Source organism: Lepisma saccharinum, chromosome 3 (assembly GCF_977018435.1).
Source record: "Lepisma saccharinum chromosome 3, izLepSacc3.1, whole genome shotgun sequence".
NCBI lineage: Eukaryota > Metazoa > Arthropoda > Insecta > Zygentoma > Lepismatidae > Lepisma > Lepisma saccharinum.
Genome location: NC_139231.1, coordinates 38,726,804 through 38,798,892, shown reverse-complemented (window position 1 = coordinate 38,798,892; position 72,089 = coordinate 38,726,804). Strand labels below are relative to the sequence as shown.

At 37.4% G+C, this 72,089-nt stretch overlaps 2 protein-coding genes across 4 annotated transcripts in view; one reads left to right on the top strand and one right to left on the bottom strand.

Annotated features, from left to right (window-relative positions):
- The first annotated feature begins 12,890 nt into the window (after nt 1-12,890).
- On the top strand, nt 12,891-41,509 carry LOC145985749 (uncharacterized). 3 transcript variants are annotated; one of them, XR_014441443.1, is made up of 4 exons: nt 12,891-13,087; nt 23,871-24,594; nt 25,679-25,842; nt 40,854-41,509. XR_014441443.1 is itself a non-coding variant. In XM_083119816.1 (3 exons), exons 2-3 carry the CDS (start codon nt 23,876-23,878, stop codon nt 41,377-41,379), a joined length of 1,245 nt encoding a protein of 414 aa, XP_082975942.1. In that variant the 5' UTR covers nt 12,891-13,087; nt 23,871-23,875; the 3' UTR covers nt 41,380-41,509. The 3 variants fall into 3 exon arrangements, 2 of the variants coding, with proteins under 2 accessions (XP_082975942.1, XP_082975943.1); XM_083119816.1 differs by lacking the exon at nt 25,679-25,842; XM_083119817.1 differs by lacking the exons at nt 12,891-13,087; nt 25,679-25,842 and adding an exon at nt 22,747-22,832.
- A 16,694-nt stretch (nt 41,510-58,203) lies between these two features.
- Nucleotides 58,204-72,089, bottom strand: part of LOC145985516 (uncharacterized) — a 31,731-nt gene continuing 17,845 nt past the window's right edge. Inside the window, exons 2-3 of the mRNA XM_083119588.1 lie at nt 70,878-71,458; nt 58,204-60,870 (exon numbers count right to left, since the gene is read on the bottom strand). Coding sequence (XP_082975714.1) covers nt 59,973-60,870; nt 70,878-71,458 — 1,479 coding nt within the window. The 3' untranslated portion in view covers nt 58,204-59,972. The remainder of the gene's footprint in view (nt 60,871-70,877; nt 71,459-72,089) is intronic.

The following is a 72,089-nucleotide window of genomic DNA, read 5'->3' as shown; positions in this document are numbered from 1 at the left end:
TTTGTGATTCGTGTCGTTTGCAGCGATCAGATTTGTGCAAGAAGTGCTGGACTGAAATGCAAGAACAATCGAGTTCTTAACTGAGTGAAGATGTAATCATCGGTAAGGTAGGCACTTTTGGTCTTTCATGTTTCCTTCTTATAACAATAATTTCTAAAATGTTTTCAACTATATTTTCCTTTGCAATTAGCAGTAGCAAGTGACAGCAAAATTTTTAAAAAATTAAAAGTTGTTGAAACGTTATTTAATGCGTTAACACTGTCGTCGAATAGATATTGCAAGCAGACATTTTTTTATGCAGCCGACACAAGCGAAGAGGTAGGCAGTTTCGTTTACCCTGAAGGGATAACAAGAGAAGAGGGCGTTCAATGAGAGTACAATGCAAGGGAAGACTTTTTTGGGTTTAGGACAAAGAGGGTTATGGGGTTATTGCGCGGGCCATGTCTGTTTCAGGTCTGGCGGAACAGGCCAGTGTTGTCACATTGGATTGGCAGAAAAGAGCTGAATTGCGCCTAAAAATTGGGATTCTATTCTCTCAAGCAACTACATTTATTATAACCTGTTTATATGTTACATAGTAACCTGTCGTGTTGCCGGGTCCCAAACAAGGATCCTATGTTCTATTATCACGTAAAGGTGGATAGAACAAACTAGGATGTGAAGTATTCACACTGAATGAGATAGGTCACCTTTACGTATGTTTTTATCTTGAAAGCCCCGTAGTGGTCATCCTAACATGTTACGAAGCCAGGTGACCTAATTGTGGTCATGTCAATGTTTCCTGATCATCTTTAATTCATTCTCCATACATTCTCATCGTCATGATTAACATAGAGCAGAACAAATGAGACGAAAATATTCAAAATTTAAATTATGTTTACTTGCACATACAGGTGTCAGAAATTCATTTATCTAGAAAGCCAAGACTGGAATTAACTACAACCATTCCTTTGGTTAGACAACAGAAAACAATGGTGTTTTTCTCGGTGCGAGGAAGTCTTGCTAAAAAAAAACTAAGTTGGCAGCAATAGAACATACCAAACTGACAGTCGCTGAAAGTGCGGAATTCTGTCGTCTGCTCACGGCACAAACGTCAGACTGACCCGAAAATTATGGCGGGGTTCTAGCCCTTTTCACCTCAATTGCAAAATAAATTTAGAAAAAAAGTGATGAAGAATTGACAACAGGGCTCGAGCACTATTCGTTGGATTTTCGCGATGTCCCGTGATTGGTACTTCTTTCTGGAGGTGTGTGCATAAATCAGGGGTTGAAAATATATACAAACAAATAAAAAAAAGCCGAAATGAACAAAATCTAGATCGATGACATCTGGTGGGCGGGAGGAGAATGTCTGAGACATAATTATCGTACTGATGGCAGGTAACAACACTTTTGAAGACGTCACGCCACTTGCAAGTAAAGAAGCGGCCTGGAGAGACATTGAACCACTCTCCATGACATCGCCCCCCTCCCTTTCTTTTTACATATTTGAGCAACTAATGGAAATTATCGCACTTTTGTGCCTACCCTGCTAGGAACTCTACGCTTCGCCACTGGTAATAATACTATTTCCATGTCCATTGCATAGGTTGAGTTGATATATTCGTCAAAGCAATGAATGATAAATATTTCTCGGTACTTCATCGTTTCCTGAAATTGCCTGCCATCTGTTGGTGAGAAGTGACAATTTGCTACGCTTTCGCGATTCGCCTGCCATCTCCCGGTTTCGTACATGTACTGTTAGAGTAATGAGAAAGGATGAGAGGATTTCCAAACAAAGTTAATAAATGTATTCGTATTGACTAATCGCGACGATGAGGATGAGTGATAATAAAATTGATGAAGGAACGCCCACAAAGAACGTCCATGCCCACGCCCGGGATTGGAACCTGGGATCGTTAAGTCTGCCAAATTAATAAATGTAATTTCAGGTTTAAAAACGTTTTCAAACACAATAGTTCTGAACTCTATGTGCATCATTCCACTAAAAATATTCCTAATGGAAATGACTGAAAAAATGCAGTGAACCAATTATTCTTATCTCAATGTTACCATACGCCCTCTTTTCACCCGACATGTCTTCTTTTTAGTCAATAAAAAGAGCGTCTGGGAGGATTTTCTTAAATTTCCTTTTAAGATCTTGTTTTAGAAGATGTATTCAACTGCCAGAAGATACTGTAAAGATAACCTGTTTGAAAGTTGTAATAAAACAACTTTGTATTTTTGTCTTATTTTTATAATTGTATTTATACTCTATAGTCTGTATCCTGATAAGAATTAGGAGAACAGCATATGCTGAATCATGCTGGCACACACACACACAGAAAACCCCCAAAAGGTGCCACAGTGGGCGAGTGCGTTGAGTCTCATCTCACAGAGTTGCAGGTTCGAGCGTGAACTGATAAGCCTCGGCTGGATGTTTCTCTCAACAGCTGAAAACTGCTTCTCCTTCTGTTGACAAAATCTCCTAACATATGCCTCCAATTTCGGTGATACTCTGCAAGGCTTTTCTAGAAGGATACAGGAAGTGATATAATGAATAAAAAATCGAATTGGGATTCTAGTTTGGCGTACAAAAAATTGGAAATGCAGCATTAATTGGATGTGAAAGCAGCTTTAAATGGGGCGTTTGAAGAGTTTTAAACCATTTTACCATTTAGGTTCAATATTGTGCATCTTAGTGTCGTGAATTTATATAGATAATTCCAAACGTTTGCACAATATCTTCAACAGAAATTACATAATTTCATTACAAAAAAGACAAGTATTTAGTTCCCACGCCTTCTAAAAGTTCGAGGATTTTCCGCTTATGGAGCTGCTGTCGCTTCTGGGCAAGCAACCCTCTGAATGTGTATTCTCCCATCTGCGGCACCGGTCATGTGCCGCTCGGAGCGGAGAAGGGGGGGGGGGGAGAGTTTCACACCGCAATTTGTAAACTTACCTTGCTTTGACATCTGGTTTATGTTTTGTCCGCGCAAAGACCTTGGAAACACAGGGAAGTGCATTCATTCCTTCAGTGGGTGGCTACTTTCAAAATACAAGATAGACAGTCTTGGAAGTCGAGTAAGTGTACGTCGGTTTACAAGTCTGATCCAAAACAAGAAAGCCAGAAATTAATGTAAAATTATGTAAAAATTGACAAATTTGACTGACGTGTCGGCGTTAAATGAACCTAAAAATTATAATACAAATTATACAAAAATAACAGAAAATTTACGAAGCGGAGAATTTAAGTTACTGGTTGGAAGATGTAGAGGCTGGGGAAAATGAGACAGGAGACACTTTCCTGGAATCCCCTTCAATTTGAACAGTGACTTGACATTGGTAACATTAACTAAGGAAGCATTCATTCATTAACTGACATTCGAGCCTATATGACTTATGACTTCGCAGTGCATCACAATCAGAAATCTGGTGAAATCTTAATATTCAGTTTCAAGTGGGATCCAAACCACTCCTTCACCAGCTATTGAACCCGGGGGCCTCTGATTACAAGATGTTACCATTAAGCCATCTGGTAGGCCCTCCTTGGTAACGGTGCATAATATTTGAATACAATTGAATTGTATTCCTTTTCCAGCAGTTTAGCGAATACAATTTTAAAATTTCGCTTACACTCGAAACTAGGGCGACTTTTTTTTCGCCTCATTTGAGCTGGAATGAGACTTGGGAGTCTTTAGAACTTGTAATACAGAAAACTCCCTTTTATTTATAACTCTTTTATCTCACTCAGTGTGTAAAACCATAGTATCTTTTTCACGATTAGGTCTTGTTCCATTTTCCCTCCTGCGTTCTTTGCTCTCTCTCTCCCTGGCTCTTCAGATATAGAGCTTCCTTCATTTCTTGCCCTTCTCTTTCTCTCTCTCTCCCTCCACTTGCTCGTTCTCTATTTCGCTTTCTACCTTTTGCTTCTGTTTCTCATTCTCTCTTTCTATAGATTTTTCTGTATGCCTCTCTTTTTGTTTATCTTCCTTCCTTTATCTCTTCATCGTTCTGTACTGTTTCTTTTCTTTGTTCCTTTTCTCACTCCATCCTGAGAAATGTTTATCTTCATTTCTCTCAATCCACCCCTCCCTCTGTTATTATAGTCTGTTTTGGTTGGTTTTCCTCTTCCTTTTTCTCTCTTTCAGTCTGTTTTGCCTCTTTATTTTCACTGGAGGCACATGGCACAGTGGTTCGGATCTCACTTTAAACTGTAGGTCCACTCCCGATTAGCCTTTCTGTGCATAAAGTGGACTTAAAACCATAAATCAATCAATCTTTATTTTCACTTTCATTCTCTATCCTTTGGTTTTGAAGCATTACGCTCCAGCCTCCTTTAGCCACTAGGGGTGTCGTCCTCCACTGGTACCTATTTATTTGAGAATGGGTGAACCCCAGAGCCGCTTTATGCAGAGAAAAAGGCCGCAAAAATCCGACCTTACAAAACACGCCCAGGAATCTAATCTTAGTTTCCTGCAGGCCAGTGAGACGCACAGCCGACTTTACAAAGTAAAAACTTCCCTGTTATTGTCCTTCAATACTTTTTTTTTTCAAATCAACTTTAATCTCTATTTTCTCATTCCAAAAAGAATAGTTTCAAAGAATTAGAGATTATAAAAAGGAATTCACCTTGGCTTTTCTGTCATTTCTGAGCCGAGGACTATTTAGGGGAGGGAGATCCAGAGGGTACTGGCATACGCAGAGGGGTTGCTGAAGGAGCTACAGCCCCCGCCCCCAATTTTTTAGAAAATAAAAAATTCAAATGAATGTAGTAATAAAGTCGAAAAAACTCAAAATGACCCCCAATAACCATTTTTGTGTTTGAATTACTTTTGAAATGGTAATTTGAGCTCATACCAAATGAAAATAAAACACCAACACTGAAATTGATTTACAGCAATGTATTCTATGATTCAACCAAATATTTAATCTCACTCTGTTCAGTAAAGCTTAGATTCATGGCACGGAACCCGCATTCACATTCAGTTGTAGATATTGGTACAATTTCAGTTGAATTCACATAATCCTTGAGTGAGGTGAAAATGTGTCTTGGCTAACATGACATGTTTCCTGACATAAAACACACTTTCTTAATCATCTAAATGCCATGTGTGTTCATTTAATAGGACTATATGCAAACATAAACCTGTCTTCAAAGCGGCCATTCATACTTTGCAATTAAGATTGAAAACAATGCTTTCAAACGTACGGTTTTCCTCGATCAGGAACCACCTCGACTTATTTTTATAAAACACAACAAAATACTACAGATCTCTACAAGCTCTCGAAGAAGATTAAATGACCAAGCGACTCAACATACGTCAGAAACGCCGCCCAGTTTTAATGTTCGATACAAGAGTACTTGTGAATCACCAGAAGTCTGAAAAAATACCGAATACATGGCATTTAAAAAAGACAGCCAGGGGTGCCAATTTTTCAAGAACACTGGGTGGGCTCAAAAATTTGAATTCACAAATCACATAAATTATTGGATGGGCTCGGGACCCACAGAACCGTATAAATTGGTGTCACTGTACACAGTCACCATAAATTGCATAACGAGAATTTTTTGTATGTAGCTATGGTGTGGTAAACTTAATTGAATTCAAATGGAACACCATAAGTACCGGGTTCGATCCCCGGCCGGTTCAAATCCGGGAACTTTTCTAACGTTGGAAGCGGCCCCGGCGCCCACCCAATGACATGGGTACCTGGGGGAAACCCTGGGGGGTAAAGGCGGTCGGAGGCGTGATGCTGATCACATCACCCCCACTCATGACCGGATCAAGAAAGTGCGGGGCGTTACCCCCACACCACCCTATACACCTTCATGGCGTGGTGCTAAGCACAGGGGAGCACTTTTTTACACCATAAGTACGATATAGTTTACAAGTATGTTGGAAATAATGATCGCCGGTTGAGATGTGTCACTCATAACTAGAAATTTGATGTTTCAAAACAAGACGGGGGAAAATCCCTCCTATTGTTCCTTCAAATGACGCCCTGCATTAAAATTAATAGATATTCGCTACTTTCAAATGACAAAATTCTGATTTTCCGTTTCATCCACTTCCAAATGAGCACAAAACGAGCTTTATATGTTTCGAAATTATCTGTTTTTAAAATAACCATAAATTCGTAAACAAAAAAATGTATTTATTTTTAAAAAACAGGGAATCTGTGTGTGCTCTTCTAAAATGGAATTTTCAATGCCCCAACTTTATGTGCGTGTGTGTATAACATATATATATATATACACCACACACACACACACATACACACTACATGTCTAGGTATATATAAACCCACACACACATATATAATGTCATTAAATAAGTGTCAATTATTAAATAATGAAATTAAATTATACAATATATTATATCGACAGTCCTTCATTCAAAATGTAATTGCAAATTGAAGATTTTAATGTAGCTACTGCGGATGCTATGAACAATGATTTGCGTAAGGAAGGAGGGACAAAAATTAAGAGACATTAAGAGAAGATAATATAGTTTCCTGTATAAAATCCACATATAAATGCTAATACGTGTTTTATTAATATATTTATATACTTCGCGGTTGCTAACGAAAGCCGATGAGAAATGGAGAAGAAATAACAAGTCGGTCTTATATCTGTGTTCTGGGGATAGCTGTGTTCAGTGTCCTTAGAGATGAGGCTCTTTGATGTCCTTTCCATTTGTACGTTTTCGATATTATTCCAGTCAAATATATTCGAATCCAAAATTAATTGTTTATGTTTCTTGTTAAAACAAAAACTCTCCTCCCCGGAAGAGATTGGTGGGGGGAAATTTAAGGACAAGATCATTGGTGGGGGGAATTCCCCCTGGATTTCGCACCCTGCGTTTAGAACATTCGGGCTTACACGCCAATTTCTTCAATATAAGAGGGGATATGATAAAAAAAAATTTAAAAAAGTACGCGGAGTTTTTAAATTTCCTGCAGTAAACTACAGTTTTCTTCAGTTATGGCAAATTTATGTATTTATCCTACTTTTACGTTGCTTTTCCGTCATATTGTTTAATGGTTATTATGTATCTTCTCTAATGTCACATTTCTTACCACTTTTGGGTAATCGCGACAATGACTACGAGCAGTATTCGAAGTCGGGGTGCAGGATAAACTCCCCCACCCCCACTGTTACCAACACCAACCAGCACAATCTAAGTATCACCCAACCTGCCCACAAGACGAGACGAAACTTTGGTCTGTCCCGTCTCATTTCGAAACATTCTCTTTTCCCCTTTATTAGATGAGACGGGAAATGTCTCTTCTCGTGAGCAACACTAACGTTAAACATAGAAGTATCCCCTTATTCCTACTGTCCCCAAAGACTCGAGCAACCCCCCCCCCCCTCCTCCACCAAACAACTTCCACTGCAATGAAAGGACATCCACAACGGAACAGTCATGCCCAGCTCGAGAGTCAAACCTGGAACATGTGAGTTCCTCAGTTAAATTATGAATTTTGTGTATAATAATTACAACGCTAGTTCATTCGTGGTAATTCTGAATCGGCAGTTTGGTTGGCATATACACATATAAGCAGGATAATATCCAGTTTTAGAAGGCTCGTAGCGTTGAAACGAGGTGTCAAACAAACAAACAAAAAAAATAATTAAGAAAAGTTGTTTTGTCTTTATGATCACTAAGCACTGTGAAAGTTTGTACGATAAGCCTTTGCATAAGTTGTCAATTCTATCTTTTTCGAGACTTGAGGCAAGAACTAGAATTGCCCTCCGAAACCCAGACGAGACTGTCAACGAGGCATTTACAAATAAACACGAGACAGACATTTACAACTCTCAACAAGAATGAAACCAAGACGCCCCGGAGACCGTCACAATCGCGTCGGGAGCAGATACCACAGGAAGAAGAGGAGTCAGCACCGGAAGATTCAACCCGAAGGAGAAACTTCAGAGTGTCAACTGGGAGACGAGGAGCCGCCGCCAGGAGAGGGTTACCCCCGTCCAATCAGCCTGGAGAGAGCCATGAAGGTTGCCCGGAGAGAAGTCGTCGAAGATGAAAATGACCTAAAAACCATCTCTAGGGATAAAATTATACAATAGCATAATAACGAAAAAAACAACAAAAACAACAACTTTAAAAGTAATATCAGAACCTCACATTAAATCGTGACTAAAGTTTCTTTAATAATAGATCCAAGATGAGGGGCCATAAACTCTTAAAAATTTAACTTGAAAATTGCTAGACTTGGAATCTGCTGGAATCCAGTAGGCACCAAAGAGACTTAATATAAAAGGAAATTTCGAACAAACAAATTAAATTAAAATTAATTTTTTAACAATGTAAGTGTAGTAAAAACCATGAACATATATTTATATACTTATTATTAATTAATATAATCTAATATAAAAGTTTGTTTATCTTTTCCCTTTTTTAAATTTTTTATTATTATTATTATTATTATTATCAAGTCTACATATAATTATTTGCGTTTTTTATGTCATATTTATTTATCTATTACATATCTAACAATTACAGTTTCCGCATAATTAGCATTCTATCAAAACTTAGTACCCGTTAATTCACGTTAAATTGTGCGGCTGTGATTTCATTCTGAGATCTCATAGCAGCCTCAGTCTGCACGGACATTGAACCTCGCACGGCCACTGTCGCTCCCGTGGAATGCAGAGTCAGCTTCATGTCGCATAACCAAGTTGACACGGAGTGCTGACGCCGGTATCTTATCGGGCGTGTGTCCTCAACACATAAATGAAACAACGGCGAGATAAATAAGGAACTACAAAACCTCTTACAGTAAGTGTATATTAGGAATCGACATCCACTAAATTAATGAACTAGCCCAGTATTTCAGTGCATTTAACTTCCAAATAGCAAATTCTCCCCACACACTACAATAAAGCCTGATCTGGAAACCAGACAGGGAACTTGCGTCCGTGCAGACTAATCCAAGCAATCATTCACCCCAATCCAAACTCTCACCCCATCATACTCTCCCCTCAAGCTTAAAACAGTTCTGGATACCAGAATGGTTGTCCCTCCTGTACATAGCATTTCCTATAGTACTATCTATACGATAACTAAAACTAACCAATAAACTAACATAAACTAATCCATAACTACTATTAACAAATTTAATTAACTACCAATCATACAAATGCACAGTAAATTTACAAGAAATCTTTAAGACTTGTTCCGGTCACCAGAACGGTCTATTAAAATAATACAAACTAAAAATTATTAAATGTAGCTATGTATAGAATCTCCATGTATTTTATTTTATTTTTTTTGTAATTGTATTTTATGTATGAAAATAAAGATGAGAAGAAGTAGGATAAAAAGGCGGGGGAACCGTTTAAATTCAGGAAACTGACGTCCTGGTTTATTTAAAGGTACCAGGACATTGAGAGCATACCCTCGAAAGTACGCGGGTGGAGGCGGGCTACTTCGGGAGGTTTCCCCCTTTAGATATGTATGTGAAAGTTTGTACGATAAGCCTTTGCATAAGTTGTCAATTCTATCTTTTTCGAGACTTGAGGCAAGAACTAGAATTGCCCTCCGAAACCCAGACGAGACTGTCAACGAGGCATTTACAAATAAACACGAGACAGACATTTACAACTCTCAACAAGAATGAAAGCAAGACTGCCATGTCTCGTCTCGATAGGATCCCTAGTGATGAGGTTGTGAACCAATTAATTAATGCGTTCGGGGAAAGAGATGAGGCAGCTTTTTTCGCAGTATAAAATTCAAAATATATTTCAGTATGTGATATAATGTTATATACATTATTTCCTTTTAATAATTACACATAAACTTAGCTTTGAAATGTATTGTGCAACTGATGTAATCTTCTCAGTGTATTTTCTTTTATCTGCACAAAAATATTTTATCATAATTTGCGTAACAAATGAAACACAGACTGAAATTGCTTTATGGAAAAGAAAGTAAAAATAGGCGTTATAAGTAAAGTGAAGAATGTGAAAAATTCTTATTTTGCACTACGTGGTTTATGGTAAATTTCGATAAATATAAGTTTAAAATATATTTTTGAAAACTTGTTCAGTAACCAATTTTACAAGCAATAGTTCTCTCGTGACTTGATGAAAACACGCAGGCAGCAGAACTCTTTCGTTTATCTTTCACGTGAGCAGCAGGGATATTTAATAGAAGAATGACAATTATAAAGCATAGCTTTCCCTTCCAATATCGTTCCTTCTTCTATTATTTTTAACTTTACACTGATTTTTAAAACTGCTGTACGCGTTGGCTCTCCGTGAGCTACCCCCAGTAAACTGGACGCTCGAAGCAGACGACACACGAGACACACATGACGTATTAACATGGCGGGGCGTGTTTTTCAGCGCAACGCTAGCCACGCAACTTTGGAACTCTGGTTTTTCCCTTAAACTGAACACAGAGAAACGCGAAGAATTGTAGGGGTCATTTTCTCAGGGTGTAGTTTCTAAAATTGATTTACAAAAATGAGTGGAAATGTCCATTGAGTCATTCCATGTGAAATCAGCACAGCCCCCAACCTGACCATCTCCGATTTTCATGAAATTTGGGGATTTTAAACTATGAATGGAACTTAGTAGCTATGAAAATTTTGAATCTCGTGCGTCTTGTAATTGTTAAATTTCCTTTGAAATGTTTGCTTTGAATTCAATATGGCGGTCAACAATATGATGGACTTGCGCTTGACACACACAGCTGGGGATCTCCCTGTGCCTAACCTATTTCTTTCATGACCAGGATAATTCCTTTACATTTTGTAGGGGTTGTTAAGGGACTTTTGACTCGTCATAGTTCATGTAATGAGGCTTTTATCAGTTACATAGTTACACACATTATTTTGTATCTTCTGATCCCATTGCAGTCCCAGAATGAATTTTTGATATGTTTTAGAGTATGGCATGAGGGACCAAATATATTTTTTCACGATTTTTGGTGATGACATGTTTTGAGATATTCCAGGTCAAAGGTCGTCACGTGACAAAATTATATTTTTATCCAAAGGTAAACTTGTTATATATCACTGGAAAGCTTGTTCAATTCTCTGTACAATAAGCTTTATTTGAGCTTCCTAGGCGAAATAGTGGCTGAGTTACAGCACATTCAGTATAGCTAAGTGGGCTCAAAAAGGGTAATTTATGCTAAATTTGACCTTGAATAATTTAACAATTACAAGACGCACGAGACTCAAAATTTTCATAGTTACTAAGTTCCATTCATAGTTTAAAATCCCCAAATTTCATGAAAATCGGAGATGGTCAGGTTGGAAATTGCACATATCTGTGTTGATTTGGAATGGAATGACTCGATTATTAAAATTTACCTAGTACAATACGGTTTTCCGATAACTTAAATCCACCTTCAATGCTCGCCTGGGCCCTTGGATGACGACAGCGAAGCCGTTTTCGAAATTTGCTCTCCTCAAGAAGACCCGTTATGCTATTCCAAATTCTGAAAAAATACAAGTGCTTGGAATTCCTTCAAGAGCATTCACATGAATCTTCGTGTGGTTTGCTTCGCTGCTGTCTAGATATTCGCAATAGTGTTGTGGCCAAGTATGCCTTAAACTACGAGAAAATAATAATTTATAATTATTGTCAGGGATGAAGAGAGATCTCGTCCCCGTAAGTAGTCATAAACAGGGAATAGATTTATATGTAAATGACATATTTATGTATGAAGCTAAAATCAATTATATTTTGCATTATCCTTGCGCATCATTTCATGTAGACTCGAAAAATTCAGTTTTCATTTTTCCATATTTTTACACATATTAGGCTTTGACTCATATTTTACATATTTTAGTTATTTTTACATATTTCCATATTTCAGAACATTTCTCAACATATAATCCATATTCGCGCAATAACTACATGTCCCCGAGAGACCGAAAGAGTCGAGTGGCATTCGTGCGAAAAACTGACAAATTTGAAATACACTCCCATTACATCTTGCGATATTAAATTCAGTTTTAGTCAATATAAATCCATCTAAAGAGACAACAGAAGCAAATTCACGTTTGAACACTTGCAACAAAATTTTCTTATTCGTTGTTTTGTAAACAGAAAATGAAAACGCATTTTGTATTGTTTTACAATTAATGTGAATGTAAGCGCACTCGTGGAGTGTCTCATATATTAATTTAAAAGGCAGTGTCTGCTGCCACGTTCTTTTTCTGCTGGAACCTCAAAAAATATGCGCGTGGCAGTAAACTCGGTCTTTGTTTTATCGTGATTTCATCATGCTATGTATGCAATTACGTCTGTAACACATACTGTGAAGTTGTAGCGATTACTTTCACAAAAATGTTTTAAGATTAAGTCCCTTAGCATTCTTCTAATAATAAACCTACATGCTCTCGTAGTTAGGTTAAGTTCTGTTAGCATTAAAATAATATCGCTAAATGCTTTCTAAAGATAAAGGTTCTAAATTACCTGTACATTCATTCCCACTAATCATAAACTTGCATTTCTCTCGTCTTAATCTGTTCTTAAGATTTGTAACATCATCTTAGCAGACGAATTACGTGGCAGCAGCAAATTTGACGCTTATTCTTACTGCTGACACGTGCGTGGCAGCAGACTCGCCCAATTTAAAAAGTTGACTTTTTACAAATTTAAGTCCATATTTTGGTGATAACAACCAAATATGTATTTATATATTAGCACGTTTTTACTACATATAAATCCGGTCCCTGGCCATGAATGTGCAACACCTGGTAGGTTGTGCACTATAAATCTTCTGTTACATTTGTAAACCTTTGACTGACTGCCACATTCCCGGTGGTGAGAACCAGGAAGAAGAAGAATTTTAACTATTACCACTGCGACTGTGACAGGCACATGCGATGCGATGCGAACATATGATCTGTGCGGTGCGATGCGATGCGAATGTGCGAGTATACCAAACCAAATTTTTATTCAATTTTATCTTAAATGACAAGCACGTTAGCAAAACAGTCTTCGCGTAGAAGACAGCACAAATCTTCAACGTAGAAAAGTTTATTTGCTTTTGATATGCTTTCTCACCGAAGACTGCGAATAGTTGTATTATTACATTTGGAAAGCGTCTAGTGACTGTCACTACATGTAAGTTTGTCAGTAGAAGATTGCATGAAACTGTTGCTTGTCTTGCGTTCGTTGGCTAATTATTCAGTCAATAGGATTTAACCTGCGACCTAAACTAGCCTGATATTGTGTTTTTTTCATTTGTTTCTCCGCTGTTTTTTTCATTCTGGTGCAAGTGCAGGTTTTCGGTTAAGAAGATTGTAACACTGCATACCCACTGATGATAGACAACGCTAGTCAAGATTTGCCCACCATATTGTGTATAAAGAAAGCGAAAAAGCAACGAACAATAAATACTCGTAATGTAAGAAATTGAAGTTATGGTAAGAATTGACAATATAGAGAAAGTCTCCAATTTTGTTAATTTTCGGTATACCAACTAATTTTGGACTCCTAATCCCGAATCTGTTGTAAAAAACTGGTGGTCACGTCTGGAAATTGTACATTTTGTTGAAACATTGTTCGTTAGCCCCAAAAACAATCCACGGGTAGCCCCACAAACCATTGACGTTAGCCTCTGTAATTTTGTTAATTTTCGGTATACTAACTAATTTTGGCCTCCTAATCACCAATCTGTCGTACAAAAACCGGGAGTCACGTCTGGAAATTGTACATTTTCATGAAACGTTGGTCATTAGCCCCAAAAACCATCCACGGGTAGCCCCACGAACTATTCACACGAGGTTAGGTTAGGCCTGTTAGGTTAAGTTCCATTAGCACTCATTTCACCCCTAAATTTATCGAAGAAATAGGGTTCGTACTAAAATTGAACATCATAAATCATTTTCTTGTAAAACAACGACATGGTTGAAAGCAATGACAGGAGGTTACATTTTCGTTCGTAAAACTACACATATACACCTATATATAAAAAAAATTCAATCGGCTTTTTTTCAAATTTCCAGACGTGACCCCTGTTTTTTTACAACAGATTCGTGATTAGGAGGCCAAAATTAGTTAGTATACCGAAAATTAACAAAATTGGAGACTTTCTCTATATTGTCAATTCGCCCTGACATTATTTCAGTGATAAAAGCCAATGTTTTGCAATGCATAATAAGGGTACTACTTCCGTATAGTGGAAACACCTAGAAATCATTTCTTTTGCACTTTTTTACATTGCGGAACATTTCTTTAGGTGGGTACTATGATACAGAAACTGATTTCCGTAAGTAGTTTCTTCTGTAAAAATGAAGAAATCCGTTTCCTCTATACGGAAGTGTTACCAGTGACGGTAACAGTCTGTTATAGCCAAAGCACATTCCGGTAACAGTTCGTTATATCGGAGACACTCTTCTTCAAATTTACAGGAGGAACTACTTACGGAAATCAGTTTCTGTAGCATTGTCGAAGTTCTTCGAGGTATTTTCTTTCTTCTTTCAATGTATTTCAGCAGGAAATCAATTCCCGTTGCTTCAATTTAAGCGAAAACGTAACCACGCCGTTTTTTAACAATGTTTGCCTAACCTAACTGAACCTAACCTAACCTTCTGTGAATGGTCCATGGGGCTATCCGGGAATGGTTTTTGGGACTATTCGTGGATGGTTATACGATTCCAAATGGTTTTTTGGGACTATCCGTGAATGGTTTGTGGGGCTCGCACCATGACGTGCGTTCCGTAACACTTCCAGAAATGGCTTATTTTAGTGTAAAAAAATTTTTCTAATCGTGTGAAAACCTTAATGGCACCTTCAAATATGTTCTGCTGTACACAATTGGTAAGTACGAAACACAAAATATCCGATTTTAAAGTGACTCCGATATAACGAACTGATACCCACATTTCTTCAATTTTACAGGAGAAAGTACTTATGGAACTGAGTTTCTGTAGACTTTTGAAAGGTCGTGGAAGTGTTTTCTCCCTTTGTTCAATTTATTTGGCCGGTAAAACGTGTATTTTTCTACATTAATGTCTCAGCGATGCACAAAAGGGTAAGACTGCAGAATATGGGCTGCTTAGGAGGAACGCGGTTCAACATTTTTTGGTAATGTTTTGTAGTTAGTAATTGGGAAAAGTAAATTGGACCAATAAAATTATTAAGTTCATGTTCATTGCCTATTTTGGTACCTTTTCTTATTTACTGTCTTCATTATTTTTTGGACCTATTTGACATGGTTATAGTGACTATGAATGATTTTTTTTTTTTTCAAGTTATACGAGGGTCCCTCTGAAAGTTTTGAGAATTGACAACAATAACCCAACGCAACACGCTGCTGGTGTTTCTGTATTTAGATTGACATTTCAATAGCAAACTCTGCAAGTTTCAACCTGCTCCAACAATGGGCTGAGTCATCATGATAGTTTACACAACAGCAATTGAGGTTTCGTTTCGAGCAAGGATGGATCTGAAACGAGAGCATTTCCACGCTATGATTTTTTATGACTTCAAGTTTGGTTTAGGCAAGAGTGAGTGTCGTGAAAGATTGCACCGTGCATTTGGGGATCTTTGCCCTTCCCAAGCCACCATCTATCGATGGTTTGCAGAATTTGAGAGAGGAAGGGACTCCCTTGAAGATGAAGAACATTCAGGGCAGCCTGAAACAACCACAACAAATGAAAATGTGGCGAAAGTTCAACAAATGTTGAGAGAAGATCAACGATGTACATATGTGCAGATTCAGACAAGCCTAATATTGGATCGGCAGCAGTTAGACAGATCCTGGATGAAAAACTTGATGTCAGGAAGATTTGCAGTCGCTGGATCCCCCACAACCTAACAAGTGACGGTAACAGTCTGTTATAGCCAAAGCACATTCCGGTAACAGTTCGTTATATCGGAGACACTCTTCTTCAAATTTACAGGAGGAACTACTTACGGAAATCAGTTTCTGTAGCATTGTCGAAGTTCTTCGAGGTATTTTCTTTCTTCTTTCAATGTATTTCAGCAGGAAATCAATTCCCGTTGCTTCAATTTAAGCGAAAACGTAACCACGCCGTTTTTTAACAATGTTTGCCTAACCTAACTGAACCTAACCTAACCTTCTGTGAATGGTCCATGGGGCTATCCGGGAATGGTTTTTGGGACTATTCGTGGATGGTTATACGATTCCAAATGGTTTTTTGGGACTATCCGTGAATGGTTTGTGGGGCTCGCACCATGACGTGCGTTCCGTAACACTTCCAGAAATGGCTTATTTTAGTGTAAAAAAAATTTTCTAATCGTGTGAAAACCTTAATGGCACCTTCAAATATGTTCTGCTGTACACAATTGGTAAGTACGAAACACAAAATATCCGATTTTAAAGTGACTCCGATATAACGAACTGATACTCACATTTCTTCAATTTTACAGGAGAAAGTACTTATGGAACTGAGTTTCTGTAGACTTTTGAAAGGTCGTGGAAGTGTTTTCTCCCTTTGTTCAATTTATTTGGCCGGTAAAACGTGTATTTTTCTACATTAATGTCTCAGCGATGCACAAAAGGGTAAGACTGCAGAATATGGGCTGCTTAGGAGGAACGCGGTTCAAAATTTTTTGGTAATGTTTTGTAGTTAGTAATTGGGAAAAGTAAGTTTGGAGGTGCGGAAATTTTTTTTTTCTTTGAAAAAAACGAGAAATACGTATCCAGGTTGGGCACTCTTGGAAGGAAAAAGTGACATGGTGGCGCACATTCCTGCACAAATCTAGTGAAAGCAATAAATGCCTACGTTGTTAGGTAGCTAGGTTTAGTTCTCTTAGCCTGAATAATAATTTGTCATTATATTTATGCTAATCAACCTAACCTAACCTTGTAGACATTCCTCGTTGAAATAATGGAAATAACTGCATAAACAATATGGACTCGAACGAATAGAGAAATGCATTATTTTAGTAGCAGGAAAAATACTTTTCATTGTATTTATGCTATTGGAACCCAACCTAACAGGCCTAACATAACCTTGTAAGCATTCCTCGACTGAAATAATGAAAGAAACTGTGTGTGTGTGGGTGGAATCCAGAGCGACAAATCAACTCTAATTCAGCGAAATGAAGGGTTTCACTTATCGCACAACACTTGAGCAACCTTGTGTTCTGACGTCACAGGAAAAAGCATTTTTATTTTAGGCTAGCGTGGTTTAGTTCTCTTAGCCCAAAGAATAATTTGTCATTGTATTTATGCTAATGGAGCCTAACCTAACCTCGTAGGCATTCCTCGAGGAAGACCCCAGAACAAATGACAGCAACTGTGCGTAAACAATATGGACGCGAAGGAATAGAGATATGCATTGCTTTTAGCAGCAGGAAAAACATTTTTGTACTTGCAATAATATAATGGTAATCGGAAAAGTAACACCGGAAAATGGAAGTAGAAGGTACGTACTTTCAGGGGATAGAAATTTTGTTCGTCTGAGGAAAAAAGCAGCCCATGTTCTGCAGTGAGACCCACAAAAGCTCTTGCCTCCATTACCTTCGACTACGTAAACCAAATGTTCCGTGCGTTCGATGACACGTAACCCCCGGTCAATATTTCCAGTGACGCCATTGTTTTCCCAGAACATGCCAACTTTAACTATGTTTGCCTAACCTAACCCTGCCGTGCATGGTTCGTGGGGCTACTCGAATGGTTTGTGGGGCTATCTGTAAATGGTGTGTGGGGCTATGTGTGCATGGTTTGTGGGGCTATCCGTGCATGGTTTGTGGGGTTTTGGAACCCGCAAAAAAATACAAAATCTGTGACACAAAAGTAGGAATTTTTTAGGTACCAGTCTGTTATAGCCAAAACACATTTCACTTGTCCATTTTGTTATTTTTTACATTCGTACTTACTTATTATGCATTTTTGAAGAAATGTGTTTTGGCTATAACAGACTGTTACCAAAGATGGTATAAGGAGGCCCAAGTTACTTGTTACCTATGGCGCTTCGGCTCGTTTACGGGCCATGGCCTCCCCAATTTTCTTCCTAAAGAACATTCTGTCTTCTCCAGTTTCTGATGTGAATGATGGAGTCTGCGTCCTTCTGAATACTACCTCCCATCTGATCCTTGGTCTTCCTGCAGGTTTTATTCCTCCCATGTTTCCTCCTAGCATCTTGTTCGGGATCCGGTGCTCATCCATTCTAGCTACATGGCTAGCCCAGTATAGTTATAAAGTTCGTAAATTTCGTCATTATATCTAATTCTCCACACTCCTTGTGATTGAATAGGGCCAAAGATCCTTTGCAGGATTTTACGCTCAAATGAGTCGAGTTTGTTAGCAGCTTGTTCCGTAAGAGTCCATGCTTCACATCCATATACTACAATACTACAAATGAGTGTTTTGTATAGCATCGCTCGATCTGTCTAATGGGCATTTCCACTCATTTTTGTTTATAGCAATTTTAAAAACTACACCCTGGAAAAATTACCTCTGCAAGTTCTCGCGTGTCTCTGCATTCAGTTTAAGGCAAAAACGAGTTGCGAGAATAGTGTTGCGCTCAAAACATGCCCCACCATGTTAATATGTCACTACTTAGAGCACGTTTGTCGTCTGCTCGTCAAGCGTCAGTTTACTGGCGGTTATATTCCTTGACTGGTGGTAGCCTACAGAGAGCAAACGTGTACAACAGTTTTAGCACAGACAAATGTATATTTGTCTGTGGTTTTACCAAGAATGTCTGTACAGATTTAAGTAATGGTAGAAGGAGCAATATTAGAAGGGAAAGCTACGCTTTGTAATCATAATTCTTCTATTAAATATCCCTTCTGCTCAAATGGATAATAAATGAACAATATAAATTCAGTTTTACTTACGTTTTTTGCAAGTATAGTTCGTTCTTCAATTACGATGTTTCGAGAGATAACTTGTCTCTTCTTCAGATAAGCAATTCATTGGGTCTTAGCTTTGTCAAAATATTTCTTCCATAGTCAACAGGATCAAGGATTAGGTGAAATGTAAGGGGGGAAAAATATAGGAAGATCAATTACACACTGACAATTTACGTTCTTAAAAGCCATTGTTACCTAAGTTAAAACCTATTATAATAGCTTATTGATCCTGTATAATTTTTTTAAAATTCTGAAAACCGTTCACTATTTCCCAGTCAAGTTGTCCGCAAAGAGCTTCCCTGGCGAATGTGGAAATGAATGACGTAAGGAAGATGGGAGGGAGGGGAGATGGTGAACAAAAGACAGCCGGTTCGACTGCTTCCCACTAGTCTACGATACTTACAGTCGCTTGTCAAGGTAAAATGCTTACAGTCGCTTGTCAAGGTAAAGGTAAAATACATTGTCCATGGGAAGTGCGCATGCTTGGCTTGCGTTCCAAACAGTGCTCATTACTTTAAGGAAGGTTCAAATTTCTTGTGACAATGATTTCCAAAATTCTACGATAATTAGTTTTCCTGCTAGAAGAATTTGAAAAAAAACATCATCAAACAATCGGAACTGTTACCCCATGAACTATATTTTTCATGAACTGTGTCCAATATCCTTTTTTGATATTCAATAAATATCCAATCCATTGTCTATTTGGCATTAATGTCCTTGCCAGGGCATTTGATAAATTTTGCAGACCTTAACTATACGTAAGCTACATCATGAATACGAGCTGTTATATCATGATCCTTATAGACCCAAGTCCCTTTTGTTTTATAGCAATTTTAACATGGTTCGATTTCAATTTATTTCTGTTAGCACATCTGCTGAGTGTTCGTATTATATTAGCAGTTTTCAGTTTCTTGTACCAACTCAAAGTTGGCTACTCTCAGCTGATGCTGAAGTGCAATGTTACAAAGTTAACGAATAAAGGGGCAGTCAAATAAGAAGTTGCAAAGGATAAGTAATTTGTTGATATCAGACTCACTTTTGGTGAAAGTACATTAATATCGTAATCATTTCAATAGCGTTTATTAGGCTTTTAGATACTCTAACATTTTCAAAATAAGAACATGGGAACAAAATATATGTACTGAAGCTCATATGAAAGGAACATGTAATATGTAAATAGTAGATATGTTAAATTTCTGTTGTTTCAAAATTACAATTTTCATTGGCAAAAAATAACAAATATTTTTTGTAGAATAACCTACAAAATACTACTCATATCAAATTGTAAATAGTATCATTATCATTAAACTCTAAATAAACATGGCAACTGATGATATTTTGCAAACCATCATTAAGATAAAGGCCAAAAGTCAAGTACAAAGTATTCTAAGTTACAATTGTGAGGCATTCCACGAAAAGTGTCTTACTCCATGTAAATAACATGAGATGGCATGTGTGCACACACATATAATTGTTTTATTTGCTTTAATCAAACTGCTCAGATATTTTACAGGAGTTTTTGCCAGAAAGTATACATCTATATGTAATATGCCAAAAAATATACAAGCAATTTTATGCATTTTTTTTAAAAAAAAAGTCTCAAAATGTTATTGAAATTTAAAAAATCATGATTTTTATCTACCCTGACCTATTGCATGCATACTCAAAAAGTGAAACAAACACACACACATTTTATAATCATTGGATTTTGATGTTTTATGTAACATATAAATTTTATTCAGAGCTTGGAAACCCAATAGTACTACATACAACCATACGTTCCTTTACTATAACATCTCCGTGAGCTAAAACAACATAATTTTAAACCACATAATCTTCACCTTACAAAATTTTTCATTTTCTAGGTGGAGTACAGAGGGTTAAGGATACCCTGCTACATACCAGTTTGTCTGTGATATGGTACGTAATCTACAGGGTCTCTCTTTCCCCTGTGGGCGCCTGACGGCGGCACGCCTGGCAAACTCCATCAAATTGCATGCCATATCTCTGCTATGGAAACTGCTATCTTTGAAATGACTTCAAGTTCTCAGAATTGTAGTTACAATTACATTCAAAATAAGCACGTTAATTGTCACTGGGGATGTTGGAAGTGTTGTCCTCGTGCATCCACACCTTTTTGGCATGGTTTTAGGAAATTTGTAGGCTGATCCCAGAGATTTGTTTTAAATTTTATGCAATAATAGGCTAACGATTTGCCATAAAATGCCTTTTCTTGTTCCTTGGCCAGATAATGTATGGTAACAGCTTTTTCAGTGCCGAATCCATGAAAATTATGAAAAATGTTCAGCACGTTTAGTTTGATTTCATTTCATTTATTTTACTTCGCTTTTTGTGCCACTTTTGGCTAATTTGTGAAGATGGAGATGAGTTATATGATGAAATTGATGAATGAACACTCACAAACATCCATGCTCAGGCCAGGAATCTAACCTGGGACCCCTGGCGTCGTAGCGCGATGTGCAGAACGATTAGTGCCTATTTTGTAATTTGTTCTTATTTGCCTGCTTATTTTGAGAGTTTTTAAGGCCTATCAATGCTCATCCTGTTATAAGCCCTTATTTAACCTCTCTTAGATTTCTTATAGTGATGACCGTGGATGGTGTAAATAATATAGGACAATGAAAAGTATCATATACAGATTATGTAACATTTTGAAATGAGTTAGTAATTAAACTTACGAGAATTCTTTCAGTCTATAATGATGAACACTTTTCTTAATCTAATCGGAGAGACTTTATTTCTAAAAAAAAATATAACAGGCAAATTATTGTGCGGGTTCGAGCCCCACAGGCTCATTTAAATTGGCTCCACTGGCACTGTCACCTATTTTTGTTTCACTAAACTACAATAATTTTTTTACGCTGAGTGTACTTCTGGCTTCATGGCAATACTTGTGTCGAAAGTGTAGGGACATGAGAGCACAACAATTAATAATTGCGAAAAATTATTTTGGAATCTGGCAGATCGGACTCTCAGAGATGCCAATTTTTACTGTAATGGCTACTATGTTATGATAATTATTGCAAAATTCATTCCTGCAACAAATACAGTTACAATCATTAAAGTGTCAATTACAATCAAAATAAGCACGTACCTTGTCACAAGAGATGCTGGAAATGGTGTCCTCCTGCATCCACACATTTCTGGCATCTTTTCAGGAAACATTCATTTACACACAATAATTCAGCTTCTGAAATTGCTTCAGTTTCTCTCCTGATATTTTCCTTCAGTTCTTCTAATGTGTGGGAGTTTGTTGCATAGACCTTATTTTTTAATTTTCACCATAGATAAAAATCGCATACAGTGAGATCGGGACTGTGGGGTCCATAATCCTTTGCTAATAACCCGGTCTTCAAAAATTTCCTGAATGAAATCCGACTCTTCACCTGTGTGTGAGGTGGCAGTCTTTTGTTGGAAAACCCTGACTGGCATCCAATATCAGTTCGTTGTTCGAAGAATGGTGCGAGTATGTTGTCCCTGTATCTCTGTGCATGTATGGTATTTTCATAAAATATGGGCCCTATAACTCTGTATGCATTTACTGCGCACCAAACACCGATTTTCTGGTCATGCAAAGGAGTTTCGTGTATAAAATCTGGTTTATCTGAGCCCCAATAACTCTTATTCTGTGACTCAACATGGCCCCTTAAATGGAGCCATGCTTCGTCAGAGAAGAATATTAAACATGGATTAATTACCCCACCATTAGCATTCCCCAAAATCCAGTTACAAAAATTTACCTGACACTCATTATTGCATGATCTGTCTCTTGGCTGCTACATCATGTAAATTTTATTAGCTAGTTGTAAAATATGTCACTACAAACCTGTAAACTCATAACAGTAACTTCATGTGAAATAGGTTAGCTGTAATTCATAAAAAGCCAATTTTTTTTATTTTTTTTTAAAAAAAAAAAACTTCTGTTGTTACGGAAATTCCTGTTTCCTGTGCAAGTGGTCAGAGCGATTTTTGAGGAGTATGTTCTAATCTTTCTCCAACTTCATCCAATTTATCCTCGGTAGGTACACGCTGTTTTACCGTTTGCTTCTTATCGAGAATCCTGTTTCCCTGCATTTGTTCACAAGGTTTCGCATGGTATTTCTGTGTGGAACAGGCACACCTGGGAATTCTGTTGAAAATCATCTACGAACATCCATGCAAGAATTTGTAATCACATACGAATCGTACATAAAAACTTTTTGTTGTAATCTGTACGTATGTGCCATTTTTTTGGATTGGATTGATTTAGTGTTCTAAGTCCATATTAAAACTATTGCAAAACGCAGGTGCCTTTATCCCTGCTACTTTTAAATTCTGCTAGCCTGTTTTTTTCTTGTACTTTAATGTTTGCCTCTTCGCTAAACTTAATTTCCGTCTGAGGTTGATGAGCAATGCCCCCCTCCTCCCCCCCCCCTGTGGTTGTACCAGTGATTGCCTGGTTAAGACACCATGCAATGAAAAACAGTTAATTTTCAGTGAGGAGTTTTTTGTTTGTCCGATCATTCATTTAAATAAATGAAGCTGTAATCTTGCGTACATTTCCTGGCAATAAGATGAAAACTGCTTACACTGAATTGAAATTGCTAACTAGATGAATTCTACTTAAAGGAGAGAGCTCCTCCTAGAACTTCGTAGGATTTAGGAGCTACGTAAGTAGTCAACACTGGCTGCAGCTGTCCACGTGTTGAAGAAACGCCTGGAGCAACATGCTGTCAGAGGACTGTTTCCTTCCAGCAGGTTTTGCAGGTGCCCCGGATTTTTTGAATGCCCAGTTACCTTGTAAGCACAGAGTGCCTTGAAGACGGTTGAAGACAATTAACCCAGGTAAAGATGCAAGTCAACTCATTGCCGTGGGGGGGGGGGGGAGAGCAGCTATACCTGTTCCCATGGGGCAAGAAGCAGCGGGTACGAAAAAGCCCGACTATGCAGGCCTCTGGACATATTACCTGGTCAATTCTGTCCTACATAATTTATTTATATTTGCAAGAATTTTTGTCTTCTCATATTTTGTGTGTACTTAGGTTGTATTTAATTATTTCATCTTTATTATTTTTAGTGGAAATGGAAGGGAATGCAGTTGGGATCAAGTCAGAAACAGCATGTAGTGATCTTGAAAGTAGCGAAGCCCTTTCTTCACTGAACAGTAATGAGACATGGGACACAAGTGACAAATCATCGGTGAACAAATGGGTTTGTGTCACTGATCCCAAAATGAATGAACAACTTCTTACAGTTGAAGTCCCATCGACTGAGGAGGTGTCAGTGTGTTCTGCTTCAGATGGTGTGTCTTCAGATCAAAACGATGTTCAGTATACTGTGGTAGATAAAGATTTCAATGATACAGTTAACGTAGCACCTGATGCAACAGAATATATTTTAATAGATGTATCCGGAAATGCCACCGCACAAAGTATCCCAGTTTCAACAAGTTTTGAAACCGAAGAGAATCCTCAGTTTCTTGTTCTCGATCCTACAAAATCCCACTTCCGTGCATTCAAACCCAAGAAGGAAACAGCACAAAAGTTACTTAAATGTATAGCAAGAGGTAACAGCTCGATGATACCCAGAACAGTTCCAAATTCTGCAGGTTTGAAGTCTGTATTTCCTCGAAATCAGCTACTTAGCATCATAAACAAGGAGAAATTAAAATTGAAAGGTGTTAACTCGTCGTCAACACATATGCAGCAAGTTCAAAGCAGAGAAGATGGTGAAGATGTCCATCAGGATAGTGGCAGCGAAGTTATGCAGTGTTCAGATGTGTCTCGGAGGTCTTTGTCAAGGTATATATTTGCATTGTTTTGTGTGCATGTATGTGTGGAGCATGAGTTTGTCACTTCGTAACAAGTTTTGAAACAAATTCACAAACTATTAGCACTACTTCTTAACCGTTAATAACCATTGTCTGTCTCTCAGATCATGCTGAATTGACTTTTACTTGATTTCTTGTATCCATTCAACCACAAGTGAACCCTTCTTTGTACCTTTCTATACATTTCCTTTCCTCTATACCTTCCCTACCTTTCAGTTGGGTGCTGGCTACAAGCTGTCAAGGTCATGAGGTCTTGACTTGGTTTTTTAAAATCTTTTTGAATTCTATTTTCCACAAACAGTTGGACAGACATACCATAATAGTTACCTGAGTTTTTTGTTATGTTGTGTTTCAAATAGCTCATAACTCATTTTCAATTTCAGCAAAATATTGTAATTTTACTTTGCACTACCTCTCTTCTGACAACATAAAAATGTAGAAATTATAAGATTTTTGAATTTTAAAAAAATAAAGGAGCCATTGTTGTAATTTTTGACTGATTTTCTTCCTCCTTGCCAAAATTTTGTTACTTTAATTTTTTTCGTTTTTATATACTTCACGAACTGTTAGCTATTATAATCAATTTGTAATACCTTAAGCAGAGATAGTTAAGTGGAAGAAAAGGCTTGTGCCTTAATTTTGCCATCCCAAACAAGAAATAAATAAATGAATGAATGAACGTTTCTTTAACTAAACAATAATTGAAAATTGCTTTACAATATTCTACTATTACCATATCAAGTCACATGAAACGCGTCAGAAAATAATACCCTAGTTCACAGTTCAAAATCAAAACAGTGGTCTGATAGATCCCTCCAGTAAGGGTTTAAAAATGTGTGGTCAAGTTCAGAAGTGTGTGCCGCACTAGGGAGGGGAAGGGGTTACCTTGGGAATTCTAAGTGGTGAAAGGTAACCAGGAGGGGGAGGGGCTTGGCCCAAAGGACTTAATTTCAAACACCTTTTTTTTTAGGAAACTTATATTTTTGTACAGGCCACGATTTTGTAATTGGTGCCCATAAACTGATATCATACATCATATTTCTTTTCATATTTAGATTTAAAAACTCCAGTTACAATGCTACAATAACAGAAATAGGAAAATTCAGAAGACTATCCAATAAGGTTTCACTTTATATTTTTTGAAGCTGGTTTCTATGTTGGAGTGATCAGCATAACATGCTATGAATTTGAGAGGTTTCAGGTTTGATCTCCAGTTGAGGTATGTATCTAGTATTGTGTTTGTTCATTTCATCAGTCCATCATTCATCCTCATAGTTACAATTGTGACTTAAAATAACCAAAATGGAAAGAAAAAAAGAAATATTTAAGATATTCAAATTCAAAATACCTCATATTGAATTGTCTCATGATTTTTGTTAAGTTGCGTTGATAATTTGTTCAATTTATTATCTGTTCCTCACAGTGGCGTGCCCAGGATTTTCGAAAGGGAGGGGTTTTATGTATACTTTTTCTTGGTCATTTTCTTCTCATTTTGTCATTTTTCTACCTTTGATGTTCTTTTTTTTTAGGAATACTGGATGAAAGGGGGGTTCTAACCCTTATCAACCCCCCCTTGGGCACACCACTGGTTCCTCACTTATAAGTCTCTTATGAAGTTACATACACATGTTTTGTAGGTTTCAATGTTTTAAATTTGTTGCATGTTTCAAGACTGATATAAATGTGTATTTTGCTCAATATTGCGTAAAGAAATTATCTCTTTTTTTTTCTTTTTGCTTATTCTTGCTTTTCTTTCACTATCTTAGCTCTCTTCTGTAATATCTCATGTTTGGTAAGCAATCCTTCAACTATTCCAACTAACCACCATTCACCATCACTGTTAGTATTCACAAAATATAGCAGAAAATTGAGGCAAAAAAGAGAGAAATGCAACAGAATATGAAAACTCAAGTCATTTGGTGTGCAACTGACCAATAAAATTAATAAGTTCATGTTCATTGCCTATTTTGGTACCGTTTCTTATTTACTGTCTTCATTATTTTTTGGACCTATTTGACATGGTTATACTGGCTATGAACGATTTTTTTTTTTTCAAGTTATACGAGGGTCGCTCTGAAAGTTTTGAGAATCGACAACAATAACCCAACGCAACACCCTGCTGGTGTTTCTGTATTTAGATTGACATTTCAATAGCAAACTCTGCAAGTTTCAACCTGCTCCAACAATGGGCTGAGTCATCATGATAGTTTACACAACAGCAATTGAGGTTTTGTTTCGAGCAAGGATGGATCTGAAACGAGAGCATTTCCACGCTATGATTTTTTATGACTTCAAAGTTGCTTTAGGCAAGAGTGAGTGTCGTGAAAGATTGCACCGTGCATTTGGGGATCTTTGCCCTTCCCAAGCCACCATCTATCGATGGTTTGCAAAATTTTAGAGAGGAAGGGACTCCCTTGAAGATGAAGAACTTTCAGGGCAGCCTGAAACAACCACAACAAATGAAAATGTGGCGAAAGTTCAACAAATGTTGAGAGAAGATCAACGATGTACATATGTGCAGATTCAGACAAGCCTAAATATTAGATCGACATCAGTTATTCAGATCCTGGATGAAAAACATCATGTCAGGAAGATGAGTCCCTGACTGCCCTACAACTTAACAAATGAGCAGAAAAGGACATGAGTGGATTGGTGCCAGGAAATGTTGGATAAATTCAGTGGCGGAAGATCAAATAACATTTTTAACATAATAACAGGTGACGAAAGCTGGATATACCAAAATGATCCTGAAATTAAGCGGCAGTCATCAGTCTGGGTCTTCCCTGGGAAGCATCCTCCAACAAAAGTGAAGAGATCAAGAAGTGTTGGCAAAAAGATGATCTGTTCTTTTTTTCTCTGCTAGTGGGCACATTGTGACAGTTCTACTTGAAGAACAAAAAACAGTCCCTGCCAAATGATAAACGACAAAATGTCTGCCCAAAGTGTTTGATGCGTTGAGGAGGAACCGTCAAAGACAGGCCTGCACGGAATCATGCTGCATCATGACAGTGCCTCTGCTCAGATCGCAAGGGAGACAAGAGATTTTCTGAATGAGTCATCATCCCCCATACAGCCCAGATCTGGCCACATGTTATGTTTTTCATTTTAAGGCTTCCATTCTCAAAACTTTCAGAGTGACCCTCGTACAGGAGAATCAAGAAGGTGTTTCGAGTACTAAAGTGAATGTTCCAGTATGTTTCATGAAACTAATTTGCATATTAAAAAGATGCAGAAACTGTTAATTTGTGAGATGTTTTTATGCAAAAAGTAAGTGGTCATGGTTACAAGCCACCACTTGTGAAGTTTATTTTTACATGGAAAATGTTGTAGATGCATGCTGTAGGGAGAGGGGAGTTTGGAAATACTAAAGCATCAAACCTGACAGTCCTAACCTATGGCATAGCCACTCCCCCCACCCCTCTCTCCATCCAAAAACACCCACAATGCAAAAAACGTACAAGACCAAATCAGTATAACCTATGTTTTTTTTCTAGAAAGAAAAGTTAATATGCACGACAGGTTGGTTTGTTGTTGGGTTCATCATAAGAACTACTCAAAATATTGTCGCATGATTGTGCACCCATGTAGTAGGTAGTAGACACACACACTCACTCTCTCTCTCTCTCTCTCTCTCTCTCTCTCTCTCTCTCTCTCTCTCTCTCTCTCTCTCTCTCTCTCTCTCTCTCTCTCTCTCTCCTCCCTCCCTCTTTCCCTCCCTCTCTCACCCTCCCTCCCTCATTAAAATAAGACTAGACTAATAAAACTAGTTTTATTCTCACCTATAAAAATGTGCTGATATGGTGTACCACCAGAAGAAAACACTGGTGACACATATTTTTAATATTTTGACATAATGATATTGTGAACGAACATACTTCATTTTTATATATATATCTTTTCTACCAACACACTTGAAACAAGGATAATATAAGTAAAAAAAAAAAATATGCATATTTTTGCAGAATATGCTGATGTTTCTAACATCTGTTTTCTTTTGTATGACATATATACCAGCTCCAGCATGCTACGATGCAGGGGTCCTAGGTTCGAATCCCAGCCTAGTCCCTTTATCAATTTCATCCCCCAGCTAACAAGATTTTCGCAAACGTAACCCCAGAGCAGGACCAAACATCCCCCTTGCTGACATTTTTCACTTCAGACATTGATGTGAAGTTGAGACAAACCATAAAGCAAGGAAGTGAACATTTTATGCATGTAAATCAGGGTTGCTACGCGACTGGAAAACCTGGAAAACAGGGAAAAGTCGGGGAATTTGATTGGTCAGGGAATAGTCAGGGAATTTTGCATATTTTCTGGAATTTACGTGCATTTTGGAGTTGCAGGAGAACCAGTTACAAAATGAACGAATGGTTCATTTCCACTTCCGAATTCGGTTCTTGTGATTCCAGTTCCCCCAAAAGATTCAGTTCAGAAACTTGTTCCTCTCGTCATTATGACTTCTAGTCTGTTACGTACAAAATTATGGTTCCTTTGCATTTCGATTCTATATTTATTCACTCTCGGATCTAGGTTCTTGGATCCGTTCATTTTGCGATTCGTTCTTCTGAACCTGTTCAAGACCGTAATTTGGAGAGGCCTGAGATTTTTCCTTAGAGAACAAGCTATTCAAGACGAAACCTACACACCAGCCATCCTCAGAATTTCTTGCGGAGAAAATGTTGCTTTAGCTTTGTGTGTGGTGATTAAATTTCTGTGCCAAATATAACATAATTAGTCCACTACAACGTGGTTTCCAAAAGGGTAAATCGACAAGTACAGCTACTTCTCAATTTATTGAGTTAATGATGGATGCATTAGAAGATAATGAGATACCCTGTGCTATTTTCCTGGATCTGTCCAAAGCCTTTGACTGCTTAGACCACTCTATGCTCAAGCAAAAAATATACTTGGCATTAGAGGAAATACATACAAACTGATAAAATCTTTTTGTACGGATAGACCACAGTACACCCAGATACTACATACTGAAAACTCTGTGGTTCACAAAATTATATCAGACACTGAATATGCAAAAACAGGAGTCCCTCAAGGCTCCACACTAGGCCCGCTACTGTTCATACTATATACCAACGACTTACCCTCCCCAGACAATACAAATATTTGAACATATGCAGATGACACAACCATAACATGCAGTGCAAATACACAAGAACAATTAGAAAGACAAACCTACATATCCAGGGTGGCGACAGACCTGGAAAACCGGGAAAAGTCAGGGAATTTGAGGTGTCAAAAAAAGTCAGGGAAATGTCAGGGAATTTCGTCTTCATTGACTTTTTTTATTATTATTTATTTATTTATTTAAATATATCGTTATGGAACTCTGCACGGGAACAGGAAATCTCGTTCGTAAGTTTCGGCCTCAACTTTTAGGTCCCTTTTATGCGCAACACAACCACGGCGCCAGAAACCAGTGATGGCAGGAAAAGAGAGAGAGAGAGAGAGAAATTTCTCTCGGCGGGAATTTTTAATTCGAATACTCCTTGGAGGAAAATTGTTTCATGTTGTTGGGTGCCATACAAGTTGAATAACAAGCTAATATGTGAATATTTATTTACGAAAAATAGGTAATTTGCATTTTTGGAGGAAAATTGTTATAACTCTGGCACTATGGAAGCAATCTACTTCGGATAACTTTTGTTTTGCAGAAAAAACATCAGAGCATGCAACCGTGTACAATTCAGAAAGCCGAACTGAGGAAGGGGGGTTTGAGGGGCGCGGCCCCCGAATTTCAATTAAAAAAAACATAAAAATTTGGAGTTTGCCCCCTCTTCTCCCAATATTTTGGAGAGAAGACTCACTTTCATATTTTTTTCAAAGAGTGGATATTTCTAAAGAGAATGAATCATGTTTCATGTTCTTGGGTGCTATGCAAGTTGAGTAATAAGCCAAAATGTGATTATTTTTTTTAACGAAAAATAGGTAATTTTCATTTTTGGAGGTAAATTGTTATAACTCTGGCACTATGGGAGCAATCTACTTCGGATAAGTTTTGTTTTGCAGCTAGAACATCAGCGCATGAAACCGTGTACAATATAGAACGCCGGACCGAGGAAGGGGGGTTTGGGGGCACAACCCCCGAATTTCAATGGAAAAAACAAAAATCTGGAGTTTGCCCCATCTTCCTCTGCTATTTTCTGGAGAGGGCGCGAACTTTAGTATTCTTTTCAAAGAATGGACATTTCTCAAGAGAATGAAACATGTTTCATGTTCTTGGGTGCCATACAAGTTGAATAATAAGCCAAAATGTGTTTTTTTGTGTTTTTTTTTTACGAAAAATAGGTAATTTGCATTTTTGGAGGAAAATTGTTATAACTCTGGCACTATGCGAGCAATCTACTTCGGATAAGTTTTGTTTTACAGATAGAACATCAGAGCATACAACCGTGTACAATTTAGAATGCCTAACCGAGAAAGGGGGGTTTGAGGGGCACGACCACCGAATTTCAATGAAAAAAACAAAAATCTGGAGCTTGCCCCTTCTTCTCCTGCTATTTTGGGACAAGGTGCAAACCTTAGTATTCTCTTCAAAGAATGGACGTTTCCAAAGAGATTGAAACATGTTTCATGTTCCTGAGTGCCATACAAGTTGAATAATGAGCAAAAATGTGAAACTCTGTTCGGGAATGTAGCATAAATATGTTGTGGAGAGGGGGGAGATTGGTCATCAATATGAATTTACCCAGGCTTGCCCCAGACCTGTGTCAGAGTTTCAAGCCAAACAGAAGAGTATGAGGGTCCAAAAAGCACATTCATTTCGTAATTAGCACCATGATACCATATGATATCATCGGGCGAGTTCGACCTTACTCTGATGATACCATATGGTATCATCGGAGGAGTAAAGGTTAAGCCTCTTAATATTAAGTGGAAAATGCATTGAATTATCATTTTTTTCTTGTCCGTATGGGAGTAGAAAGGGGACTTGTCAACAGATGGAGGGGATAAAAGCGGGTTGCGCCGTCCGATAGTTGTCTGACGTCGTAGTAAGGCATTTTGTTGGACAAACTGAAGGAACATGGAAACAAATAGGTTCCATTGATACATACGATTTTTGTCGAATATCGCCACCCGACAAAGTATCTCACTACAACATGCGACAGAAATTGCATGAACTGCAACATCCATCAAAAATCGCATGCATAAACAAGAAGAGCTTTAGACTGCAAATATGCTGGAGGAATTTTATTACTCTTCTGGCTCACTTCACCTTATTTAATGTAGCATTGCTTACGAAGGTTTTCTTTAATCATCCTGACGTATTACTGGTTTCGCACAAGTTAACATACGTTTACAATGATATTGCACTATTCTTAGATATCAAGAAGAATCCAACCAAATGGGATATATATTGAATACTACTGTCACAAAATAGTGAAACATAAATCTGCATTGGTGAACGTTATAAAAATTGGCAAGTGCATGCTCCCAAACTCAAATTTACTGCAACACTAGTATTGCAATGAAATTAACGCCAGTCTCTGTCCTGTCTGTTTAAACTCGTGAGAGATGGTCATTAATCTATCACTGAGTGAAGTTAATGTCCAATATTATGAGATAAAATACTAATAATAAATACGTAAATATTTTAATATTTACCCGAATCATTCAATCATAAAAGCAAATCACTTTTTTTCAAGAATTGACTTTTCTCTGGCAGCCCTGTTAAATTTTCACTTTCCATCTACTGATTTATACAAGGGGTGGCCAGAAATTAATATCCAATTAGTAGGTACATTGATTTTTCGCTTGATTTTTCGCAAACGCCAAAACCGTGAAAAATGGTAATTGCTGCGAAGTTATGTTTAGGAATGTGCAGTGATGTCTGGACACATTTTTCGCCCGTTCGAAATATCGAAATAATGCGAATTTGGCATAAAATGCGAATTGTTGGCGTTTTTAGTGATTTTTTTTAAAGAAATGTTCTAAAACAACGAAAAATTCCATGTTAGCCAACATTCTTGTCTTTTCTAGGCCATGTTTGTGTACATAGAACATTCAAGTTTTCCAACATTTTACTCAAGAGTAAACTATAGAGTTATACGTACATGGAATAATTCCCACAGTCACATTAAATCATGTATTTCCCACTAGTTTTTCAACTTCTATCAAACCCATTTGCATCACAAAGCAAAGTGGCAGGGTTTTAACAGGAGATCGAGTGCGTATCTACCGTCACACGGGAGCTACATCTTCGTATTTGTAGCACGAGATATATTTTGAATTACCAAGCTAAGTGCACACCATCGGCATTTGTCGAGCGAGAAATAATGGAGCTCAGTCGTTAAGGCGTCTGACTACTATGCGAGAGACCCGGGGTCGATCCCCTGCGGGGGAGAACCGGGATGTTTTCCACCTATTCACACTGCTCTGGCGCCCACCCAGCATCATGGTAGCCAGGAGCGTGGTGCTGATCACATCATCTTTACCTTCATCCGTGATCAGGAAAGTGTGGGGCCCTAACTCCACACCCCTACTATACGTACACCTTCATGGAAAAATGCAGGGGAGCACTTTACTTTTACTTCCTCTAAAATCTGTTCCAACATATCAAACTGTCACGAAAATACGTAGACCATGTGACCTACAATTTAAAATAATAATTTAAAAGCAGAATGGAGTATTACGTTTCGGTATATTTGGCAGATAAATGTTCTAAAACAAAAACACGAATTTTGGGAAATGTAACACTAACAAGTCAAAAAAAGATAATGCCAATTTTTGGTGCCATAATATATCGGTATCTGTCACGTGAGATTGATGGATTTCATTTTTTGGGGTGTGTCGCCACTTATGGTCATTATGCATCCTTCAGTAGCCTATATACAGGGAAAATTCTATTATCTAAAATCCTTACCTTAAAATTAAAAAAGGGTTATTGAAAATAACTTTCCCAAAATAACTTTCAATATCTCGAACTCTCACGAAGAGGCGTAAGCTATATGACCTACAATTTGAGACAGTAGTTTAGAAACACCATGAAGGTAAAATTTCAGACATTGGCCAGAAAATGCGCTAAAATGAAAATGTGAATTTTTGTAAAAATAACACCGTATAGTAAAAAATAAGAAAATACACCAATTTCAAAAAAAATAACAAAATATCAAGGTCCTACCGATTAGGCATAAATAAAACAAGAATATCAGTTGTAATTTATTGCATTAGTAACAGTGAGTCCTAACCTAATTTTCGGCATACTCACCACCGTTGTTCTGGCATTTGTCGTAGCATGGCACTAAATTTTGTATGCCCATGGTATACAGGGTGTTTGACAGCAAAGACTGGAACTATCTCTACCGCAGTGTAGCTGTCAAATCCTTGCCCTGCCAGAAACCTCTTCAGTTAAACAAAGAGATGAAAGTCGGTACATTCAAGGCCAGGGCTGTACAGGGAGTGGTCCAAGATCTCTCACCTGAAGTGATGCAAAGGGCCCGTGTGTACTCAGCTGTATGGGGTTGTGCACATTCGATTGGCCTTCTGTGAATTGTCTGCACCATCGTGTGACCAAACTATCACTCACGACGTCCGGTCTGCACACCTCACACGATTGCTGGTGGCTCTGTGCCAAATTCTGATCGTGCAATGTAGACTACATCACAGTCGGTGGGAGACTGTATGAGAGCTGCAATCTTTAACCTAGAACTGTCCTAAAACGGCTGCATTGCAACTGTACCAGATTACAGCTACATGCCACTTCTTTTCTTGCCTGCGTGTGTATATGTCGCTCTCCAGTGCTCTTCAAGTGCTGCGTATAGGCACCATTAAAGGTTTTTTTCAGGATGCCCCTCGTATATGAACTTTCAGAAGCTTTTATCATTAGAGTTTTCCTGTTTTAATGTGTGGTTAGCTAAATCAGGTACCTATACAATACAATTCTATAAATTTCTTGCGTTAAATTTCTAATACCTACATACCTTTTTCGTCAGCATTAATGGTATAACTGCATGTTGTCAGTTTCACAGCACTTCACTTGGTTATACTGTACAGAAGCAGAAATCCCATTGATAATGTAAGGAAATATGACACTTTATTTTGTTCGATTCAATTGTTTCACTTATATGCAAGAGTTAAGTTGTTTGCTTTACAGAGAAGAGAGAATTAGCTTTATGCATTGAAAAATGAGTCCACACTCATTGTTCTTGCAAGCAGAGGGTTCCAAACCTCAGTGGAAATATCAACATATAATATAGAGAATGTATAAGGAGACTGATAAATTACAAATTGTATTTCTTAATCATTCACTCTTCACTCTTATCTCATTTAATCGTAACTTTAAAAATAATCAAGCATTTTATTTTGAACTTGCTGCGTATGACAAAATTCCATAATCCTTCCCTAGCTTGTGAATTGTAATAATTTTTAAGATTCACTATTTTGCAGTTTCAATTCAAATCATAGAAAATAGAGAAATTAAGTCAATTTCATAGAAGATAATATTGGTACTTAACAAATCCATACCTGGATCTGTATGATTTTATTATTTCCATTTGCAAAAACATCGATTTAGTTTAGTTTGTAATTGTCAGGGAAAAATGTAAATTTTTGTCCTGGAAAACCTGGAAAAGTCAGGGAATTTCATTTCTGCTTGTTTGTAGCCACCCTGATATCAGTAAATATAATAACTCAGCACTTAAATTCATATAACTTGAATGTAAACTATCAAAAAACGATGTATATGGCTTTCAATCCTGGAAATAAACCCAATTTTGATAATATAAACTTACAAATAGATGATAATCAAATCAATTATGAAAATCCAGTTAAATTTTTAGGTTTAGTTATTGATGACAAATTAAGATGGGCATATCATATTGACCATGTATGCAAAAAAGTAGGGAAAAACTTGTATCTCCTAAAACTCCTAACACAATATCATGTGTCTGAAATAAACACAAATCTATACTATGGACTTGTATATCCCTACCTAGAATATTGCATAATAGCATGGGGAGGAGCTGTGCAGGAATACACTCAAAGATTGCTTACTCTACAGAAAAGAGCAATACGGTATATGTTCAAAATACCAATTAGAAACTCATGTAGAAAATTATTTAGAGAAAATTAAATTATGACCATATATTCCCTATATATTTACAAAGTAATTGAATATGTACTAAAACACCGTAAATTAGATAAGAATTCGACCGTCCATCACCACAACACACGTCAAAAAGAGAATTTCCACATGCAAGCACACAGACTTGTTCTTTCAGACAAATCACCTCATGTTGCAGGAATAAAATACCATAACAAACTTCCCACACACATCAAACAAATTACAGAAACTCACAAGGAACTGAAAGCAATTAAACAGTATTTAACAGATATACCTCTATATAATGAATTTCAATAGTTAAACTGGATTAGTAAATTGAAGCATTTAAATTCTTTTGATATTGTATGTCTCCTATATTTGGATTTTCTCTTTTACAAGTTTAGTATGTGACACTTATAACTGTTTATGTTTTAACCCATATGATTTATTTTTATTTTTGTGTTGGCATTTTGTTCTTTTTATTGTAATCCTACTCCATTTGTAATATTTAGTATTGTATGACTCATTCAGAAGCAACCTGATCAACTAGTTCATTTGCTCGTTGTCGTAGTTTTTACGTTGCAGAGATGTGTTACACCCGAGAAATGAGTGATTTTATGCAGTATCAGTGACGTCATTATTCGAATATGCACGTGTTTTGTGCATGTAGAATGAATTTATTTTTAAAAAACTGGTGCGAAATAGAGGAATTAAACGTACGCTGGTAACACATCGTTGTTAGGTTAGGAATGTTGGTTTGATGCCAATAGTAATTTTACGTATTTTTTGCGTGTAGAATGAAATTATGCTGAAAAGTGGTGAAAATGGGCCCAAGTTCCTTTTGTTTTATTACGATTTCATCATACTACAAATGCAACTTTTACATGGTTCGATTTCGATTTAGTATGTCTGTTAACACATACTGCAGAGTTTTAGCAATTACTTAAGATTTTGTCAATATATGCTTTTGTGGTTAGGTTAGGAAGATCAGGTTTGGTTGTCTTAGAATTAAAATAAAGACCCTGAATGCACTCTACTAAGGTTCCGATTTATTTCTACATTCATTCCCACTAGTTTACGATACTTACTGTCGCTTGTCAGCCGGAGAATACCTTGTCCGTGGGAAGTGTGTATGATTGCGTATGGCGTTTTGAAGTTTTCTTTTCAACATAAATAACTTCGAATCCAAACAGTGCTCATTATTTAAGGAAGGTTCAAATTTTGTGTCACAATGATTGCCAAAATTCTATGATAATTAGTCTTCCTGCTAGGAAAATTTGAAAAAATCATAAAACATTCGGAACTGTTACCTTTTAATAGGCAGATTTCTATGTTTTCCGTAATATAAAATTGGTTCCAGCATGTGGAAAACTCAAGTAATGGAGATATTTGATTCCAAAGAATGGCCCACGTATATATTTTTTTTTAGGTGTATGGTGGGTCACCAGCCCCATTCACGTTCTGAATTTCCGAAATATGTATTATTTTCAATAAATTAAAAAATATAATCATTAAACTTATTGCATGTTTTCTAAAGGTACATCACCTAATTTTCTGTTGTTTCTCATTTGTAGTGATATAATTGAGGTTGTATACAGGTTACATTGTACAGCTTTGATATATGCCACATTTTTTATTGATTTTTACACCACTTTAATTGCAATGACTTAGTGAAAATGCGGAAGTACAATAACTTTTATTTTTTCATTGAATAGCATTGTATTAATCACTTGGTAAATTTTCAGCTAATAACTGTGTATATTCATATTCATAATAATTAACGTGTCTGCATATTTTATTGAAAACATGAGGTTCATGATACATGTCTGGAAAAATTTCATTTCTGGTCTGGAAAACCTGGAAATGTCAGGGAATTTCATAATCAAAAAATCGTAGCTACCCTGTAAATGTAAACTTTGGTAGGGCAAAGTAACTAACATAATATCATTCTCTCTTAAGCTGTAAAGAAAATTCTCAGGCCTCGCCAATGGCGTAGTGGTAATGTCACCGCCTTTAATGAAGGGGTCCCATGTTCGATATCCAGTGGAGGCAAAGGTGGTTCGGATTGCACTTTAAACTGTAGACCCAGTCCTGATTAAAGTGGACTTTAAACTAGGGATGGCCAGTTCCGGATCCTAAGAATCCGGATCCTAAAATTTTTCGGATCCGTATCCGTTTTGCCATCCCACATGTGCTTCTTTGGAAAGTAAGAATGTGTCTAATATACATATATATATAATATACATACATACATACACATATACAGAGTGACCGGTAATTAGATGTATTCCCTGAAACGGGTTAAAGTAGAGACAATTTGCAATAAATTTGACCATATGATACCCCATCCGAAAATTAGTAGTTTTCAAGATAATCGAATTTCTATTCTTTTTTTAAAAAAATGACAATTTTCCACATAAAAAGATGAATTGAGAAAAAATTGATTATTGTATGGAACTTATTTCAGCGTTTTCTGATAGCCAACAAATAAGTGGTTCATTGGAAAAAAAAGTTAACAATCACATGTAAGTAACGGGTGGGTCTAAACTTACAAGTGATGATAAAAAAATGCACTCTAATTACCAGTCACCCTGTATATATAGTGTGTGTGTGCGCGATTTGTAATTAATTAATACACTTGCAAGGGAGGTCTAAGTCTCCCCCTCCGATTTCCATGAAACTTGGCAGGTGTATAGAGCCCCCCCCCCCTCAAATGTCAAGATGAGGAGAAATTGAAGTGGGGATCTGACTCCGAAACCACGTAAATGTGGCATAGGACGAAACAGGGGTCATAGGGCCTCCTTATACACCTGCCAAATTTTATGGAAATCGGAGGGGGACACAGGGGTCAGATGATCCCCATGTCAAGTTGTCCTCATCTTGACATTTGAGACAGGTTTTGCCCCTTAAAACAGTTTTTTAGCCGAAACAAAAGAAACACGTATTTCTTCCTTTGGGCCCCTCTATACACCTGCGAAGTTTCATGGAAATCGGAGGGGGACACAGGGGTCAGATTCCCACTTCAATTTGTCCTCATCTTGATATTTGAGTGGATTTTGCCCCGTAAAACCTTTTTTTTATCTGAAACAAAAAAACACATATTTCTTCCTTTGGGGGCCCACTATACACCTGCCAAGTTTCATGGAAATCAGAGGGGGACACATGGGTCAAATGCCCACTTAAATTTGTCCTCATATTGATATTTGAGGGGGGTTGCCCCCTAAAACAGTTGTTTAGCCGAAACAAAAAAACACGTATTTCTTCCTTTGGGCCCGTTTATACACACACCTGCCAAGTATCATGGAAATCGGAGGGGGACAGGGGTCAGATCCTCACTTCAATTTGTCCTCATCTTGACATTTGAGGGGGTTTTGCCCCCTAAAACCGTTTTTTAGCTGAAACAAAAAACACGTATTTCTTCCATTGGGCCCCACTATACACCTGCCAAGTATCATGGAAATCGGAGGGGGACACTTAGATAACCTCCCTTGTTAGTCTTACAATTTGTAATTATATAACACTGCATATATTATAATGTTTTATTTTAATTTGTAAAACTGTAACTGTAGAACAATTGTATAATTTTTGTATAACATTTCTATCTCTTTATATGTGTTAAAGGTTTCATCCTGGAATGGAATGTCGCACATTTATGTGCGTTTTCATTTCCAATACATTCGAATGAATACATATTCGTTTCAATGGCATTTACAAAATCACCTTTGACATTTTATGTTAAACAAGTAAGATTATATTTGTGCACGAGTGTGTTAGCCGATGCGTAGCAAAGTATTTTAGGAACAACACTTGAAAAAAATTCTTGTAGGACTAACTAATGAAAAATTTCTTTGTAATCGAAGATCATAATACCTTTTAAGGTGTGGTAATATTATAATAGGATTGATATACGAAACTCTCGGATCCGGATTCAGAACCGGAACTTTCGGATCCGGATCCAGATTCGAAACTTTCAGACCCGGATCTGGATCCAAATCCGTAACTTTTGGATCTGTATCCGAACGGACCCGGATTTTTCGGATCCGGATCCGTTTGGCCATCCCTACTTTAAACCCAAACTCATGTAACAAAAATTCTGTGGGGAGAGTGAAATAGTGGAAATAGAACATGAAGTCAATGGAGAGTAACATATGAACCACTAACTAATACAGTTCTTAGCATGTGTGTGCATTATCACAGTTACCGCTGTACTAGAGGTTTCAAAATAAATAAATTACCTTTTTGTGATGATCCAGTCTTCCGTGATATAGAACTCCAAGCGAAATTGTGTTTTGTAACATATTGAAATGCTGAGGAAGAAAACAGTTGTCACTGAAAACCTACTTAATTCATTTTTAAAATTCTACTATAATATCTCTAATACAGTATGAACTTATTTTTATTCTTTCATTGTAAAGTGGCTTAGAGACTTACTGGACAAGAATACAAGCAGTTACGAGTATGTTATAGACTAGGGGTTTTCCTAATATACAAGGAGCCGATCTATGTGAATATTGTACAGAGAGTTTATAGCAATGCTACCATTTAAAAGTACTCTTAAGAATGTGGTGCTTAATGTAACTGTGCAAAGGCCATGAACAGCAAGATAAGAGGTTGAAGAAGAATTGACCGTTATGAAAAATGCGGCCCTCGTGGCATAGTGGTTAGCACATCGCACTACGATGCCAGGGGTCCCGGGTTTGAATCCTGGCCTGGGCATGGATGTTTGTGTGTGTCCCATTCACCAATTTAATCATATCACTCATCCCCACCTTTGCAAATTAGCCAAAAGTGGCACAAAAAGCAAAGTAAAATAAAGCAACTCGATAAAACAATGTTATGAAAAATGCCAAAACATTGCTCTGACTGAAAAATCTTTATTTTTTTCCCTCCATAATGAAATACATGGATGGGACTCAGAGCACATTTGTTAATGATATTTCAAGTTTGCTCTCTCTAACCTAATAATTAACATCTGCTCACAGCTGCAGTATGAAGGGAAAAAATCATAACCTAGATCTTGCTATCTCCTATTTTGTAGTACCTATGAGTATTTTGACAATTGAAATAAGCATAACTATCTCTCATCTCCTTATATGTAAAAAAGTTGATTGTAAAATTAATGCTTTTCAGTATTTGCCCATGTTTCTCAGAGCTAACATTTTTTTTTTCTTCAGGCTATACACTACTGTGAATTCTAATTTGAAGAATTTCGGACCTCATAAGGTGATTCTGAGTGATCCACTGCAGTGTACTGACAACAACAACATGTCATCGTGTACGTCAATGATAGCGTTGCTTTGCGGTGGGAAACAAAACAGACGAACTGGGTATCAGTGTGTTGTTTGTGATGAACATTTTCAAGAGAGAGACAAATTTCGCCTTCACATTAGGCATCATATCAATTCTGAAAGCACCGGCGCCAAGTACCAAATGAACTTTCCGGGAGCCCAACAGCAAACTTTGTTATACAAGTGTAACTCTAGAATTCCCTTGTCAGCTGTATCACGCGTAACGGAAAACCTAATAATCACTTCCGATACAGGCTATGACAGTCACGCGTTGCCTGAGGTAACTGCAGAGTATAGAAGTGAAGACGAAATGCAGTGTATTGAATGTTATTTGTGTGAACAGTGTGGTATGTCCTTTGAGTCTGATCCATTACTGAAAGAACACGTAAAAACCAAGCATGGGTGGGTTTAAAGGTTTCTTTTCATGCTATATTTGAATGCATGTATGTATATATGTGTGTCTGTGTGTAGAAGACATATTTCTACAGGACTTGTAAATACTGTAAATGCTTGTAATTAAATCCCTTTTTGATGATTTGTAATATGTGAAAGTTTTCAATGTAATTGTTTTCATATAAAATCAAAGGAGTGACCCCTTCTCAACACACCCAAATGTCAACCTTACTGGACTACATTATTCAGGGGCGTCTGAATCCATGGCCAGTATATTCTTCTATGGAGCTTGTGTTGTTGTGCTGTCAATATATATTTGTGATTGTCTCTCATCTATCTTATCACCATTTTTCCTCGTCTTCAGAAATAGCCAAAAATGGCAAAAAGTGCCAAGTAAAATAAAACAATTCGTCATTCATAATTGACCATGCAAGAGAAAAATGGAGTGATTATATTATTATTATTGTATCCTATCTATTGCGTCTGTCATTTCAGGAAATTAGGTTCTCAATTACAACTTACACGAATTGCACTGACTGAAATGTATATTTTTTTTCAAAATTTCGTACCACCCACCGACAAGAGACAAATTTAGTTCTTTCCTCTTTACCTATTGTTTACAAGGTGTATTATGTCGCAGCAGGAACTGAGTTCCACCAACAAACTAAGTTCCAGAGCATTCCGGCTCACTTTAAACCCTGAATGCTGCAATTAAGTATTTTGGTTATTTAATTTAGTACTTGGCAACTTTTCCTGGGGAGCTTGATCCCCCCAGACCCTCCCTCTAAATACGACGTTGCATACAAAAACTCCAACAACAATTGCATACACATATGTCTGTATACTAATTGAAAACATTTGTGCCTCCAATGCACTTCCATATAAAAAGAGTGGCGAAGGAAGGCAAGTGATTCCACGATGACGTCACAGAATTCTCGACCCCGGGGGTTGTTAGAAAGCCCAGTTATGGCAGGACCTTCTCAGGCAGGGAGGAAGACTGATTCAACGGACCTTGCTTACACCTCCTTCACAACATGGTGGCATAATTCCCATCATGCCCATCGCAAGTTCATGATGTGTTGCCAGGTTGTGAATTATGGACCACACTACATCAGAATGAGTTACTTCACAGAATGCACACGTGGGGCAGTATAAAATCGGTCTCATTACTTAATTGTCGGACTGTGTATTTGCTATGTTGGTATTAACATTGACTTCTTAAAGATACAAAACTGCTGCAATTTGCTGCTATCAGCTTTCCCAGATTGGAGTATAGAATTGAAATATACAGTAATACTAAACATTTTCAATTTATGAATTATGGCATTGATCTGAGGTGGGAACACTGGTGGTATCCAACAAAGAAACTATTTTACCATACAACAGATGTAAAGCTTGCTTGTTATATCACCCTCAAATACAGTTCTCAAAATTTCTTCTAGTAGAGGTTCAGTGTGAATTGATTACCTTGATGACATGACCAACATTAAGGCTATTTTCAATTTCTATGTGCATTTGATTGCATTTTCATTATTTTATGCCACCATTCTACATTTATGGCAAGGTTACGAGATAACAACTGATGATTTGATGAGAGTTGAGAACAAGCACACCCATATATCTACAATCTGGTCTACCTCTGGGGTTAATTGTGAATGGAGCGATCAAATACTCCAACCAAATGACTTGTCCCCAACTACATGTTTAGTGTAATATGGTGTAACGACAGCAACAGTTGTAAGTTCATAAACATAAGAAAAATGTAGTGACATTAAGTTTCATAAGGACTTGCATTGTAACTTTTGTCACAGCATTTTTTTTAAAAATGCAACTTCCAACAAAAGTTTCCAATTTTCTATCCTGAACAACATTGATCAGGATGGCTATTCACCGGAAATTCCTGAAATTATTCTTGGCTCCAGGAATTATGTATGAATTCTACATGAATTTTTCTCTGTAGTCATGAAAAACTTTGTTAATCCAAATCCCATTGAATTTATATGTGTATTGATGCCCTGAGGCAAGTATTTCACAGTTTAGCTTTGATTTTTATTGAGGAAGGAAAAGAAATGTGCGTGGAAAATAAAACAGAATTCTCTCAATCCGTTAGTGTTCTTTCCAGAAAAATGTATCCGACAGACAGAAGATTATTGCAAGATATCTTGAAGTTGATTAGGCAAATTTGAGTTTGAAATCCTTGTACAATAAACAATGTTTCGTAGATTAATATATCCCATAACATTTGTCACTTGTGTTTGTAGATGTATTTCGAGTCTTGAGTATGAGAAATGGCAAATGTAAACTCCGCACCTTAAATTAAATATTATGTATATATACCGTTTAATTGAATTGAATTAGAATTTTTGGATACATTGGAATCACACAGACCCTTCATATTGTTAATAGATTTGTGTGTGTGTGTGTGGGTGGTGAGAAGCGGTAATATGTAAGGTTGAAATAGAGAAAACATTTGCTTGTATCCTTGAATTTGTGGAAAATTCACCTTGAAAACTGGTAATTAGACTTGAATTTTATCATGGTCCTAGAGTGGACACCCTATTGATGTGAGGTTTACCATCCTTAACCTTTTCATTACAGAGCCCATTTTGCAGGTAAGCCCCTGGTGAGCAGTCCGATTTTTATCAAAATGCAGAGTGTAATGTAGATGACTGTAGATCGGAGACTAATTGCCCTACACAGACGAATCAAGTACCGATATACGGGGAATGAAGCATAGATTCGGACTATTTATAATTTATGCACATTGAGTGTATCTATGGATGGAGGGGAGGAGCTGGAAAATTCCAATATTTCTGAAGAAAATTGTCCACCCCCCCTTTCTCTGAACAACAAAGTACAGGACATTGTCAAAATACACATGGAAATGATTGCAGGCACGTTTGGAACAAGCAAATAATTGCACTATTATCATATGATGCATATAGAACACAACTTGTATCCCCCAAACGACATGTCTGTACACCATTGTTTCAAGCCTCAAATTTCAGAGAAATGCCGAGTTACCTTGATCCATTCTGTTTCTGTCTTGGACTTCTACATTGGTAGACATGGGGTGCTTTATTGGTTAATGATACATCAGTGAAGATGTTGGAATCTCACGCCAACGACCTGATTGCTTGACTACTGTGATGCATTCGTGTCATGCCAAGTGCTCAAAAACTGAGAATGAAATAAAAATGTTCAAAATACTAATGTCACAGTGTATTTAGAAAAAGAAAGATACAGTGACACATCCAGAGAAAACACCACTGACTGCCCTGCCATCTTTAACATCGCATCTGCAAAAATCGATTGTGGTTATGAAACGTGACTTCCAAAACAGTACGATGTGGTAGAAGAATACAAGGAAAACAACTTGTAGACATGGACTATTGAGAGAGAGTTAATGATCCCCAAACCCCGTTCTTTGGTATAGTAAACATTTTACATTAATACTGGTACCTAATAAACAAGATCAACATCCACCGAGTTTACAATGTTTTCTTTTATACGTGGTGTGATTGGAAAGTTTTAAGACAGGTGGCCCCATTGCTCAATAAGGGGGGCTAGATTTGCCCACGTGTGTGGAAGGGGAAGCTTGTTTTGTCCTTGAAACATCCTGAAAAGATCACCGCAATATCTTTGTTCAGTAGAGAGTGGAATCCTGCTGAGTGAAGACGTGTTGTCGGTGGATTATTGATGTTGCAAAATGGATGAAAAAACTGAACAACGCATTTGTGTCAAATTTTGTTTTAAAACTGGGAAATCAGCTTCGATACCTATGAACTGTTAAAAAAAGCTTTCGGGGATAAATGTCTGAGCCAGTCAAATGTTTTAGTGTGGTTCAACAGATTCAAAGATGGCCGTGAATCAGTCGAAGATGACCCCCGGTCCGGCCGGCCTTCCACTTGAAAAACATTGTGAAAGTTTGCGATTTAGTGCACTCTGTCTTACAATTAGGGAGATGACTGATGAACTAAATTTAAGTTTCTATGCGATTCAGTCAATTTAACTGAAGATTTGAACATTGGTCGAGATTGTTGTCAGGCCAGCAGAAACAACACCGACTTGAAGTGTCCCAAGAACTGATTAATCAGGCCTAAACTGACCCAGATTTGTTAAATAGGGTAATTTCAGACGACGAAACATGGGTTTATGGGTATGACCCAGAAATAAAGGCACAATCATCGCAGTGGAAGGGTCAAATTTGCCACGACCGAAAAAAGCTTGATAAAGTCTGTCGAATGTGAAGACAATGTTTTATTTTATTATTCTACGAGTATCGTGCATCACAAATTTGCCCCTCAAGAGGCAGACAGTCAACCAGAAATACTATAAAAGTGTCCTTCAGCGTTTGCGCGAAAATGTGCGGAAAGAAAGGCCTGCAATCTGGCACGACAAGAATTGGGTCCTCCACCATGACAACGCACCGGTTCATCGTGCGTTCTCGATCACTGAATTTTTGGCCAAATTACAAATTCCTGTGCTTCCACAACCACTCTATTTTCATGATATATCACCTGCCAACTTCTACCTCTTTCCTAAATTGAAATTTTTGCTGAAAGGGAACTGAATTGACTCAATTGAAGACATCCAGAAAAATACGGAAGGGGTTCGTAACGCCCTTACAAAAGAAAATTTCCAGGACTGCTTCCAAAAGTGGAAACACCGTTTGAGTCAGTGTGTTCAGCCAGAAGGGGACTAGTTTGAAGGAGATCCATCACAATAGCCTGTAAGATTTCATTTTGAAATTACACGCCCAGTATTAAAACTTTCCAATCACACCACATATACCTAATATCTACATAAAAAGAATTGAAGGAGGAATAAATTACACCACAATTTCCACTATGTAAGTAAATGTGTAATGCCATCTGGTGTTTGAGTTACAAGTAACAGTTACTTTTTAAAATGAACAACTATAACTGTTCCTTTATTTGAGTAACATAATGAATTAGTTAGTTTTACAATAACTTTCCTGTATGTTTCAACAGTAAAGAATATCCAAACAAAATTTGTATCTTCATGTTGCAATCAAACGTTTTGTGTGAATTTTTTATGTAGTATAAGTACTTATTGTAAAATTCCTTAACACTAAATTTCCAAATTCACAACTGTTTGTTTAATTTAGTGAAAATTAGTGTAAATTTTATGTAGTCATTGGCAAAATTAAAGAACAAACCTTGTGCAGTTCCTATACATGCAACATATTACACAAGTAGTAACCTGCTGGCCTCAATGGCAGAGTGGACAACACTGCAAAGCCAGAGATCCAATGTTCATACACTGCATTATTGTGTTTGTTCCATCAGGTCAACACTTTTATCATCATCGTCGCAAAGAACCCAAGAGGTAGAAAAATGACTAAAAATAACAGAAAAGATAGGAAGTGTTGTAACTTACGTAGAATATAGCTTCTAATTACTTTTTATGGTAACTAACTGAGCTATCTGTTTGTTTATTCAAGTGAATTTCCAAAGCATACGATTTTTCCAAAATTAAAACAAGGTTGAAAATTTTTTGCTGAATAATTTGTATTATTCAGGGCCAAACTGGGACACAGACAAAAATTCCAGTTTGTCCTCTTAGTGCCTTTTTTGTTCCTACCTTCACAATTGGTCTCGTGAACAAACCTCTTTCTTTTCTGTCCCATGCAGGGCCGTAGCTATGGGGGAAAGGAGGGGGGTGAAGGGAGGCTGCCCAAAGTTCGGAGACAAAGGAAGAGAGAGAAAAATGTAAAAGAGTAAACGTCGAAGAGGCTCGTGAAAAATTGATACCTTTTACATTAATATTGTTGTTGGATTGGAAAGAAATGTCTTCGTAAAAAATTAGTCAAACTATTTCTCAAAGTTGTGCCAAATTTGTAAAGCATGAATCACACGAAACTGGATTTCCAGTAGGAATGCTATAGTTGGTGCTGGACTGGCTACCCATTTGCTAGTTTTCGCCTCGCACGATACTTGGTACCCTACTTGTCGGTAGACTTTTGTTCCCATAAGACATTGCACAGAGCAGACAGTCTGTACTGTAAAGATGGACGAGCAATTTGAAGGATGTTGTAGGAGAATTACTGCTTTGTGCTTTTATTAAGAATTAAAAAAGAAAAGTATGGACTAGAAATTGACTCAAAAAAATATATAGTAATCAATGCTTACTGAACAAGCTTTTTAACGAACTTGGGTATGCATATTCATATATGAGATTCGCAGGATTCATTCACAAGTTTTAAAAAAAATCTAAACATTTAATTTTTAATTTAATACACTTGTAATAATAAAGGATTTTCATTTTCAGCTAATCATATTTGTCACGTATACATCTAATCACTTTGCATAAATACCTAAATATTAATGAACTCTACACAAATGCACTGCACGTCATCTCATTGCTTTTTTTTTTTATCTAACAAAGCCAACACTCCGAAACCACAGACAAAAAGCTCCCCTTTGCAAACTCTCAGATGATCTTCACATGCCCAAAAGTTGCTCTGATTGGATGTTCCACAGAATCCAGTCGAGGAAAGCCAGTAGGTATTAGAACATGTCCTATTCCTCCAAACCAGTCAAGCAGGCAGCCATCACATCTGGGCAGGTAGCCAGTTCAGTGCCAACTAACTGAATATCCAGTTCCGTGTGATTCGGCCTTTAGTTGTTTCCTAAATTTTCTGTATTTATATAACAGTGAAGGTTGTAATATGAGTTGAAACATGCAAATTAAATGTCCTCTTTAAGTATATCATAGCAAATGTGTTTATAGTTCCTTTGTAAATTTTATTTGATGACATCTATATTTATTTAGTATGTACAAAAATCTCCACTTTATAATACTATCAGTTACGTAGATAAATCAATTTCAGAGAGAAGTAAGTACTTTAGTCCAGCATATTAACTTGTTGTCAAGTTTTTCATTCCCTGAAAGCCAGCCACCGTGGTGGAGTGGTTACCACAGTGCAGCATGATGCCAGGTGTGTCGGTCTCAAATCCTAGCCTGGGCATTTGAGAGTGTCCCTTCATCAATGTTATCATATCATAACTCATCCTCATCTTCATGATTAGCCAAAAGTGGCAGAAGCGCAGGTACGTCAGAACGGGAGGGGGGGGGTAAGTTGCCCCCTCAATCATCATTAAAGGGGGGCAAGATATTCTTTTTGCCCTCCTGTCCCATGCTAAAAATGAGACTACATTTTTCCCAACTTATGTTTAGTTTAAAACAAAAATTGAAAACATATTTTTGCACTAGTTCAATGAACGTGGACTCGAATTTTCACTACCAGCAAGAAGTACATGACAGAAAAATCTGTGTGCAAAAAAGAATTGCAGCCACGTCTCTGCAAATCAAGTGCAACATGGAATTATCCCCGTAGGATTTTGCTCCTTCGGTTTGCAGTTTTCCCTTGCATTTACCAGGTTTTGTACGTACAGGTGCTACTGGTGTGAAACAATAAACCGATAAACCTCAATGGGAAGGGAGGAGGGGGCAGAGAACAGCTTAATTTTAAATATTATTCTTTTACAGCTACAACTACATTGCAAGGAGGCAAGGACTCCGAACCAGGGAGGCAGGTGGAGTTAGAGCCTTCTACGTAAAAAGTTGAAGGTGAAAAAACAAATGAGATGAATGGGAGACAATGCGGTGGTCTAGTCAGTAGGGCATCTGACTGCCACGCGGAGACCCAGGTTCGATTCCCAGGGTGGGTGACCTAAGTTTGGAATTTTTTCGGCCTTGTCCCCGCATAAAGCAACTCAGGGACTCACCAAGCCTCAAATGAATGGGTATGCGGGGCAACCCTGGAGGTGTTAAGGCAGCTGGAGCATGGTGCTTATCACATCACCTCCAAAATGTCCAAGGTTAAGAATGTGTGGCCCCTAAACCCCCATCCATGCCCTTTTAATCAAAGGTCTACTGAACAAAGTAAAATTCAAATTTAAATGTGCCTTCATGGCACGGGTAAAAAGAAACACTGTACTGACAGGTGAACATAAGAATAAATGGCGTTTCCTCTCTCCAAGGTCTAAACCTAAGCCCTGAACATGACTGTTAAAACAAACAGTAAACTTTTAATATATCTAAATGGCCAAGGAAAAAAAATCCTCCCTTGGTAGTTCCACCTCTACCCACAAGTGCTTTCAGTATTGCCTGATGTGAAGAAACCACAGAGGAGAGGCAAGATTGTATTTTTGCCCCCCCTCCCCCTCCAGTCACACCCTAAAAAATGAGACTGTATGTGTGTCAACTTATCTTGGTTTTGCAGAATATCTCAAAAAAATATTTTTGCACTAGATTTGTGAACGTGTACTCAAGTTTCCATTAACAGCAAGAAGCATGAGACATCGCAGTCAGCAGGTCTCTGCAAATCAAGTATCCCCGAAGGAATTCGCTGCTTCTCCTTCCAGGTTTTGTAACTACAAGTGCGCTCTCGCATGTAACAATACACGGGGAGGGGCATCGAGGACAGCTGTTTAACTTTAAATCTTCACGTGCACTTTCCGAACACGAGCTATCTTTAAAGACTTTGCTGTTAAAAAGCTCATCGGCCATGAGAAAAGGTGCACCTTGTAAGTTCTTCGAAAATCAAGTCTAGGCTAACCTCGAAAAGATGACACAGTTATTGTTCAGATTAGAACAACTGCAGGAAGCGTGTTTCGGCATTTACTCTGAAAATTGTAGTGATGAGTTTGGATTTCCTTCCACACCAAGCTATATGACTGTGCATATATACGTGTAAATCATTTGCATAAAATACACCGACTGCAAGGTCTCGTCAGAAGATCACTGCACTGCATTTAATCACCTGATTTATAATCAAAATACTCGTAAGTTTTACTTATCTCCTTACATTTTCTTTACTAATTTATATTTTATGTGTGAAAGGACAGAAAAAGAAGAGACTAGGAAAAGACAAGTATCATCTCGATATACCATCAGTTCTCTGCCCTTTCGGGTTTTAACGCTGCAAACTTGGGGAGTGTATGAACCACCTTCTCTTGTGGGAAGGGAGGGACTTTTATTTCTTGGGCCATTTAGATTTATTAAAACTTTACTGTTTGTTTTAAACGTCATGTTCAGGGCTTATGGCTTAGTTTTATAGACCTCGGAGAGAGGAAACGCCATTTATTCTTATGTTTACTGGTGATTTATTTTTACGTTCAGAGGAGTAGTTGTTTAGTCTTAGGTGGCAAGGTCGAGGCATGATCGATATTTAGACATCTCTGGGGGGGGGGGGGACAATTGCCCCTCACATCTTCAGTCTCAGGTTCTTCTCTCGAAATTGAAACATCTGAGAAAGGGCATTGATCTAAAAAGACATGTCAAATTCAGACTGATTTAATTCAAGTACAATACCAGGTACCTAGCTGTTATAATTACAGATCAAAATATATAATTTTAAAGCAGTTGGTGTAGCGTGGCAACTTCCCCCATATTTGACATCTCGGCCTGCTCCAACTATGCACTATATTTGAAAGTCTTTGTTGCAAAACTTCAGCCTAGCAATTCTCTAAAAATCATTGAGAGTTTCACTTCTTAATCTCAATCTCCGAATAGCAGTCTGAGACTTGAAAATATAAGTAAAAGGTCATAGAATCATTTTCTATGCCATCTTAAGCCATTTTAGAAGCAGAAATGTTTTAGATGTTAAAATATGAAAAATATAACGCCTCCAAAGTAAAAGATACCACATTGTCTCAATCTCATCGACTGCCTTCGCGATTAACCAAAAATGGCAGAAAAGTGAAGTAAAATAAGCTAAATCTATTAAATTATTTCTTTTTAACTCTCATTCCTGTAATTCGTCTTTAGTATGTGACGTTTTCGTTAAAAGTATACTACGATGTATAAAATGATGAAATGGTAAATGAGAACACGGGCATCTTTCCTTGCAACACATCAAGTAGAAAGTTACAGAAACATGGATTTTCTCAATACGTTTGCACTTTGCCCCCTTTTAAAAGTAGCGCATTTTCAGTTATGTTACTAATGATTAACCTTTTGGAGCTCAAGGCCATTATCCACCTTGATGCCCGAGCAGATTTTGAGCAAAATGCAGAGTTTCAATTAAATGAGTGTACATCAGAGGCTACTTGCCCTAGAGAGATGAGTGATATACCGTTGTATGTGGAATGAATCACAAATTCAGACGATATAAAATTTATGCAAATTCGGCATATATGTGGCGGGGGTGGGAGGGAGAGAACACTCAAAATTCAAAAATTTCGGAAGAATGGGGATTTCCCCCTCCCCCCAAGAAAAAAGTACATGACAGTGTTGACATGACCATGGAAATTATCACTGACATGTAAGGAACACAAAAATATTTGCATTATTATCGTATGACCAATGTAATGCGAGTTGTACCCCCAAAAGGAATGGTCAGCACGCCTCTGATTCAAGCTTCAAAATGCAGTGGTACCTTGAAATGACTGTATCTCAGAGGCTAATTGCCCTAGAGAGATGAATAATATACCGTTGTACGTGGAATGAATCACAAATTCAGACGATATAAAATTTATGCACATTCAGCGTATATATGGAGGGGGAAGGGGGAATCCCCCAATTCTTTTCTTTTCTTAAAAAAAAAATGGACAGACCCATTCTTAATCAGAAACCAAATCAATGGAATGTTCTCCTTGGAGAATTAAACCACATTAAATTACACATAAAAAGTTAAATGTATTTGCAAATATGTGAAAACAAAAATAATACAAGCAATTGAAACATTTATTCAATTACATGAAATAAAGTACACATAAAACTTTTAATACAAATAAAACATATATAACATACAGAAACTGTCTTAATTTTAACATGCAAATATACTTTCTTGAGATACAGTCATGCAACTAAATTTTGTATCTCTTGAATGAAACTTACATAATGATAGATTTGAGTACTACTCAACTCTTGACAATAATATATATAAATTGACTTATGCATAGCTTAATAATAATTTCTTTGTTCCAATAAAAAGATATGTAATGTACATGCTAATGATTAAACAGTATGGAAAATTTCCACATAAACTTTGAAAAAATTATATATTACGATGCAAATACTCAAACGAGAATAAATGCAAAATCTCCACTTTGCAACACTAAAAAATGTATAAGAAAGCAAACTTTTTGACAGATAAACAATGTAATTAGGCATTAACAGGTTGTAACAATAATTATGCAAGGGATATTTAAAATGTAATTACTGTATTATTTGTTTGCATAAATGAGCAAATATTTATCGTGATTTTACAATATTAATAACTTCTGCTTACTATACAGTATGTGTTCTATTACAAAATTTGTCATGTACTAGAAATAACATCAGTAATAACACATAGCACACTTGAATTTTCTTTTATAATAATTTAATTCTTTGAAAACTGTTCAAATTTGCAACATTTGATTTTTTAGTTCTCTTCTAAACTTCCAACATGCAAACACACAACTAAAAAACAATACTTGGAATATTAATTAAGCAATTACAATGCTGCTGAGTACTAAAATGGAAAGTATACTTTGCATTTTAGCAAATTCTCACAGCAAGATATCAACAACACTATTTAGATGTTACACAAGTACTACAGTCAGGTCCAATGTGTAATAAAATAATCTTACGAGATTCTCAAAAATAGTCAAACCCTCAACACAGACCAAAGACAAACTCATCAATTTTGGCAACTGTTTAAAAGAAAAGAAGCTAATTACAAATAAATTGTAAGAACAATATAAGTAGCATCTAGTGAACAAACTTGAAATTGAGTACACCAACTATAGTCTAAATCACTCATACCTTGCACAATTCTTCCATTGAGAATGCAAATGTTCTGTCTCCAAATTGTAAACAAATCGAGATATTTTGGCTGTGGTCTATTTAGGATGCAATTGTTTCATCTGTGCTATGGTCTGATGCCTACATACAAACAATATTGATAGATTGAGTCTTCTTGGTCCATGTGCAGAATTTGGAAGCAGCCACGAGAATGCATACCCCAACAGCCAATGAAACCTTACGACAATTGCCTCAACCAAGCACAAGCACCATCCGAGTATGAGTTAAACCATCTGAGTCACTTGTGGGAGCTGCTTAGCAATAGGGTTGGAATTTTGCCAGTTTTTTTTTTAAACCCAACCCAGGTGGGTTTTTTCAGGTAAAACCCAGGCAAAACTGGGTTTTTTTCTGGTTATGTTTATAAATATATATTTTTTAAAAATTAAATACATTTTTCTCTCATAGTAATATATTGGATCATTCAATTTGTATTGTTTTAGTTCACTGAATCAAGAACTATTTAATATTTTCTGTTAACATAGTTAAGAATTGACAGTCGAGGTCTCACACCTTGAAATGATTAAACTCAAAACATATATAACCCATCCCGCAACAGACCATTGAGGGCCCAGGCGTACCTACCGACAGCCGGCCACACTCCCACCTGATCCTACTCTGAGGTGGAAAATTATGCAACCAGTTACGGGGTGGCATTCCGTCAGCACGACGAACACCCAGTCATCGTTGTAGGTTTTCATAACCAGGTTATGCCAGTCATTCGTAGCTCCCCAAATTAATCATGATGGTGAGTATTCACCAGTCTCACACACAGGCCGAAATCTCAGGAGAAAAGCTGTTACATTTCCCCAAGGAGACTCAAACCTTCACACGTCCCATAGCCGGAGCCCAAAGCATGACCACATAGTCACAGTGAGGGACAAATTATTAAATTATCTAAAATACCATGTTCTGAAAAATTTGACCAACAGTTTGATTCTACTCTTCCTGGTTGGCGTAACAGTTAATAAATCTGATCAGTTCCCAGGGTTGTGCATTGCAATACTATACTAATACTTGATAGCTGTGGTGGTTTAGTCAACCTCAGTGGCAGAGTGGTTAGCACAGCACACTGCAAAGCCAGGACTACCTGGTTAGAATCCTGGTTCGGACGTGGATGTTTGTTTGTCCCAATAAAAATACGGAGAAAATAGAGAGAAAAAGGGGGATAGTACTGCTTAGGGGTATTACTTTTATTACAAATGTAAAACAAAAGTAGACAGGCTGTGTGACTGCCCAGATTCAAATCTTTGTGTGGGTGACCTAAAGTCAGAATTTCTCTGGTCTTGTCCCTGAATAAAGCAGCTGTGGAACTCACCCAGCCTCAAAATGGGTCAAATCAAATCAATGGGTCCTGGGGGTAGGGGGTAAAGGCAGCCGGGGTTTGGTTGTAATCACATCACCTCCCAAATGGCAGATAAAAAATATGTCGGAACCCTACCCCCATATACCCTGAATGTGCTTTCATCGCACTGTGCTATATGCACAGGGAACTTTACCTTTACAACTTACGGTAGCTGCACACACACACTCTTTTGAATTAATTAATTATAAGGCTGACGTATTTAATTGTCTTGACTGATTTCATCCAAATGGAATACCATATCCATTCCCCAAAATATCTGGTTGCTATGAAACTAACAGTTCCCATGAACAAAACATTAGTGACCCCTATTAGGATCCCAACATACATATGCACTATATTTAACAAATAATTGTCAATCCATAGCTTACGAAATGCCCTAAAATATTTGTCTTTTTTCTAAATGTCCAAATATGTAGTTTAGGCAGATATTTGAAAGTGGCATCAGAATTTGGAGCTACCTCAGGATATGAAAAATCAATTTTTTATCCACCATCTTGAAATGCTTTCAACAAATACAAAATAAAATCATTCCCTGGGTATATCTAGTTGCGACATGAATTTCAGCTTAAGAACTCTAAATTAGCTACAGATATCATGGTCTCAAAATTGGTGACTTTCCCCCTTCCTAAACCACACACACACACTATATTAAAGAGATTTTATTAAAAACCTCAAGCTCAAGTAATGTACTAACGTAGCCGAGACTTGGTTTTCTTAATCTACAAAAATCTAACCTCAAATATTTGCATAACTTAAAGCTCTCCCAAGGCGTGTTAAATCAGTCTGTCGTCCACCATCTTTAAACATAGTGACTTTTTTTTTTCAGATACAATATGACACGAATCCTTTAAGTTATCTTGTAAGTCTAAAAATTGCAACTCAAAAGCTTTACATTTATGGCAAAATGTATGTTCGCGATCCACCACTCCTCTCCTAAACTATGAAATATGATTTTAAAAGTTTTACTGGAAAATTGCGGACCGACGAATTATCATACAATGACTGGGCTTAGTTCCTTATACTCCGAAAATGTGTTGTAGACAGTTTTGGAAAAAAAGAGAGCATGGTATAGAGCGTGCGTGCAACATGAGGAAAATCAGTTTTTGACTCACCATCTTGAAACACATTGTTCAATTTCACTCACATGTAATACCATTGCAGTCTCTCAGGTTTTTCTAGCTGCAGAAACATGTTATCATGGCTGCTAAATAGGTGACTTGTCTTTCTTTGCCCATCCACCCCACCCATTGGCAGCGAGGGGGGGCAACTCCCCCCCCCCCCACTTTTCACCACTTTTGCCCCTGCACCTGCACCTTACATACAAATGGAAATATACTGCCTTTGCCCCCCAGTTTTGGAACCCAATCGCCGCCACTGACCCCACCCATGCTCCTCCTAAATTGTGCATTTTGTTTCGATACTTTTATTGGGAATTTACAGTGCAAGTAATGTCACAATGATCCTGAAAGTTTTATGCACAAAGCTCGAAATTGTAGTCTCTGAAAAGATTTGAAAATGTCAAAAATGGTCAAAATATGAAAGTATACGTATGCATTGTATTTACTTGAGTACCCCACTCTCCCTATTTTTAAGTAAAATGAAATTGTGGTAGATTATGAGTGCTCGACTTCTTGGGTATAGAGCTCCTAACCACAAATAACATTTATCCTACATGGGTAAGGAACTCATAACTAGACCTCAGACTTTAGGTTTTTAACCTATTTTTTTTTCCTTTACAGGTATGTAAGAAATAATAAGTTATGTCAGCGTCTCATTAAAAAATGCAACAATGGAAGTTTTATAGTGCCTAAAAAAAACTATTTGCTTGTTAGAACCTATTTTAGGTTTATGTGCCTAAATCAAGCCTTTTTAAATGTTTTTTTTTATATGTATTTTAAAGGTTTTACAGGATTTTTGTCACACAGAGGCATTTGCTTTGTTTGGTCATGAAAAAATTCAATGACGAACGTGTTTGAAACAACCTCTCTGTCTATTTCTTTTCCTCCAAGTGGATGGTGATTTTTCAAAGCTCTAAACAAAGGAAAATATCTGGTGTCACTGTTACCTGTACAATCCAAAGTGGTCTGATCTGTGTGGTCTTACTCACTTTCACGTCACATTGGTGCCTTGTGGCATTCACGCCTTGCAAACTAACATTTCAGCATTGAAGTTTGCACCACTTACTATGTTTTTTGTTAAAATACTATTTTCAGCATATAAGATAATCCTTACAGACAAAATTGCGGAGTATGACTGTGGATAACATGAAAAAGATTGTTGGCTAACTATTGATTGATTGAGTTGGTGTTTGAAGTTCACTTTATGCACAGTAAGGCTAATCGGGACTGGACCTCGAACCCAGGACCCCTTGATTGCAAGGCGATGATGATACCACTGTGCCATCGGGGAGGCTACATTGTTGCCTAACTATACGGCGAAGAGTGGATTTTAATAGCAAATTTCCAATGACAAGTTCTGCCATCGCCGTAGGGTTAGGCAACACACACAACGTTATGCAAGATAGTGCATATTTCAGGATATAGGGGTCCCATTTTTATTGCTGGTGACTATACCTAATCAGCATTTTTCAGGAATTTTGAACTATTTTAAGTTTTTTTAACCTACTTCAGGATTTTTGGAGCCTAACTTTAAATTTTTAGGTCCTATTTTAGGATTTTTAGAACCAATTGAAGGATTTTTAGAACCTATTTTATGATTTTATAGCCTATTTTAGGAACCTAAAAGCACACTTTTTAGAACCGAAAAATCTGATGCCTACTCATAACGTTCAATCAATGCATTGAACTGGAGGGAGGGAGGGGTTATTGTCTCAGGCAATGAAAAGAAAACAGAACATTTGCACACATGAGAAATGAAATGTATCATTTGAAAAGTGTTTGGTTTAATTATCACAGTTAATTTTATTCTACTTTCACGACATTTCAATAAAATTAACTCAATTCTCCTTTGTAATGTTTTATACATGGAAAAATTTATTGTAAAAGTTGATCGTCACAAGTGAAACTATGTTGCTTGCCCACACACGGGAGTGACTGATATCTAAAGTGCTACCACATTTCAAAATTATAAGCTATGTTCGTTCAAATGTTTTATCTAAATATTTCAGACTGATTTTTGTTTCTTGGATATATGTTTGTATTATTTCTGTTAAAAAAAGTCTATTTCTAGCATGATTTGAGAAAAATATCCTGAAAAAAACCACTGTGACTTGTAACGCATGAATTATTTTGTGTATTATAAGCTTGGCTAAGCCTTTATTTTACAAGTTTTCTCAAACTGTTGACAATTCTAGAACCTCACAATTATTTAAAGCAATAATTTACAACATTTTCTGAAAAAAAAAAACATTTTGAGTGTTTTTTTTAAGGTGGGTTTTTCTGAAAAAGTGGGGAAAACTAGGCTGCGCCCACCCAGGCCAACCCTCCTAGCAATAGTAATGGTCCTCTGTTCTTACTTTTGTTGTTAGCAGAAAATTTTTGAATAATAGTCAAATAGTGAAGTCAAAGTAGTTGATCGATTTCATAAAATATGGATTATTTATTTTACAAAAGGGTTTTGATAAGTTTCCGGCCTGACAGGGAAAGTATCGGAATAGATGAAATCATTTTAGTATGTTGTGAGTCAATGTTTCAGAACATGTTGTACAAAATTTGAGACAAGTACTGCTAGTAATACTTATTCGTTACAAGTTTAAATCGACCATGGCAATGCAGTGTGTGCAGTTTTTCAAATTGGAGAAGAGAGCTGTCAAGTACCTCTTCTCGAAGAACATGGGAGCCAACGAAATATACAACGAATTGACACAAACAATGCCCAATGTTGTGGGGGTGGATTTCAGGATGGGGAGAACAAGCACAGAAGATGAGGAAAGGCTAGGAAAGCCCAGAACAGTAGCGACTGAAGAAATTGTTGATAGTGTCAATGACCTGATCCTTGCAGACAGGAGGATTGGTCTGCAATGTATAGAAGACACCCTAGGCACCAATTTAGAGCGGGTGCATTACATTGTGCATTAAGAATTGGAGATGAAAAAACTTTCTGCCAAGCGGATGTTCACACTCTTGACAGCTGAACACAAGCGGAAATGAAGGGACAGTGCTAAGGCACTGTTGGACCATTTTTAACGTAGTACAGCCAGTGTTATTGAACAAATAGTGACAGTGGATGAAACTGCATTGCATGTATAATTCTGAGACAAAATATCAATCCATGCAGTGGTACCATAGTGGATCACAACGGCCTAAAAAATGTTGTCGACAGAAATCTGCAGGAAAAGTAATGGGTGTGGTATTTTGGGATTGTGAGGGGAGAATATCCCACTTTGAATGCTGAAAGTTATGTGGTCCCATTGTATAAATTACATTCCCCTTTGAAGGAAAAGAGGCAGGGGAAACTGTCAAAATGCATCCTCTTCCTGCAACAAGGCAGGCATCACAATGCAGAAACTTCGTGATTTAAAGTATGAACTCATTGACCACCCCCTTATCTCCCCAATCTGGCCCCATCAGACTATTATCTTTTCCCCAAACTCAAAATGTACCTCAAAGGCATGCCACTGATGTCATTTCATCGGTAGAAGCATGGTTTACAGACCAAGATATAACCTTCTATAGCCATAGGTTAGAATTGCTGCAGGAACATTTGCGAAGTGTGTCAACCTAAAAAGGAACTGTGTTGAATAAAATGGCATTTATTTGCCACAGGCACCATTATTTCTTACCGAGGCTGGAAACTTATCAAAACCCCCTCATACTTTGCTACCAAATGACAAATTTATAATGAAATTGTTTCATTTATCTCCATCTCATTTCCAGAATGCAGTGTTCTACCTGGTAGATAGAACACTAGCATCCTCAAATCAAAGCTAGTGTGGCGTGCAGTTGTTCTATCTAAAATTTCTATTTTTAATTACAGCATTAGTACCTAATGAAACAACTACTTCTTTGCAGAGAGGTTTCAATATATATCAGCCTTTGAAATTATACAAACTTTCAGCGCAATTGTGACAAAGGTTCAATAAATATATCATGTCAAACCTTAAAGGGTTCTCCTGTAAAAATGGACACAGAACATTTACATTCTCAGTGGATGAATTATCGATAATTTATTCAGTCAACTAGGTCTAAAATAGCATTTTGCATGCTGAATAACAAGTTGATGGAAAAGAAAGTTCTGTTGTTAAGATATACTGTGTAGTAATTAATGTGTGCATGTGATCATATATATATATATATATATACACATATTATATTAAACAAATGTCATTCAACAAATGACATAATTTGTATGTCAGCATACTGTACCTGATGCACAATTTCCAAATTGTAGAAAATTATGTGATATTACTTTGAGGTAAAATATTATTGGAGGATGATAGACTTGAACAAATTTTAATTTCTTTTATGCAGTTACACAGGCACTGCTATAGAATCATGTTCACAAGGATTGGAATTTTCAGAATATTCCTTTCCACAGACGCCACATTTCATCATGCTTTCACTGTTGTGCGTTCGTTTATGGTTCAACATGAGAAAGTTGCTGTGAAACGAACTTCCGCAGATATCACAGTAGCTGGAACGTCCTGAAGCATGAACCCTTTTGTGACGAACAAGATCAGAGTTTTTCAGGAAAGCCTTTTTGCAAGTATCACATTTATAAGGGCGTTCACCAGTATGGATACGCACATGGGTAGTCAGGTGAGACTTGTCGGAAAATCCTCTTCCACAAATTTCGCATTTATGAGGTTTCTCGCCAGTATGTATGCGAAAATGTCGCACAAGATCCGAATGCTTTATAAATGCTTTGTTGCACACAGTGCACTGCCTGTTCATCGAGTGCAGCTTCCTGTGTGCTGTAAACTGAGAATAATCCAACATTAAATTACACTTTTCACACTTATACACTGCGCTCCCAGTATGGCACTTTCTGTGACGATTCAAGGATGAGTTTCGTGAGAAAACACTGTCACAAAATTCGCATTTGAAAGGTTTTTCACCAGTATGGTTTCGCCTGTGGACCAAGTACTTGGATTTCACGTATAAAACCTTACCACAGAAATCACATGGGAATATCTTCTTTTCTCCATGAATCTTTCTGTGGTTTTCTAACTGTTCCTCTTGTGTGAAACTCAATTCACATGCATCGCAAGAATATTTCAGATATGTCTCTGAGGGTTTCACAACTTGAAATCCATTTGCTATAAAATTCACGGCAGTCTCTACTGCTCTGCTCATATCTCGATCCAAAGTCCCAATTACTGCTGTGTTGTATAAGTCAACGGCATTTGGAATGAAAGTCTTCCCTTGCCTGCAAAAGCAATAAGAAATATATTTTATATGCATGTACACAATTATTCTAATGAAATAACACCCTTCTTCCTTGCAATAACCTATTCGTACTTCAGATTTTATGATTTAATTTTTAAAAAATTATCTTTAAATACTGTATTTAACATATAAATTATTATTCCTGAAAAAAAAATTGATTGTTTTGTTGGTGATTGAAATGGGGGTGGGGGTGTAAGGAAATGGCCTTTCTTGGATCAACCTTGGTATTAAAAAAATTTGCCAGCATAATTTGATGTAGTGCAATCAATTCTTCACACAATGATAATGACAATACTCCTTTTACACACACAACAGGCATGCAGTTGCAAACAAATATCTATTTTAAAATAAGCTGTTTTTCTATTTTTGGCCATATTATATTACTTTTCTATCTCTTATTCTCACATTTGTGATTGACCTAGATGGATAGAAAACAACGTAAAACAAAAATAAAAATAAGAAAAATTAAAAAGGAAGTGTGGTAAGTGGTTGAAAATAACAAAGAAAGTTGCAAAATGAATATTTTCACATGGAGCTGTTAGAGGTATGAAACAGGATTATCACCTGTTGCTCGCTGAACATGAAGTACACGTTTAGTATTTTATCAATATCATGGTTTTCCTATTCTACTGGCCATCCTGACTCGTAACTAGTCAGGAAAGATGAATATTATAACCTAATACATAGAACAAGTGGTATATGCTACTTGAAGTGGCTTAAGGGCAGGAGGAACAGTTTGTGTCCAGCCAGACACGAGGACCATAAACTGCTCCTCCCCCACCAACCTTTCCTCATATGTAGTGAGCTGTGGAAAGAGAGGTCTGTGCACTGGATGGTGGCAGGAGGAGGAGAAAACTTAGCATCATGCTTATGGCAGTATTATTTTAATATTGTTCTCTTGGTAATGTCAAACTTCGAATGGCACAGAAAAACACATGAATAGAAAGAGGACAGGTTGTAGATTTGATTGGCAGGGTGGAAAATTCAAAACTTCCATTTGGTTAGCCGTAACTTGAAGTTGTTGCATTTCTCCATAAGGAATACATGTGATAATGAAAATTCTTATTTCTCATATTTTTAAAACATCATACTCTATGTGATCAAAAGTATCCGGACACACCGCGAAAGGTGTGTTTATCATAGAGGGTGACACAGTACTGCCATCTACTGCGTGGAACACATAGTCAGCGAACTCAGTAGTCTGCAGACAGTGTGAGACAGCAGTATGGGATGGTCTGAGGAACTCACAGACTTTCAACATGGTCAGTTGGTTGGGTGCCACTTGTGTAGGAAGTCTGTGTGTGAGATTTCCAACCTCATAAACATCCCTCTGTCCACTGTTTCCGATGTTGTAGTGAAGGGATGTGTACAACCCAAAAGCGTGCAGGCCAACCTCCCACGTTGACCTCCAGAGACCATTGAGTGTTGAAGAGGGTCGTACAGCATTCGTCAATCATCCATCGCCACCATCACACAGGAATTCCGAACTGCATCAGGATCTACTCCAAGCACCATCACTGTTTGGCGCAAGGTGCGGCAACTTGGTTTCCATGGCCGAGCAGCTGCCCATAAGTCAAACATCACACAGACAAATGGAAAATGCCTCCTCGTGTAGTGCAAGGAGCATCGAAATTGGACCATAGAACAGTGGAAAACCATTGTGTGGAGTGATGGATCACAGTGGCGATCTGATGGTAGGGTGTGGGTGTGGCGAATGCCAGCCTGTATAGTGCCGACAGTGAAATTCGGAGGTGCGGGGTTACAGTGTGGTCATGTTTCTCCTGGAGGGGGCTTGGCCCCCTTGTTGCTTTACATGGCAATGTCACGGCACAAGCTTACGTTGACATTTTAACAGCTTTCATGCTGCCTACTGTCGAAGACCAGTTCGGGGATGACCATTGTGTCTTTCAACACGACTGAGCACACCCGCCCATACTGCAGGGCTTGTGGGGGAGTGGTTTGACAACAACAACGTCCCACTAATTGACTGGCCTGTGCAGAGTCCTGATTTGAAACCCATAGAACATCTCTGGGATGTTTTGGAATGCCAACTTCGTGCTAGACCACACCGATCCACATCAATACCTCTTCTCATTTTGGCGCTCTGCGAGGAATGGGCTGCCATTCCTCAGGAAACCTTCCGACACCTGATTGAAAGTATGCCTGTGAGAGTGAACGCTATCATCAAGGCTAAGGGTGGGCCAACACTGTATTGACTGCCAGTGTTCCCGATGGAGGGTTGCCCAAACTTGTACTTTATTTTCAGGCTTTATTTTCAGGTGGGTGTCCGGATACTTCTGATCACATAGAGTATATAGCTTAATAATCAACTTTTTAAAAAAAAATGCTTCCACTTGCAACATGGGGAGAAATTCATACTCTCTTGTTCACTTTTTAATACTTTTTTTTAAGTAGCTGTACTCATTTTGACAACACTGAAATAAATGCACACTTGGTGCAAAACTGTCACTCTTCGTCTTAAATAGTTATGTGTAATCATGACCTGTTTGAATTTCATGCATTACAGTTATTTTCTTCAATCATCATAAATATAATAATCATTTTCAAAATCATTGTTCCTCTTAATTAACAGTTACAATAAATTAAGGAAAGTCTTTGTAATATGTAATATCATAGCATAAGTTATATACACAAGACACTGAAAACTACAGTTGGGACGCGCTAGCAAGTGGCGTGGGACCACCCACTCTGGTAGCGACGCGCTGTTGCCGGATTGACCTACTTCAGGAATCTCGCGAGCCCACAGAAACATGAGGAAGGCTGAACTACTGCAGCTCCTTATGTTACACAAACCTCAGTTCCCCATACATCGAATAGACAAGCTTGCAGAAGAAGCAGGACATACGGTGGTCCGTCTCCCGCCTTATCATTGTATGTACAATGCAATCGAACTTATTTGGGCACAGGTCAAAGGGCTGGTAGCACAGAGGAACACTTTGCCACCTTTTACACCGTCTAAAATTTTGCAATTGACAGAACAGGCTATCGGGGATGTGACAGCAGATAGGTGGCGTTCGGATATAGAACACACAAGGAAGATTATTTCCGAAGATGGGAAAAGGATGGAGTTGAAGAGCAGCAAATGGAGGATTTTGTAATTTCACTTGGGCAGGAAGACAACAGTGACAGTAGCTCAGATGAAGATGTTCCTTTACCAACCAACAATGAAGATGATCTTGGGATAGCGCCACTGCAATGGTAGCCGGTAAGCAAAAACAACTGATTCTTTAACTACTACTTCTGTTCTTTCATTCATTTTTTTATGTTTTTACATACAGGTAGCTCAAAGCATTAATAACACATGTACCAAATGTATCATTAATGTTAAGGAAATCGAGCAATTGCCAAGCGTTTCGTTGTAATTTATTGAACTCTGTATTGCCAGAGCCTGTATTCTCATATAGCTCCCAAATTATCTCACTTCACACACCCACATGTGCCTCCCCGATGGCACAGTGGTAGGGTAAGTGTTGTCGCCTTGTAATCAAGTAGTCCTGGGTTTGATACCCTGTCGAGGCACATAGTGGTTCGGATCCCACTTCCAACTGTAGGTCCATTCCAGATTAGCCGTAGTGTGCATAAAGTGGACTTTAAAACACCAACTCAATCAATCAATTCACACACAATTGATTTGTTCTTGATAAATTCTTCTCCGTAATACAGTAACTCAGTTCTGTAAAATTCTGTTTTGGAGGTGAATTTTTGTAGGTTCTTCAAAATATAATTTAAAAATGTGTTAACGAAACGAAGTTGTACGTAATTTGTTTATACGTAATTTGCCATAATTTTCAAGAAATACATTTCATTTGTACGTTCTGAAGCTTCAAAAATTGCGGCGTGACAAAGAAGGCAAAAAGAGGCGGCATGAAATCAAAGGAGAACGATTTGCCACAGTGTTGTTCATAACACAAGATGCATTTTCTTTTGTTGGTAATTGTGATACGATACAACATAAGTAAAAAGATGCCGGTTGCTGATGCTTGCAATGTACCATAATAAAAACACAACAAAGGTGCTTTCAGTGAAGGTTTTCGGTTTGTTGTGTAGAGCAGGAAGATAAAATATTTCATGCTTGCCAGAATGCCCGAGCCGAGCTTGCCAACAGCTGACTAGCCTGTCCGTGTGTTTGTGCGAACCTGGCAACGTAGAAACCCCCCAGCCACATGGCAGCCAACGAGGAGACAGAATTTGGTCACGTTCTGCCGTTCTGCGTTCTGATTGCACGCCGCTTCTTATAATAATGATTTTTCTTTTTGTAATACATTAGAACATAGTTAAGCACAGGGGTGTCACCACTGGGTGGGCGAGGGTGGGCTCTGGCCCACCTTAAAATAGTCTCAGCCCATACATCTGCCCACCCAATAGAATGAATACATGATATATATTGTTTACATAATGCAAAGTAACAAGATGGTAAATAATAGTATAAAGCACACAAAGCAGCCTTAACAATTGACTAACATAGGCTAACTCAGTTTCACTTCAAAAGTGAAGAACGTTTCTAGATTCTCCATTATGTTGGTTACCTTCCACTAACGTGCGAAAAATGATTACGTGCGCCAAAATGATCAAATGAAACTTTCAACACATGCAAAAACAATGAGTAAACCTACAAAAATAGGGAAAAGTTAATGAATAAATTTTATCAAAATGGTTATTCTAGAATTACTTTTACTATTCCGGTAACTGTGACTAAATGAGTTTTGGCAAATTAAATATTTTTCAAATGTTATCAGTTGAATATAATTTTTCCATTATTACGTTTACGAGCTTTGTTTGTCTTGTAAAAACCTAGAGAAGCTTTTCTTTAACTGATGAAAGATTATTTCACTTTATTTTTATAATATTCATTTTTTTTACAAAATACAGGAAATTTATATGCATAATTTTTAACATTAATAAAAATTGCATACAAAATATTTCTAATAATAACATTGAACCATGAACAAGAATACTCCAGTACAGCACAACGTTCATTTTGATTTTTGATTTAGTTTATTTTACTTCGCGTTTTTTTGTGCCTCTTGGCTAATTTGCGAAGATGGGGATGAGTGATGAAATGATGAAATTGATGAATGGACATTCACAAACAACCAAGCCCGACCGGGATTCGAACCCGGGAGCACAACGTTCATGAAACGTCACTGCACCTTGAAAAATTCCTACCGCGGGCCCTGACCATGACCACAGAACCAGAGCCCACCTAAATATATTTTATGCACCCTTGAGCCCACCCCAAGAACAATTTCTGGCGACGCCACTGGTTAAGCATAGTGATGTTTCTGCTGGCTAACGGTAAGTGCACACATTGAATATCTCAATGCCGTTTTCTGCAGATTGGGAATTTGAAAAAAAAAAAACTTCATTAATTTGGTAAGAAAGGTTATTCATGTGTCTACAGGGATGTCTCTCTAATTCATGAATTTCCTAGTATTCCAATGACAAATTTTACAGAACATCAGAGTTGGTTCTGGGTGGATGTGGCAACTGTGACATATACAGGGTGTATCATAATAGGGTAAACAACTATAAGAATTTATTTTGACTAAGCTATATGGAATACAACAATGATATTTGTTATGTATCAATCAGTAACACTAAGTTTCTATGAATGTCTACAAATGTTCAATGTGGCTTCCACCAGTTATCCACATCCCATCGAAATTCTAGTTCTTGCCACACGTTTCGCAATAACTCGTCATCTATTAAAGCAAGGAAAGGCATTTCTTATTCTCTCCTTTAGCTGTTGCACATTCTGAAGCAGAGGTGGCACATAGACTTTGTCTTTCACAAAGCCACAACTGCACAAGTCTAGAGGTGTAAGGTTTGGGGACCTGTGAAAGTCGCCATTTTCTTTAACACTACACCAGCACTACATTGACCGTGTTTACAAAAGTCTTGCTCATGAAAATATATCAATAAACCTGATAAGTTGTTTACTCTATTATTATGATACACGCTGTATATACGGAAGTACGGGAAAACGAATTGATCCGATTTCCTTACAAGAACTGAAAGAACGTTAGATTGATGCATCATATATTTTGCTACATTGACTTGCCTAGGAAGTAGAAATTTCCACATGACACAGTAGATGCAAAAGGTCCAACTGACTTAAAAGACAGATCTCCAGCACCGAAGGCACCATCATCAGTAGAGGTAAAAGATGTTGATAACAAATCTCACAGATTGGAAGTGAAAGTGTTCTTGCAGCAGAAGAAACGTGGCAAACTCCAAGTCTTCTCATGGCATCCGCTCCAAATTCTCCTGGGAAAGTTGTCTTTTCACCGATTCGCTTGGAAATAGACCCCCTTTAGTATGAAAGTGATGACACTACCTTTGCAGCTTTGGAACAAAACAACATGACACGGTTAGAGATTCTGAAAGACCTTCTGACCACACACTTGGATTTGGAGTGTGCAGAGAGCAAGTATCCAGCATCAGCTGTTCTTCTCGGGAAACATGACAATAGGTTGGAGTTTCTGAGCACAATAAAGAACAAGCTAGACAGTGATTATGTTGAAGATGAATCGGATTTCTCTGAAATTTTGTGGAAAAGGAGTTGATCCACCTCAACCTACAGAGACAATGTTGCCCATTCTTGTACATGCGTGTCCTCGCAAGTTTTCTACTGTTGAATACTTTGAGAGTTTAAAGTCTGAAACCCTTGGCCGGTTGGTGATACATGCAGAAGTTATCAACACAACCACGATGGTTCTAGATGGCCCAGTTTTGTATCATGGCCTTACAATCATCCCATACCAGCAAACACGAGCCAAAGGATTAATGATAATGATGTGATAACGAACTGAAGGTACAGGATGCTTCTAACACCGTAGTTCAGATGAATCGCGTTGGTTTGGAAAACTCAAATTTTGTCAGCTTGAACTGTTTTTTTAGTCATAAAAACAATATAATTGCAAAACAATTAAATTATATCTAATGTACTATTGTCTAAGGTGGAACTACATCTATTTTTATATATTTACATGTGCAGTGGCATGCCCAGGATTTTCGAAAGGGAGGGGTTATCTATACTTTTCTTGGTAGTCAGCCCTTATTTTGTTATATTTTCCTACCTTTGACATTCTTTTTTTTTAGGAATACTAGGCCAAAGGGGAGGGGGTTCATAAACCCCCCCCCCCTTGGGCACGCCACTGTACATGTGTGCCTTTTGGGACAGTGAAGTAGACTTCCAATTTTTGCCAAAAATTTACATTTTTGTAAATAAACCAATCAATAGTACATGCATGCACTATTTTAAATTAATAATGAAATACTAGTTTATAGTGTAGTACTTCAGTTAATGGCTTGATATCAGGAATTTGCTATTTTTTAGGGGTACCAAAACATTTGATCTTCTGGGTATAAAGTTCAAAAAGTGCCATGCCCATATAATGGCAATCCTATAAAATTATATAAATCTGATCATTCTCATTAACCCTAGGGACACTACCGTACGTAAAATTTATGTATGCTATGCGCTCAAATCCCTCCCCTACCTCCCACCTCACATCCACTCACCCCTCTGCCTATCAGTGCCTCAAGTTATATGTTGGACATAAGACAGCACTGTGGTAAGGAGGGTGCAAGCGCTGATCGTCTTGATTTGGTATGTTATGTTGTGCACAGTATGTCAATTTTACATAGCTGTAGTAAAAAGAGAAAAATATTTCATGTAATTTTGGCATTTGTAAATTCGATTTGGATACTTAGATTTTGAAAACGAAAGTTTAGAAGCATGCACTATTTTCTTGTAAGACTTTAAAATTACATTTGTTCCTTATTTACAGTGTTATGAATATTATTATTGTTTGCTTTTCATTGTTCAAACTTTTCGCCTTCATTCTTAAAGTACGAATGGTCTTGTCAAGAAAGACCTTGTCTTAAAATATTTTATGTATAATAAAACCATGTTTGAAGAATAAGACTCCAATATAAGGAAAAATAAACAAAATAATGTTCACAATTAATAGAAATTTGTTTTCATGATGTAGACGTTGTTTTAAAAATAGATCCTTTCATGTATGTAAAATTTATGTGGCGGTAGTTACACTGTGATATTGGAACATGGTAGTGTAAATATGTCACCAATATTTATTTTGAGCAAAGAAAGCGTAATTTCTATGTTATTCTATGTAATATTGCACCTTCTTTGTAATGTGTATTTTTTGTTTAATGTTTATTGTATTTTATGCTCTGTTATGTATGTAGTTTAATGTACCTTCATGTTTGCAAGAGTGCACTATGTGAATTTGTATTTCTAAACATGTATAGATGTCAGATTTGTTGATAGTATCCTCTTGTAGATAGTGAGTGCCTCATCTGTACTTGAATCTGTGTTTCCCGAAAATAGTATAAAAGGGAGGATATCGCGTAAGAAATATCACACTTTCGCCACGGATCATCGAAGCTTTTAAACTTAAAAAGAACTCCTCGGTGTTGTGCATACATCTTGGTGTGGTAGTTCGGGGCACAAGCTAGGTCTATGTGATCATAGGCATGCCGATAGCCACGCATTGAGTTTATGCTTTTTTAGTTGAGTCAATTCATCGACAAAGCAAAATCCTCGCCTTCGTCTCAAGTATATTCACATTATAATTGCCATAAATAAAGAATAAAACCTTTTAGTTTATCTACTGCAGCAATGTGGTTTTATTTCTCTGTGCTGTGAATATTGTCTTTGCCTAACACTATCCCTTTACCTGAGAGGAGTCTGTGTACTTCACCGAGTCTCATCGTTCACCCTGAGTATTAGTAAGTTATTATTAATAAATATAATAATACGTTTAATAAATAAATAATACAGGATTGAACGTATCACTACGGTTAACAAACTAAACTGACTACGAGAGGGAACTGGAGCAAGTGACCTGTTGCTTTCCCTCGGGGCTAGTAATACAAATAAGAAAAATAGTGTGTTGTCAATTTAACTTGCAAGTCTGATATAACTACACTACAATATGCAACTATAACATGAGTTTCTTTTAAGATATTAACATGAACATACATAAACACTACTACAGGGTGATTCAGATGTCCCGTAACACCCCCTATAAAATGTAAAGGAGTTAGGCTGGGTACAAATGGCCATGAAAGAAACAGATTAGTCCTAGGGGGAACCATATTGGTGTGTTCCAAGCGGACGTCTCCCATATTGGTGGCCTCCATTTTTAACCTTTTTAAATGGGAAGGGGGTGATGTGATATATCAAATCAGCCTAGAACTTCACGAGGGCTACTTGGATTTGTTTAGTCAACGGGTTTTTTTCATCCTTGCTTATGGAATAAGGTACTTTTCCCAGAGTATTTTTCCCAACAGGACAGAGCTCCACCACACTATGGGAGCAATGTGAGACAGTTTCTGTCCAAAGTGAGTTATCAGATGACAAGTGTCGCATATTTTGTTTATTAACTTCCCTATGAACATAAACATTAATTCATCACTGTGAAGGACTTTTCATTCCAACGGAAGCATCGCACTATAATTGTTCAAGACAACCATTCATAATGCTCAACTCTTCAGGGATGTATCAGATTAAAATCATGTGCAATGGCATGTAACCTTCTCACCCTAGACGTCAGTATGATCTCGATGTGATCCTGCTGCGTTACAGGCATTTTAAAGCTTTTTTTTTCCTGACACCTCGAAAAGGAGGAAATGGATACAAGCATTATTAATAACTTTATACTAGTTAAAGATATGTCCAAAAAAAATTTCACCATTGAATTTTTCGTGAAATTCTAGACTGATTTGATATATCAGAACACCCTTTTCCAATTTCAAAATTTTGAATTGAGTTCAATATGGCGGATGTCCACTTTGAACACACCAATATGGTTCCCCATAGACCTAACCTGCTTCTATCATGACCATTTGTACCCAGCCTAACTCCTTTACATTATATAGGGGGTGTTAAGGACTTTTGAATCACCCTTTATGATTGCTATTAAAGTGCGTACTTACTGTATAACTGATGCTGGCACATACAAATCTTGAACCTTGTCATCTTCAACTTTTATCTCAATCTTGAGAACGCTTTCGATCAATGGAGGTACAGCCTGACTGCAAATATCACCAGACAGGGGAAGTAAATCATGCTTAGTTTCTCCTGATGGCTGTGATAAAAGCTGTACTTCGTTCACTGGCCTCGAGGCTTTTTCATCTGATTCATCTCCTACCCTGATTGTTACAAATCCAGGATTGGCAGTACCATGTGGATTATTTGCATCTGGTAATTGAGCTTCTTGAACGGAAGTACAACAATTATTGGTTTTCTGTTGTTTGGTGGTTATTTCCTCGGCATCAACTCGATCTTGGTCATTGGTTGATTCATTTTCCGTAAAGTTCTGACATAAGTCACTACTTGTTCCTGCGAGGACTCTAGCACTTTCTTCACCATGTGGATTTTCTTGTTCTGTATTGTTTGATACAGCAAAAGGACACAATGTTTTGAATGTTTCTTCTCCAGCTTGTTCGGCAATATTTTGAGAAGTTCTTTCTGTTGAATTCTGTCTGTTTTCTAGCTGGTTTTCTTTGCTCAAAAACTGAAACAACATAAAAAGGTTGGAAACTTTCAGATACCTTTTGTCAGGAGTAGACAAAGGAAAAAAAACAATAATTCATGCACCCTCCCCCTTTTCTCAGGAATTATCATTTTTCTTTCTTTCTCTATTTCCAAATACGGGCTAAGAAAGTAATTAATCCAAGATAGATACCGCTACCTATTTTGAAATGTGATCTTAAAACATTTAATTTATTAATTAATACAAGATTGGATTAAAAGTAATTAATTCTTGCACCAGAGTGGCCTTCCTATAAAGGACTCTGTATACATGGCTCTATTGGTAACAGGATAACTAACTATGCAATACATTCTAATATGTGGCAAACTCTACCCTATTGAGGCAGACTTTAAAATTCATCTAGAAACAGTGAAAATTTGCAATGACATGTTTATTAATCTGATTTAATAATACACATGATACAGGAAACACATACTGTACTCCTTATCTTAAAAAAAAAAAAAGCAACGGAAATTTTCATAAGTGAACTCAAAATGTTAGAAAAAAATTGAACTGAATTCGAACATCCAGACAACAGGTGAAAATTGTCAGGTGCCATGGTAACCGTGCACCCTATATTTTTCTACTCCTGCCTTCCGTTACAGTAGACTCT

Coding starts and splice junctions, on each gene's coding strand:
- LOC145985749 (XM_083119816.1), top strand. CDS start 23,876: ATGGAAGGGAATGCAGTTGGGATCAAGTCAGAAACAGCATGTAGTGAT. Junction 24,595..40,853: donor TCTCGGAGGTCTTTGTCAAG/GTATATATTTGC, acceptor TTTTTTCTTCAG/GCTATACACTACTGTGAATT.